At 41.7% G+C, this 70,940-nt stretch overlaps 5 protein-coding genes across 9 annotated transcripts in view; 2 read left to right on the plus strand and 3 right to left on the minus strand.

Moving 5' to 3' along the window:
- Positions 1-1,280, minus strand: part of tanc1b (tetratricopeptide repeat, ankyrin repeat and coiled-coil containing 1b) — a 110,609-nt gene extending 109,329 nt beyond the window's left edge. For both annotated transcript variants that reach the window (XM_035536469.1, XM_035536467.1), the window contains exon 1: positions 1,197-1,280. The gene's annotated coding sequence lies outside the window, so the exon portion shown is untranslated. The remainder of the gene's footprint in view (positions 1-1,196) is intronic.
- Positions 1,281-10,608: 9,328 nt separating this feature from the next.
- Positions 10,609-13,329, plus strand: spc25 (SPC25 component of NDC80 kinetochore complex). Of its 2 annotated transcripts, none has more exons than XM_027010208.2 (7): positions 10,609-10,698; positions 10,922-11,084; positions 11,166-11,231; positions 11,347-11,493; positions 11,612-11,716; positions 11,839-11,937; positions 12,312-13,329. In XM_027010208.2, exons 2-7 carry the CDS (start codon positions 10,928-10,930, stop codon positions 12,446-12,448), a joined length of 711 nt encoding a protein of 236 aa, XP_026866009.2. In that variant the 5' UTR covers positions 10,609-10,698; positions 10,922-10,927; the 3' UTR covers positions 12,449-13,329. The 2 variants fall into 2 exon arrangements, with proteins under 2 accessions (XP_026866009.2, XP_035390953.1); XM_035535060.1 differs by having other exon boundaries at positions 10,612-10,698; positions 10,892-11,084.
- Positions 13,330-13,427: 98 nt separating this feature from the next.
- On the minus strand, positions 13,428-20,232 carry nostrin (nitric oxide synthase trafficking). The gene is made up of 16 exons (XM_027010207.2): positions 20,045-20,232; positions 19,808-19,893; positions 19,120-19,203; positions 18,912-18,974; positions 18,739-18,820; positions 18,515-18,577; positions 16,963-17,061; positions 16,731-16,856; positions 16,481-16,579; positions 15,910-16,035; positions 15,529-15,637; positions 15,218-15,306; positions 14,915-15,040; positions 14,500-14,749; positions 14,218-14,301; positions 13,428-14,130 (listed from the first exon to the last, which is right to left on the minus strand). Exons 1-16 carry the CDS (start codon positions 20,069-20,071, stop codon positions 13,994-13,996), a joined length of 1,650 nt encoding a protein of 549 aa, XP_026866008.1. The 5' UTR covers positions 20,072-20,232; the 3' UTR covers positions 13,428-13,993.
- A 149-nt stretch (positions 20,233-20,381) lies between these two features.
- cers6 (ceramide synthase 6) lies at positions 20,382-46,099 on the minus strand. Of its 2 annotated transcripts, XM_027010203.2 has the most exons (11): positions 45,726-46,099; positions 42,724-42,829; positions 41,249-41,379; positions 37,150-37,207; positions 30,863-30,913; positions 30,449-30,541; positions 26,630-26,758; positions 25,634-25,740; positions 23,147-23,303; positions 22,812-22,835; positions 20,382-22,073 (listed from the first exon to the last, which is right to left on the minus strand). In XM_027010203.2, exons 1-11 carry the CDS (start codon positions 45,893-45,895, stop codon positions 21,924-21,926), a joined length of 1,176 nt encoding a protein of 391 aa, XP_026866004.2. In that variant the 5' UTR covers positions 45,896-46,099; the 3' UTR covers positions 20,382-21,923. The 2 variants fall into 2 exon arrangements, with proteins under 2 accessions (XP_026866004.2, XP_026866005.2); XM_027010204.2 differs by lacking the exon at positions 22,812-22,835.
- A 2,093-nt stretch (positions 46,100-48,192) lies between these two features.
- The window catches only part of stk39 (serine threonine kinase 39), a 29,042-nt gene continuing 6,294 nt past the window's right edge, over positions 48,193-70,940 (plus strand). Inside the window, exons 1-14 of one of the 2 annotated variants that reach the window (XM_027010205.2) lie at positions 48,193-48,416; positions 49,892-50,004; positions 51,266-51,374; positions 51,813-51,954; positions 52,599-52,654; positions 53,780-53,889; positions 54,110-54,211; positions 54,467-54,600; positions 55,114-55,162; positions 55,266-55,331; positions 59,889-60,011; positions 60,571-60,600; positions 61,689-61,745; positions 64,002-64,063. In XM_027010205.2, coding sequence (XP_026866006.2) covers positions 48,311-48,416; positions 49,892-50,004; positions 51,266-51,374; positions 51,813-51,954; positions 52,599-52,654; positions 53,780-53,889; positions 54,110-54,211; positions 54,467-54,600; positions 55,114-55,162; positions 55,266-55,331; positions 59,889-60,011; positions 60,571-60,600; positions 61,689-61,745; positions 64,002-64,063 — 1,259 coding nt within the window. In that variant the 5' untranslated portion in view covers positions 48,193-48,310. Of the gene's footprint in view, positions 48,417-48,592; positions 48,724-49,891; positions 50,005-51,265; positions 51,375-51,812; positions 51,955-52,598; positions 52,655-53,779; positions 53,890-54,109; positions 54,212-54,466; positions 54,601-55,113; positions 55,163-55,265; positions 55,332-59,888; positions 60,012-60,570; positions 60,601-61,688; positions 61,746-64,001; positions 64,064-70,940 lie in introns of those variants that run through there. The other variant, XM_027010206.2, reaches the window with a different exon arrangement.

The raw sequence follows: 70,940 nt of genomic DNA on the forward strand, positions 1-70,940 counted from the left end.
GTGGCCATGGGAATTAGTTCTTCAGTGTTATGACTACAGATTTTGTTGCACACGTGGAGATATTCCACTCTGAACTCTTTTGGGAAAAGAATTACTTTTTCAGTACAGCCAACAACAACAACAAAAAGAGAATCATTGTGTACTATCTTCCTAGTATATAAATTCATAAAATAGTCTGTCCTTTAACAAAGGGGTTTGATTTTCCAAAAAATAATATAAACAGAACTAACAATACTACTAAAATATCCTCCACCACATGCTTATATAATTTCCACAGATGAAGCATTTTTCTCCGTTAAGAGGAGTACCTTGTGTCAACACACCACACACGGAGCACAACCAGCCCTAATGACTCAGCTCCATATGGGAAGGATTCACTTGGCTGGGTCGGACTTCCAAATCTCAGCTACTGTAAAATTCACGGGACAAACTCTCCAACCTTATAGAGACCTAGTCGACGCTCCGCAAAAATCACCCACACCGTTTGGCTAAAACGCACTTTCGCAAAACGAATTTCGGAATCATTTTAAAACTTGAAGATCTGAGGAAAGTAAAACGCCACTGAAATTAAGAGGAAACATGTTTGAATAACATAAACTTAATAGCTAGCCAACTAAAAACGTCCACCAAGTTCACGTCAAATCCCGTAAACAAACACATTTAAGATCGACAATAAAGCTAACCTCACTGAAGATGTAACTCAAGGGTCAGAAGTCGCACTGGTGACTCGTGTGCCAATGTATGAAGGCAGTGACACTAGTGCAGCTACCTCAGCTAACCTAACACTGCTCAGGATGTCAGGTGTTTCCATGAGGAGACGGGCAAGCCTGAGAAACTCCTGTCAAGAGACTTGCTGTCGCGAATTAGTGAGTCACCCACAGAGTTCAACATTCCCAAACTTAGGACATATTCCAATCGTTTGTAAATGACACTTAACCAATAACATAAATACCTTTGTTACTATACAAAACACTTGTTAAGAACATGCCCCAACACATTCCCGTGGTCCTAACTATTGCTAGCTAACTAGCTAGCTATCCTACTTATCGTTCGCATCATAAAAAACGACATAAATTATATTGACACATTTAACCAATGCCACCTTATTTATAAACGGAGACCTATATCGCTTACTAACTCATTGTGAAGCACGTCTTGGACAAGCTTAACCACCTCCGAAACGCTTTTTTAAATACCTGTTTTATGTCATGAAATATCCGACAGAGAAAGTTTTCGAGGCGCGTATCCGTCCACAGGAATCCTCCGAAGGAGCGCTCGTGGCTCCTCCCTCTCCACAGGAGCCCCCGCGAGGTCATGTGCGCGCACAGCCCCGCGAGGTCATGTGCGCGCACAGCCCCGCGAGGTGAGCGACCGGCACAGCAACCACATCGCAGCACTGCTCAGTGGAGTGTGGTAAAGTTTTTATGCTGTGAATGTATAGTGCACTTTTTAAAAAAGAGAATACCCTCTGCATTTCATGTGGTATTAATAAGACAATGAATCAAAAAAAAAACAACCCACTGATTTATGTGTACAATGAGTTTTACACAATGCAATGACACAAAATAAAACTGTAATTCTGAATGTATATAACAACAATGTAATCAAGCTTAATTAATTTTCCCATTTTTGACAAGAATGTCCTTAGTCTTGCCCAAACCTAATCGTTGTTCTGTAGGGATAAGTCATAATATTCAGCATTATGTCCATTAAAATGTGTTCACTACAGTGAAATTGTAGAGAAGACCCAACATGCACACACACATTTCATGCAGTACCAAGATGCCATAGAAATCAAGGGGCCATCTCTCAACTCAGACTTTAACACACAAACACTTGTATTTTAAAGTTATGTAAACATTCGCTCTATCAAGGAAGAGCAATAGATACTTCTATAGCATGCATCCCTCATGTTAATGAGGTTATGATTGTAGGTATTCATTGCATGATGCCCTTAATGTTGTTTGACCTTTGCAGTTATGGAGTCAGCTCAGTGTACTGTGCTAGACTCCTGTGGGAAGTGTCTCATGTGGTGACTTTAATGACAGACTTTAATATAGAAGCAGATCTTAACAGCAGATGCTCTGCATCTGCCTGCAATGAGCAGATGTAATAATTACAAATCAAAGTGAACTGAATACAATTTAATGGTATGTGTATGTGTGAATGAGAGAGAGAGAGAGAGAGAGAGAGAGAGAGAGAGAGAGAAAGAGGGGTGAGGAGGATTCTTTAATAGAGTAATGTCAATAGTGACACCATAAGGATGAATATGCTCATTACATGTATACAAAAAAGCACCTTCAATAACATAGAACACACTATGTGACCTGTGATATTCAAATGTAATTGTCTATTAGAATATATAAATAATCATTACATATAGAATATATAAATAATCAATGTGCCCTATAAACAGAGCCACCACTGCCCCTTTATACTGTGAACCATCAATTAAACAGAATAAAATAGACAAACCTACAGAGAACAATACAGAGACACACACACACACACACACACACACACTCACACACACACACACACACACACACACACACAGAATACCTTGACAGCCTTAAGCACTATTACATAGGTTTGTCTGCCATCCTTATTGTTCATCATAATATGTTTATTATATCTGTCCAGTTGTGTAATATGCTGTGCTGTTCTGCTACTGGTGTGTAAGAATGATTATTGCTAAGTTACATTTTATTTGAAGGCTTCCACATCATTTGTTCAATGAATGCTAAAGCACATGTATGCATCTACACAACATGCACTGATCTAAAAAATTAAGCAGGTCTGTGTAACAGTGAGTTATTACCATTTGAATGTGCTTTGACATTTATGACATTGATGTGTTGTGACATTGATGGTTTACATGTGCAATTGACTCTATATTCTCTATTAAAGTCAATAACAAAAACAGCTATTTTCAAGTAGAAAGGAGTTACCGGCATGTCAAATGCGGTGCCCATCAGCAAGAGCTGTGAATATGGCTTATGGAACTTCCTGGCCCAATACTTAATGTGAGCATGCTTTCTTTACACTGGCTTTCCTCACACTGGCTCCCAATATGTTACAGAATTGACTCATTTATAAATCAATCAATTGTTCAGGACCAGTGTAGCTATCTGACATATTCAAACAATACAATCCCAGCAGGAATCTTAGACCAGTAGGATCGTATTAGTTAATCATGTCTCATGGCAACACGAAGACGTGGGTGCATGCTATTTCAAGTACAGGTCTCTTGCAGACCGGAGGTGTGGGCTTGACAACAGATGGTGTGTGTGTGTGTGTGTGTGTGTCTGTGTGTGTGCCAAAAGCTTAAACCTATTGGCCGATTAAGTGCCAAAATGTTACACTTATAGGGAGAAAAATGTCCATTTAACAATGACACAAAAAAGGGTTGCTGCTGACTTCTCGGCAGAATCTTACATTCACTTATTTATAGTATGAAAAAGGACGAAAGCTCCCAAGGACACGCATTCATTGCCTTTGATTAACGTGGGGAATGTCACACATAACTTCATAAGGTATTTCAGTGCAATTGGCATTTTTAGTTGTACTGGTGTAGGTTTTGATTAGGTCAAAGATGCAAATATGCACAGATTGGGAAAATGAATAGCAACGTGCTAGCTAATGCACTTTGGGGGAAGTCAAGGGGGATCAGCTCAGCTGGCTAACTAGTAACATGCTATATACAGTTGAGGGGGATCAGCCTGACTTGATAACTAGTGGTATGTTATCTTATATAGAGTTGTAGCAAAAAGTCGAGACCTACGCAAATTTTGGTTTTCACAAAGTTTACTGCCTTCGTTTTTTTTAGATCCTTTAGTCAGATGTTTATATGGTATAGTGAAGTACAATTCTAAGCATTTCATAAGGTTTTTTGTTTTTTTTTACTTTTTGTTGACAAATGCATCCAGTTTAAACAAAGACTTAATATTTACAGTGTTGACCCTGTTTTAAGACTTCTGCAATTCGCCTTGGTGTGCTGGATATCAGCTTCTGGGCAAAATCATGACTGATGGAAACCCATTCTTGCCTAATCAGTGCTTGGACTTGATCACAGTGTTTTTGTTTGTCCACCTTCTTTTTGAGGATTGGCCACAGGTTCTCAGTGGGATTGAGATCTGAGGAGTTTCCTGACCATGGACCCAAAGTTTCAATATTTTGTTCAGCAAGCCACTTGCTTATCACTTTGGCCTTGAGACATGGTGCTCCATCATGTTGGAAAAAACATTGTTCATCACCAAACTGCTCCTGGATCGTTAGGATAAGATGCTCTTGGAGGATGTCTTGATACCATTCCTTATTCATGGCAGTGTTCTTAGGCAAACTTTTGAGCAACCCCACACATGAATGGTCTCAGACTGCCTCACTGTTGGCATGTCACAAGACTCAAGGTAGCATTTACATTTTCTTTTCTGAACAATCATTTGTCCAGATGTCCCAAATAGTCTGAATGCGGCTTCATCAGAGAAAATAATTTTACCCATGTTCTCTGCAGTCCAATCTCTATACTTACTGTGGAATGTCAGTCTGTCCTTGATGTTTTTCTTAGAGAGAAGTGGATTTTTTGCTGCCATTGACACCAATCCATCCTCCAAAAGCCTTCACCTCACGGTGCGTGCAGATGCACTCACACCTGCCTTCTCTCATTCCTGAGCAAGCTCTGCACTGGTGCTGAGCCGATCCCATAGCTACACCCTCTTTAGGAGACGGTCCTGGCGCTTGCTTGACTTTCTTGGGCACCTTGAAGCCTTCTTCACTGCAATTGAACCTCTCTCCTTGAAGTTCTTGATGTTTCAATAAATGGTTGATTTAGGTGCTATCTTACAAGCAACAATGTCCTTGCCTCTGAAGCCCTTTTGATGCAATGCAATGATAACTGCTTGTGTTTCCTTGGAGGTATCATGGTTAACAGAGGAAAACATCAAGCACCACCACCCTTTTAAAGCAACCAGTCTGTTCATCTAATCTGCATGACAGTGACATTTTACGTCAATACTATAGGGTTATTTTCCTGCCAGTAGCCGAGAGCACATTTTAAAAAACTCTGTCTAGCTAACCGTTCCAAAAAAAAAGAAAAAAGAAAAAAAAACATTTGGTGACATCTCTTATAACAATGCAGCATTTACGAGTCTCTGAAAATTTGTTATTCAAATGTAATGCACTTTTGACTAATGTGAGCTTAGCTGCAACCCTAATCAGATGTAAGGACGTGATTAAAGTGAGCTTCCATATGTTGTACAGGTTTGGTTAAAATATACTTTATACTTTAACAGACTAGCCCAGGGGACAAAGCAACACGTCATCTGATTAGTTTAATAAGTAGTCACACACAAACAAAAAACACAGCAGAAAGAAATGGCCAGGTTATTTATATTTAGGGAAAAATTACTGTAGTAACATTTTCCTTGTTGGTGTCGTATTTGGTAATGTTGGTCTGTTCAATATTCAGTTAACGGTAAAGTTAGAAAGCTTTGATAGTTGGTTGGGAGATTGGGTTTATAGTACATAAGCCTGAGTTGCCTCTCACAAGCATCAGCTTGTATAGAAATAAAAGTGAAATAAACCTTGTTTTAATTGTTTAATACATGATTGTGTGATTTTCACTGTGTGAATTCACTGATCATTTCCAGGCTATTTCAGAAAAAGGGGTAAATGACATAGAGATATTCAAGGTCAAAACCAGATGCAGAATTGCTGACAAAATATTTCAGTTTATTCAACAATCCGTCCAAAACCTGCTGTCTAAGCAGGCCCTGTAGGATTAAAAGAGTATAATTATTAACTGTACAGGTTACAAAGACTGTCACGATTAGTCCCTCCCAGCTTCCGGGTTCCGTGTTTTCCCTGTCTTGTGAGTTTTAGCTCCATGCCATATCTTTGTTTTCTCTGCCCCTCATGCTTACACCTTTCCCTCATTATTATTTACTCTGATTCTGGATTTGCCCCTAATAAATCTCGCTCTTCTCCGCACATGTGTCTGCCTCCTCACCGCTCACCATTACAAAGACAAAACATATTACATTGCTAACTACATTTATCAGATTATTTATATTGGATATCAAGCAGCAATTCATGTACTTTCTATGCTTTTTATACTTTGTTACATATAGGTAATGTGACTGTAAATAAATGTATCCCATATGTCACATCCCAATCACCCACAGGAAGTAGCATAAATTAAATGCATTATGTAATTAATCACAGCACTTGGGGCTATTGACTCTGTCGGTCCATGGTAAAGCAAGATACAGATTATGGATGTGCCTTTCCCAACCAATGAGAGGAGCAGCAGGAACAATTACATTGATCAAAATCCACTACTTCTTTCTGGTTGGCTGATGAATTTGGCAGGGTTGTAGCAGTGATTTGCGAGTGAGCCAGATGGGTTTGAATGTGCAGAAGAGCAAGTTCATATGAGAGCAGGAGATATCTAAGCATGCACAAGGCATTTTGTAGCAGAGCAAAGTGAATCTGAGCAAGAGCAGAGTAAATATGAGTGAGCACGTTTTGCATTTGAGCAAAGGAAATCCATGAGTGCTGCATGAATCATGCTGTCACATTTAAAACATGTGCTCTCAACTATTGGCAAGAAAATAACTCCATACTCTGCTACTTGGACAGGAGCTGGGAACTGAGAAGAGACTACTGCAGGAGGGGGCGCTCCAAGCAGTCTTCTCAGAGAGATCTGGGATGGCTTTGTACTGACAGTGATTATCTTTCTCCAGCTTTTCAAAATCAGATAAAGTTGTGAACCTGCTGTCACAGCAAAGAGAAATACAAAAGCGCAAGTTAGGTGATGTTATATTTAGACTTCAAAATGTTATACTTAATGCAATTAAAACAACGTATGCCCTTTTATCGATACATAACAAATAAGCTGAAGTTCTGTATGTGACACAAAATACAAGAAACAAACCATGAATACTAATCATTCATATACATTCATATTTATCATATTATAAATTAAGGTATTATGGGGACATTTAGGTATAATATACTGGAATCATGCTTAATACTAGGCCTATATTGAAGAGGGACAGTCGTTAAGAGTACATCTGCTGAAAGGGATTGAAAGGTACAGTATATTGCATTCATGCATCTTATGGCAATCTATATATTAGACCAAACATGTAAACAAAGGGTTTTTGTGAGATCGCCCAGCAGCTGGACTGCCCTAATTTGAAAAATATTTTAAAACCTCTCCACTTTACTCTCTGCTGTTAGTGCAGCCCAGGCATTAACACATTATTAGCTACCTATGCTATATTTATTGTGTAGATTCAGTCGCAAACTCCACGTTTCTGATGAGTTGCTTTCCTGCTGTGTTTAACTTAATCATTGATGCTGTTGACATTTTTCAGCATATAAGATCTATCACTTGACCCACATCTATCTTCCCAGCTTCATAACTTTTCTAGTTTAATTTTTGTTAATATTTATTTTGTACAATATGGAAGTCGATTTCTGCCACGTAAAATAAATATTTTTCCCCATTATTAAGGCAATGGATAATACAGAGGCAATGGATATATTCATTGACAACTACTTCAGACGTGGATTCACAAATTGTGAAATGTTATTGCTTTTAGAGGAATCACACAGTATCAGAATAAGCATCTGGACCCTAGACCCTAATAGGAAACTGAAAAACAATTAACTTTGGTGGAGACAAAATACAGATATAGCTGAAGTGCTTTCCTTCATGGACCAACAGCTACAAATGTCTACAAATAATAAGATAGTATTTTAAAATAAGGACTTAATATCACAACATATTGACTTGCTATCTCAAAAAAAAAGAGTTTCTCAAAATTATGCCTTAGTGTCTCAAATTAATTAAATATCTTAAAATAATGACTTAGTACCTCAGAATAATGACTTGCGATCCCAAAATGAGATACGCTTCCCTGGTATCACCATTTGAAGTTGCTTGTAGCATGGGCATAAATTTAGACAACCAGTTGTCCTCCTCAATTCATGTTTCAAATCTGACCTGGTCTTGCAGATTTCTCCTTTGTAAAATACAAAGGATTTGACCCTTTCTCTGACAGGAAGATACGCAGGTGCTTCTGCAGTCTCTTGTCATCTCATAGCTAGACTACTGCAACTCGCTACTTGCTGGTCTTCCTCTAAAGGACATCAGACCTCTATTACTTATCCAGAATGCAGCAGTACGACTAATCTTCAATCTTTTTTAGTTCACACGTTACTCCACTGCTGCGTTCTCTTCATTGGCTTTCAGCAGCTGCTCGCATTTAAAAACTTGATGATCAGCTACAAAGCCAAAGATGGACCAGATCCACACATTAAGACAATGGTCAAAGCCTGATTCATACCTCAAGTACTTCGGGCCTCAAGTATGTCTCAGCTTGAAACAAGATACTTCAAGTCTCATGGAAAACAAGCATCAAGACTGTTCTCTGTCCTGGCTCCCAGATGGTGGAATGAACTCTCATTGGCTGTCTGGACAGTAGAGTCCCTTGCAGTCTTCACACTTAGATTAAAGACTTATCTATTTGTAGAATATTTAGAATGATCACTATATTGTTTGTTACTGGACTTTTATATCATTGTCTGATATAGAGCTTACACTTGTTTCGCACTTCTAGGTATCAGCATTGATCATCAGCATTCTAGTTCAATAGAATCTTGAACGCTAACTTACTGTACTGACTAGAATACATTCTGTGAGTAAATGACAAAGCACTTCTGTAAATCATTCTGGATAAGAACGCCAGCTAAATGCCGTATATATAAATGTTAAAATGATTAAATGGTGTGGGAGTAACTTTATTAGAATGTGTATAATGCATGTAATTGAAATACGTTTGATTACCTTGTTATTTTTGGATTACCCAGAGCAATACATAGTGTTCTGTTAATCCAGATCATATATGTAGAACTAGTGACCACAATTAAATTCTGTAAATCCAACAGATTTATTTTGTGAAGGTGTGGGTAGAGATGGAGGGTGTGGGATAATGGGGCCTGCACCTGATGTAGGAAGGGGAGCAAAATTGGAATGGCTCATTGAATCCCATGTTTTCTGACCTAGGCAGACTATAAAAAACTGCATGGGCACTCCAGATTCCAAATGTATGTGCAAAAGAACTAAAAAGTCTTTTTTTTTTTTCATAATATGTCTGCTTTAATTATAATTTGCATGCCTAACAGGAGTTCACATATATTTTATTATTTTCTGCATTGACAAGTTTTGCATGCCTGCATTTGTCCAATGTAGCTACAAAACCGTGTTAAAAGGGTAACAGTGCAAGATCTGATTTACCATCCTTTGTGTGCTATTCTTCATCATAATGAATTATGCTGCGATTCAAAACAAGTGATTAAGACTTTCTGTATTTTCCCCATCATAACAGGGTTGACAAAAAAAATAGGACAAATTTATAATGATACCTTATGGCAAAATAAACAGTGACTTGTGAAACAAAGCTCTTGGGATTTTTAGTGTAGGCTAATACAGAAAGGTATTTAACCCAATTCGTGCTGAATTTATTCAGTACTTCTTTGAAATACAGTAGTAATAGTAATACTTTTGCAAAGGAACGCAAAAACAAACAATAATACAATATACAGTATGAGGTCAAAGGCTGGAAAAGAAATAGTGATTTACCTTGTATTCACATGAATAAAAATGTACATGTACAAAATATACATAATATGTGCACATTTACACTGAGACACAAATTTTATTTATTTTTTTTATTAATGACAGAATTCACAACAGTATGTATGGAAATATGTTAAAATATAGCAATAAGTGGCTATCATTTCACTGCGAGTTATACTGTGTATGACTATGTATGTGACAAATAAACCAAACTTGAAACTCATCTGGGTCTAATGAGCCCATAAAGGTAAATACAAAACACTGATTCCAATAGCAGCACTGTATTTCATAAGTTTAACGTGGTTATTAAATCATACCAATATGCAAAATAAATATAGATACAAATAAACATAAATCTAATGTTTATACTTTCCCACAAACGATAATCATAAATTTATTATATATAATAATCCTATTTCTAACCACTGGATGGCGGTAGCGTCTAGAAGCTGGGGTATAGGATTTGGTCAGAGTCGGGGAGAATGCTCAAGCATATGTATGTGTGACGTGTAAAATATAATGGTGTGATTATTTTAGACTGGCAGTAAATCAAAGAATAAATCAATGTTCAGAGTAATATATCTTAACAGTTTAGTACAAGCAATAAAAGGGGTAAAAAAAAAATGTCAAAATTCTAGATATTTCTAAAGTATTTTTCTTGGTTATGGGACATTGCTGGTGTTTTCTACTTTATTACTTTGCTAAACCCACGATTTACAAGTACTGTGTTAAAAAGATCGAAGTTGCTTATACCGGAAAGACTATCACAGGAAAGATACGTTTTGAATGAAATATGGGACGTCGGATGATACAATTTCGTACAATTGTACGGACAAAATAACTTTAATATATATTGACAGCAAACATCTATGTCTTGCTCACATTACTGATGTGCAATATTATTTATTTTATTTTGGTTAAATGTTTTGTGACGTATTTTAAACGCAATTTCCGGAATCGCCGTCATTTTGAGCGCCCCTTTTGAATTTGACAACAACACAGCTGGCGAGGCGGCTAATATCGATTTATTCGTGTTGACCGAATTTGAACAGGTAGTTACGATACTTTTCGTGTTGGTTCTGTACACGGTGTGTATTTCTTGTCGGACATCGTTAACTATAGTCTGTACCAGGAGCCAGCTGTACAGTCTTTGTACAGTCTAGCCTAGTTAGCCTGCTAGCTAGTCCGAGTAAAGAGTAGCTACCTGGCTAATGCTAATGTGACGTTTACCTTTCTCTTCTTTAGTCTTTAGTATTTACTTTTTATTCTGATAAGGTCGGTATGGCGACCATCAGGGATCCTGACGTCGGGGAGACGTTCAACAGCAAACTGGAGGAAATAAGGAGCAAACTGCTAACGCAGGCAATGGGAGAAGTGATGAACGATGCGACAGCAGAGTTCTCCCAGGCCCACAGGCACTACATGACATCCATTCTTGGTGAGAGAAAGATTAAAAGAACATAGAAACAGCCATTTTATTTTGAAGAGCCGCGACAATTCAACTTGTTTTGTTCTGTAGATACATGTTCGAAAAAGTGTAGAGAAGATGAAACTATGTTTCAAACTATACAGACATATATGGAAGGTAAGTGCTCCGTTTTTCATGGGATTTTTAACATTTGGAAACCATTAGCTAGCTAAATATCTAAGTAAGATGCACTGTAATAAATGTTTGAAGATCTTGTATAATTTTTTAAAAGATATAAAACACAAGAGGGCTGCCATTAAGGAAAAGCTTGCAGAAGTCCCTGAAATTGTGGAAGACATTGGGGACAAGGAAAACAGTAAAGAAAACCTAATTAAGAAGATTGAGAAACTTAAGATGGAACAAGTTAAGGAAAGAGAACGTACGTCAACTACTGCTTTTACAGAACAAATGCCCATAACGTCATTAGACATAATTTGCCTAATATTTTAGTTTACATCATTTTTTAATTTCGCTGTTTCTTACTTTTTCAACAAAAGTTATTGATTCGCAGAACAAAGCGAACAAGGCCAGGTTAAAGAACTTGAACAAAATTAAAGAGATCTTTCAAGAACGGTTAAGTCTTGAGATCAGAAAAATACAGGGTACGTGTTCAAATTTCTTTATTCTTATAGTGTAGATTACATTTTGTTTGCTTGTTTAGCATTTTTCTTAAATATTAATGTTAACTTTCAAAACAATTGTGTTCATGTATGTTTGTGCAAAGGTGAGAAACTGCAGTTCATCTTCAGAAACATCAACCACAAAAATCCAGAAAGTGCATACACCTTCCTTTTAAGGATAAGCGAGGATGGGGTGTACCAAAGTAAGTCAGTACAACTCCTGTAATAAAACCCTTAGTGCACAAAACGGGGACTTTATTCGCATTTGATGAAAATTGATCCTACTGTTATGCCCTCTGAGGATTTTATAGCTGAGAGCATTTCTACATAACCGGTTATGTGATTAGTAAAGCCATTTGCAATAAAACTAGTTAATTTTTTACAGAAAAATCATAAAACTGGAATTGTAATAAAATGTTAACTATAAAAATTCATTCTTGTAATATGTAGTCATTCTAACAAAATGGTGTATTTTCTTTATGGTCTTAAATGGTCAGAAAGCGTTTCTGCCCAGCCTCCACTATTATAAAGATCACTGTCAGTAAAACATGTTTAATCATGTAATTTGCCCTTCCAGTGATCTCCTGTGATCCTCCACTGGAACAAGCGGTTCACCTGGAGCGGAAACTGCAGGAGACCAACAACTTCTCTGCCTTTCTTGCTAATGTCAGGAAAGAGTTTGTGGCACTACATAATGCAACAAAGACTGCCTGACTTCACATTTATCTAGATATTGATGGTGAACAGAATCCATCAGTACAGTTATGGTCACAATTTTAAATTTAATTGTATCCAGTCATCAGTAACCAGTACCTATTGTGATTAACAGTGTGGTATTTCAAATTGTTTGTTTTATACTGTCATTTCTGTGTGGACTCTTGTACATAATAAAATGCAAGTAATTGTTAGTTCATGTTTTGTTATATTCAGTCTATATTTGTAAAGTAGATCTGAATAGCAGAAAAAAGGAGGCATTGTATTGCTATCTGTTCATTTCTTGAAAGCAATTTCCCCATGACTTTATTCTATTTTATTCAGCATAAACATTGTAAATACATTTTAAACAAATATTAACACTTATTTCATTTAACAGTGCATTTCTGAAATTCATTTCAAATTGTTTTTGTTCTTTTTTTAAAGGCCCTGCATAGTATTTTTCCTGATTACTCAAAATGTTACATTAACAAGAAGTACATGATTATCTTCGTATTTCTGCTTCAGTTCAACATTTTATTGGACACTGGAGAGTGCATAAAAATAACCTCAAATTATTATTTTTTTGTATACTGCCCCTAACGTCTATCTAGGAGTAACACCTTATTTTGCGTTATCTTTAACGTCATAGTCATGATTAACTATAGCGAATCATAAGTTACCTTATATTGCATATTTATGAACTGTGAAACGAACTGATCCTCCCACATTAACTCCGCATAGGTCTACCCGAGTAACAGATGGCAGGTGCGTACAAATGCTGTTTTTCAATTCGTTTGAAATTTGGGCTCAGTACAGCTCCTGATTTGGCGGCCGATTAAAGTTTAAAGCACCGGCTTCCCGACACTTACTGGAGACAATGTGGATGAGAATTAAAAATAGACTTACCAATTTAACATTCATTGTTATGGTTTTCATTTGACACTTCAATAATGTAGTTAGCAAGCAAAGAGAATATAAGCGTCACTGCAGGATAATGTTTGCTAGTTTTATGTATTATAGCTCGACTACAAAGTTATTTTTATAACATTGTGTTATACGACTCCCTGGCATTTTTCTTTTTTTTTACATCGACGCCGTGTATAGTTAAAACCTGTTAGCTAGACCTGGTTAACCAGCCGAATATAAGATAGCTCGTTAGCTAACATTAGCGAATAGCTTTGATGTAAACATGATCAATGTGTGATTTTTTATTATTTTTTTAATATGCACAGATGAAATGGAACCGGAATATATAACATTCTTTGCAGAAATATTTATTTTTACAGATTAGAAAAAAAGCCAACTGTGCAGGGGCTTTAAAAGAGTTCTAGTCCTAATATCAACTTCTTTTATGTTAGTAATTCATTTTCCTAATAATGCCCAGTCATGCCATATTATTTTGTTATTATTTTGTTATGGACGCCTTTAAAAAATACATAAATGAAGCCAAAATAACGTTTTTACAGTACCTTTATGGTCTTACCTGTGATTCATTAGAATATCTTACACCAAAAAGCAAAATGATCTCTTCTAAAGCGAGTCAATAAACATCCTTTACATGATTTAAGCATCAGAAGACTTTGCTGCATTTAGGACTGGCAGCTCTTCAACATATGTAGAAGGAAAGTGGCCTCTCCTTCCCTTCAGTTCTCCATACCACCATCCATTGTTATCCTTTTGCAGTATGTTGAGTAGATCTCCTTTCAAAAAAAAGATGCTAATTCAATTTGGTGGTGTAAATGTCATCTGCTGAATATGGCTAGGTTGTGTAGGACATGAAAACGTACCTTCTTTAATGTGTAACTCATCAGCTCTCTCTGATGAAAAGTCATACAACGCCTTGCATTTGCCTACACTGCAATACTTGACATCTGATTGAGGCAGATTAACATGGTAGTATTTTAATTACATACTGTATTAAAATTGCAGTCATAGCAAATTGCCAGTCATTACTTACAGTTACAATTACAGTTTAACTTCATTAGGTTAAACACTTATCAGTTACTGAATAATATTTGCAATGGTAGTTCAAATAATTGTCAATTAACCAATAGAAACAGGCCCTTCACCTTCACTGGGATCCTCGTCAGCAGAATGAAAAGCTCCGTTTAGCTCAGATTTATGCTGCTGTTCTGGGTGGTGGCTCACTTCTGCTGGTCCACTGCTGAAGTGTGCAGAAGGACCAGGGTCCGCATGGGGGGCCTCGTTTTTACCGGGACCCTTATAAATGATAGATGTTCTCAAAGATTGCCGTGATACAAGTGGTGTTTTTTTCAACTTAATGGGCCGTGACAGTCTGACTATACTGTGCTCACAATCCTGAAATGACCAAAAAAGGAAAGATCAAAAAGCAGCCTTAAATTAATAAAGCATATATAATAGTACCTATAACAGTATATGTAAGAGAGAACTGGAGAATGCTGTGGATAACCAATATCTGCAGCATTATCCAGTTTTCTCTTTCATCTTTGTAATGGAGCATACCTTATCTTTGACTTTTGTGATGCTGTCACAGAATCGATGTGAAGGTTTTGGTTTTCCCTCTAAATCCATCAAGATTCGGTTCAGTTTGTAGTGCGTGGCCTCCAGAAGGTCTAGTTTTAAAGTGGACTAAAGACAGCCACAAACCCAGTGATGATTGACATGTGAGATTCAAAAATAGGTTTTTACACACACACACACACACACACACACACACACACACTCACACACACACACACACACACACACACACACACACACACACACACACACACACACACACACACTCACACACACACACAGTACCTCGTCAAGCAGCTGCTCAGTTTCCTCCAGGTTTTTTTTACTTGGGTATGACGTACTTTTAGAGTATATCATCGCCATTTTCTCTAGCCCTAAGATATAATGGTGAAACACAGTCTTATTCAAGATTAAACAAATTTTCAATTTGCAAAGTGCTTACAGCGCCTTAAAGGAATACCTAAATGTAGTTAGGAAATGAGACGAAATGTAATGAGAAACAGTGTGATGTCAAGATTCTTATTTGAAGTTAGGTTTACATCTTTAATTTATAAGTAAGACTCCAAATAAAGAGACTTATTAATATGGAATAAGACCTTCTTTGTCTTTTTTTGTTTTAGTGATGCATTCCTGCAGGCGCTCCAGTTTAACCTTTAACGCCTCGCTCCTTCTTTCTCTTCCCATTACTGTCTTCCCATCCTCCTCCTGTAACGCACACACACAAGCCTCATCAATGATCAAACTGACATTTCATCATTATTGCAAATACATATGGATGACATTCAGTTCAGAAGTATCTTTCTCTGCAATTTCATTTGTATGAGGAAAATCAATGATCAATTTGATCTATTTGAATATTCAAATGACATGCTGCACATTAATTGAATGTTGAATGTTGCTATTTCAACACACAATTACTCATTATTTCATTTGTAAGTAGAATAACAGTAGACCATATGTGAAGCACAGATTCTCACAAAATAATCAGCCATGAGGAATTCAGCCTTGTTATTATCTGCCGTAACACAGGTGTCTTGCACCAAAGTCTGGATGTCCTTCTCCACATCCACTCTCCTGATGGCCTGCTCAATCTGTTTCTGACTCTGGGGGAATATTGACACTGTTCAGCTAAATAATATATATAAAAAAAACAGGAAAACAGCCACCAGCCATTAACTTTGGTGTCTGGCTATTAAATGAGGACTGCTGCAATATACATATTGCTTTTCCCACACACATATCTACATTTACACACAGTTATGTTTTACTAATAGAGTCACTTGTAAAAATAAACTGGGCTTGTGTATCACCCAGCCTGTCAAAAGTCTGGTCACACCTACATTTTAGAGAAGACTCAAAAACAATGAAATGACATGAATATGCTGTGTCTTAGAGTTTAGATTTGTATCTTTGCATGCTCTTGGTGCTCTCTTAACCAGCTTCACGAGCAGCCAGCTGTGATGCTTTTCTATCAAATATAATAATTAACAACACTTCCACAGTTATAATGTGAAATGGGGTTTGTCTTGTGCATCTACATTGACTCACATGTGCAAGGGTTTGGTTGTAGCTGGACATGTAGAGACTGTACTTGTTCAGAGTGTTGCACAGAACCTCTATCCTTTGTTTCTCAAGCTCCTGAACAATCTGAAATTAAGTAGTTGGTCAGTCAATTACACTGCAGTAGCCATTAAAAATCTCCTGACCTTAGATACCATTCCTCATGCCATAGTTTCCTTATGATGATGTAAACCAGCGATACGAGAAGATTAATTCTTGGGCCACAGTAAATGAGAACCTGATAGCAGCTTTTGAGTGTGTTCTCCCACTTCAGTCTACTCCGATGGCCCTCCATGTTCATATTGAAATAGTCCTCATCCACTCTGGCTTGAAGCTCTGCTGATTTTGTCAATCTGTTAAGCATCTGAACAAAGGAAGGAATGCAGATACTGTAATTTTGCAAGCTTCCAACAAGAATAAGAACACACGCGTAGTAAAGATTCAGGTGACCCTGGCATGGCTCTGATCACCTTCTGCTTCTCTTTCTCTGTGCAAATGTGCTTGTTCTTTTCCACAAAGTTGAAAAGGGCCTCGTGCTCTCTGGTCAAGCCGGCCAGCTTTTTCTTCATCTGTGGAAAGGGCAGGAGTACGTTTAAGGTATCTACTGCTCAAAGCTAACTATTATTCAGGTTGAATGTCAGGTTAAATAAATAAATAAGCTGATTTAAAGCTTTTCTCCAAGATTATTTTATACTCAGTGGTCCCGTCTCGTCCCAAATGCAGTTAGTACACTGAGTATATACACTGAGTTGACAGTTTATTAGACACACAGGCTCTATAGCTGTATCTATAGGCTATCATTCCTTTTTCAGTCAGTTCTGTGTACTGGAATTTTAACTGATGTGTTAATTTGTCTTATTCTCTGAACAATTGTTCCATGTTTAAAGTGGCCTCTGTTAAGGATGGAAAAACAAGGAGTGCACACATCCACCGGAGTAGTTTCTCATCTGAGAGACAAAGGCACAAATAAACTAACAAGACCACAGGTCGTATTAATTAATTTATTGATCAGGTCTAATATATTCTGAGTAAATCTGTTACCGAGCCTTAACAAATGATTTCAAATAGAGATTTGAAACATCAACAACACTCCAACATTTAATCATGCCAACATATAAATTTGCATCACTGGATACCATTGTGCTCCCCATGGCTGTGCTCTTTATTTGAATGAATAGGTCATCCCGAAACAAAGAAATGCAACCAAATCTCTAATGCATTTAGCAGTTGGAACAAAATCAGGAGCACATTAACCAAGAAACCAAGAAAGAGTCACCATCATGAGGTTTAACTGTATATAGGCTCTCAACAGTCAAACTTATATATCATTCCATAATGAATTAGTAAATTTTAGTATGCTAAATATATTCCCAGAATCTTGCATATGTGCTCGCAGAGCAGATGCAATTGGTTTAGGAATAACATCATCATAAATATTTTCCCATTTAATGAGCCCATAGATCCTATAGGTCCCGTGGCGAAGACCTGACAAAGATCCCATCTAGAATTGAAATGTCATTTTTATATCTTAATAAAGCACAGTGTGTGAGCATAATATAGTGTACAAAGTGTTAGTAATTTATTTTTGCTCTTTCATGAATGGCCTGTTTAGAAAAGAGTAGGCAAAGTCTGTATGTCTTTGTTTCTAAAAACTAAAATCAATTTATGCTGTATTCAACTGTGCTTGTGCAATCAATATGTTTAAATGCATTTGCAGTATAAATGTATATTGAACACCTGCCCTTTGGTTAAAACCAGGTCACTCATGAAAGAGACCAATAAAGTTTGACACAGGACTACAGTCAGTCAAATGACTTCAGAGTTCAGTAGTGCCTTACGTTACATATCAATTTAATGTCTGGAGTCAAATCTGTTAATCCTGAAGCAAAGTGTGTATTATCTGCATCAAATAAAAACAACTTGCCCTGTTTGAGGTCTCGAAGGACCTGGTCTCGGATAAAAGGACAGAAAGATTAGCTTTTTTTAAAAAGGTTAAATTGTACAATGATACTACTCTCTTACCTTCAGCTGATCACTCCAATTTGTTATAAAGAGCTTCCCTGATTTTTCAATGGCATTATCCATCTGGGCTCAAAAAAGGGTTCATTCACACGGTTACTGATATCACTTGATCCAGACAGCAATATTAGTAAAACCTTAAATGCAATTTTGTTGGCATTCAATAGCCAGTATGATTTTACTATGCAACAAGAAAAAGAAAAGTAGAATAACAGGAGGCCACATACTGGTTTTTTTCTCCTGGTGTGTTCATCCAGAATTTGACGAACTTCCAGAGTGGAGTCTTGCTGAAGAGCTTGCCCCAGTATTCTGAAAATCAATGTAAATGCCTCATGCAAGCAAAACACGCTGAGCCAAGTCTTCAACAACTGGTAACTGTTTAAGCCTTTTATGGTTTTACCTGTGTGCATCCGCTGCCGAGAACATCTCATTAGAGACGAGGGACCATGCGCTGTAGGTTGAGCTTTGGAGATGGGAACACTGGCTTTTAGGAAATTGCATTACCACTGGAATCAACATAACATACTCAAACTTCCAAGCAGAGGGGGCACAATAATCTGCTGTTCTTGAAAGCCATAAGGTAAGCTGGTTGGAAAGAGAACACTCACTTGCTACCCATTGCTTTGGACATGTTGATGAGTTTTCCTGCCAGTTTCTGCAGCCCTTTGGCATAGTTGGTTTCCAGCTCGGATCTGTATTCACAGGAACAAGCTTATCGGCCTTTGCCTACCTTTCATTGCAAAACAAATAATTATAATGACTACGCAGTACAGTTTATAACCCCTGAAAGAGTGCAGGGGCAAAGTAAAGGATTGATATAGTAACTTATTCCAAGGAATTTCAGTTACAATTTTCTTCCAAGTTAAGGAAATGAAACATTATACTGACAAAGCACCGACTCACTGACATCCCCCTCAACCCCCAACCCCCCTCCCCCCCCCCAAGGCCCCCCTGAGTCACATGACCTTCAGCCATGCACTCTCACCACTTACAGCTGAAGACTAAAAGGTTTGGGGATATAAAACGCACAGCTGCTTCCAAGGACATTCCCTCGGTCAGACGATAGGTAAAAGAGTAACTGCAGCCATAATTAAAATTCCACCCAGACACCCTGACTTCAAAGTGTAGGACTGAGTCTTTAGGGAGAGACAATTTTCAACTGTTTTCCCACTTTCTCACCAAATGCATCAAAAGTCCTTATGTCTTATGGTTAATAACCTCAAATATCACCCTCGGGAATATTTGAAAGTAAAAGCACTTAAATAATATATCAGCAAGGCTGAAAGTGACTATTACCTTTGTTGAAATAACGTTAAAAGCTCTTTGCAGAAAAAGTCTCCATTTTTTGAGAATCTCTTCAGATCCTGGTACAGCAGGTTGTACTGCAACATTAGTGGTTAGTAACAGAGGAGACCACAATGCATTTCATATACAGAAATTGTACAAAAGCGTAATATGAAACATCGGTGAGTTAAACTGTTCTGTCTTTCACTTCAAGTGATTAGTGTGTTAAGGAAAAAGGCTGAGACTCACGGTGCAGGTGCTGAGCTGGTCCTTCATCTTCACCCTGACTGTATGTTGACTTTTCAGGCTAAACTTTGACCGTTCTCCTCCCTTAAGACATGCATGCGGAAGTGACCTGTGCAGCCTTAATACATTCAAATGACTATGACAGAAACCAATGTTTCATTTAATCATTTTCTTTCTCTTTCTTTTTCTCTCTCTCTCTCTCACACACACACACACACACACACGCTTACTTTAACAACACTATTAGAAACAGAAGAAAAAGTTCATTAAGTCCTCGACACAGTTTGGTGACATGATCTAAAAAAGGAAAAGGTGTAAAGAAAAGAACAAATTTCAAAAATTCATTTGTCTGTTCTGTTTATTCAAAATACATGGCAACAATATTTGTTGGACCTGTTTATAATTTAATGTTCCAACAAAGGCAGAGAACCAAAGCCTTTGAAAATACTTTAAAGTTGTTTTTTTTTCTGACATCAAGTGTAAATCACACAACTCGGCCTCAGCGCACTGTCTGCCGTGCAGATAGACGGCTTCTTCCTCTCCACAGCGTACCAACAGACTGCAGTGGTGGTCTTCATAACACAGAAATAATAGCCTTAAAAATACTCGAAAAACAAAAGCTTCACCCCAACTTGACATTCAGCATTTTGGTAAGTCATCTGTTTAGGTAGGTAAGGAAAAGATGTCAAACCCTAACAAAACCAAAGAGGAAACTGGAAAGTTTTAGCATTGAAAACAAGTGGAGCAAAACACATGCTACTACATCATACCCTTGAGAATATCCACAAGGTCTTTGCTGACACCTGTCTGATACACTGCACAATCTAAACCTTTTTTAGTTAGGACTACAAGGTGCATAGCAGACTAAAGATGAATACATTCTCATTCATAGTACTCATTTGATATTAACACTGTGCAAACATCTGCCAGAATTAGAATGTGGAAGCCACCCTCTGACAAAGACTATTACGTACATTTTATGTGGTTGGGAAATGAAGTTCATAAAACCTGAAGTAAAGTAACTGTAATCAAAGACCAGGTAATACCATTCTCTAAAAGTCAATTTTATGAAATTCGGTGATGTTTTTAGGACAACAGCTTGCCTTGTACGAAGTGCAGATGTGCAGTTCTCTGACATAATGGAAACACCAGATAAATGAAAGTTATCTGAAGTACAGGCCAATAGTTGATTTGAGGTGGAGGACAATATATCAGCATTTCTAACAAAACTCATGAGCCCATAATACTGTTGTAGATTTTCCATTTACAGATTCTAGTGCAAATATAGTGTGTGTGGGTCGTATGTGTAATGCAGGTCATACATTTTAATTGGTGACCATACCAGACAGCAGTTACTTAATCTGAGATTAAGGTAAATGATTTAAAGAAAAACATTGGTGAATTCAGAAACAATGAGTGAATGTTAAATAGTCATGCCATTTCAAAACACAGACAATAAATTGCTTTAAGATATAGAAAAAACTCATCCACAACCTAGATATAGATATAAAAAAATTAATAAATACAAAGACGTTATCTCAAGAAAATTGCCGCTCCCATAATACCAAACTATTTGACCACACCAGCATGCTAGCTTGATAAGAGAGATGCTCTCATTCATTCGCCAAGAAACAAACAAAAAACAAAAAAGAATTCAAGGCCAGGTTGCAACTAGAGGGAAAAGTGCTTGGATATTCAACTGAATGCCTAGAAACGCTGCAAGGGAAAACAGGAAAAACTAAACGGATGGAAAAGAATTGTACTAAAACTCAGCTGCATTCACATTATTCTATTTAAGAACTTCCAGTACCAGACAGGCAACGTTGTTCATGTTTTGACACACGAGTACTATACGAACTAGACTGCAGCAGGTTGGGGGCGCCTAGTGGTCATCATGGCACGAGGGCACGGACAGGTAGCCGTTGGTACCAGGTGCCCCATTGGTGCCATTAGTGTGGTGTTTCTGAGCAGGGGGCGGGACGTCCTCCTCGTCAGAACTGGATTCGATGTCACTACGGTCGTCCTTTGACACCTGGTAAAAAAAGGAGCAGCGTCGGGATATCAGGCGCACTGCCTTCAGCAGGGATCTAATTCTAATTCTGTGACCACTGCAAGATAAAGACAATGTTGTTAGCAGAATAAGATTCTACGAAAGCGTGTGTTATTAATCTAAAAGGTCTAGCGCTTTGTGTGACCAGACCTGCATACAGACAGGCTGGATTTCTATAAACCACTATAAATAAATGGAAAATGTAAAGTAAACAAATGGTTTAATAAACAGGTAAATAACTCAGGAAAGGTAAGGGCCCTGTCGTAAGCGCGCTGGCATGCAGCATTGGTCAGCCACCGGACACCTTATTCACCACTGGCCACAGGACTTCTGAGAATTGCGCATTATTTGGGCCGTGGGTGACTCCTAATGTAACATTAGCACTGACATGATGGTCAGGAATATCATTAGATACAGGCAGAAAGGCTAAAAACACAAGGTAAATTTAAATTTGAGTGGGTAACGTTTCTCAAGAGTGTTTTGCCTGGGTTTTTAAGTCAGAGTCACTGCTGGGTGGACAGTAGTCCACCACCCAAACATTTCCAGTCATGTGGTCAGAAACTGGTCAGACAAGCTTTAATGTACACCTAAAACCTTTTTAAAAAAGGATGGGGTTTCCAATAAAGAGCCTAATGAGTGTACACCATAACTGATGTAAAATGTTTCAGGAGTACAACCATTTCATTATTTACATTATAAACCCTTTCGTTACCTACTTACATGTAAAGGATTCCATTTTCCCACCTGAGGCAGTGGAGGATTAGCAGAGAGAACAGAAACACAACACTTAGAAGAAGAGCTTCAGCTCATGCACTTAGATAAGGAAAAGCATGTCAAAAAGTTTAGATTTTTAAATTCACTACTGGAAGATTTTAAACGACGAATTTTAACTGATTTTGGATTAGAGTGTTCACTAGAAATGAATGAATCAAAGACCCGAGTGTGTGACAAACCAGTATGAGTTTAAATATCAGTGAGGTGTTGGGCGGGCCCTGCTGGAGCACGCTAAGGGTGCTGGTGTGAGACGACCGCGTGGGGTGGTTGGTCCTTCTCACCTTGCCTCTGGAGATGGCTCTGCAGGCGATCTTCACGATAAGATACGACCAGAAGGTGTGTAGTGCCTGCAGCAGCCCCAGCAGTGCGTTGAACACCCACCAAGACGGGTACGGCCCCACAATCTCCCAGCTCTCGAACAGAGTACTGTTCAGGACCCTGGGACCGGGTCACACACACGCACACACACACACACACACACAGGTGCAAAAGTGATGTGCTTTAACGTTAAGGTGATCTCTTGGCTCTCAGAGCGGGGCTAGGCTTTCAAATGCGTCGAGGCACAGAGCACAACCCTGAGATGGTCAACAGTGTATCGCTTTAAACCGTCTCCGATGCTAATGCGATCTCTGTGCAGCCATGCCTTTGGGATGCTGCGCTCAGACTGGTGTCCTACATAATGCAGTCCACACCCACAGCAAAACAACAAAGGCAACCGACTCGATTATACTGTATATCTGAATTAAACAGCATGTCTGAAATTAGCAAAACCATTACAGTTTAACAATAAATGAAATGTTAAAACATATTTTATTAATATTATTAATGTATTTAATAATGAATTACTATGCAGGTTTCTCATGTCCAGGTAAGTTTAATATAGTAACAAGACTTGTTTAGCATACTGATATAACTTTGACCATGATAACAGCAGTTAGACATGCTGGTTTACTGATTTCAGACGCTCAACCGTATTTCATCCATTATCAATTCATTTCATTAGAGTAACACTTTATATGACCTACCATATATGTTGCTTAGCATACTAACAACATTTCAAGGCTCACCTAACAGATGCTTTGGGAGTAGTGCGACAGAGGTACTTGCAGGCTTGAATAACTAATGAAATAAAGTAATTTAAAAGCACAGGCCTGAGCAGCAGTGACTAAAGTAACACGGATAATGGATCTGGAGGAGCTACAGTAGTGAGCGTCCACCACTCATCTGCCACGGCGCCCTCTGGAGGGAGAGGGGGTACTGGGATGAGGACGCGGCTCTCCGGTAAGGCCCCGACCTGCCCCCGCCCTTCTCGAGCGGAGACATAAATGGGGAGTGCAATAAAGCTAACGTCTGTGCCTGCGTTGAGCAGAAAACAAGGACTGCCATTCCTTCACTGTAAGCGAAATGATTGTGTTTCATGTGGGAATGAGTCAGCGCTGTGAGAAATGAAGGGGATATCAGAGCCTGTGACACATCAGCACTGTAAAACAGCTCTGGTGTACAGAGACAGAAACCATGGCAACAGAGCATAGCTACGGAACGTTAGGGAACATTTTCTGATTCAACTTGAGGCCAACCTGAAGTTCACCTTAGTCCAAACAAAAATGCTTAATCTCAAAATACCATGAGGTTTCATTGCCTTATTTTACTTTAAACTTAAAAGTTGCGATGCCAACTTTATTGTGCCGATATTGTCAGGTGAAAAAGTGGATCAAAGCAGACCCACCAAATGCTTGTCATCCATCACTGAAACAAAATGTTGAAGATGAACCAACATACCAGATGAATTTACCTAATTAGTAAATATGAAGTCCCCATACCCTGACTTTTTCAGTTTTTCCATGGACACTTTATATTTGCCAGCATTTTATCAATGGTTTCTGAATTGCATTTGTGCATGAAGATGTGATATATGCTGCACATAAATTGGACTGTTCAGTATGACAAACTGTTCATCACACTCATGCTTCACTAACGAAGCCCAGGGTCTTTAACGTGTCATTTGCTATGTGTAATGCAAGAGCCATAGTAACATACAACCTACCTATTGCTTCGATCACATTAAAATAATATGAAAGATAACAAGAGCCATTTTCCCAATCACATCTCTCCTACCCTTTCTCAATTGATTAGAATCTTTATGCTGTAGCCATAGTAACTATTACTTGGCAACAACTGGAGATGTGTCAAAATCACTGAAATGAAAAAAAGTAATGCATCATTCAGTCTTATGTGGTAGAACTCCAATAGATGGCGCTCACGAACCCCAAAACATTTCTTTCCAAAGACAACTAAGAGTGGCACATTTCTAAATATAAACAAACAACAACAACAAAACAACCAACTGCTTTAACTGGTCAACAGCAGCAGGTGCTGAGAAATGTAATCACTAGCCTAGGGACAGTGAGGCACCAGAACATGCTCAAGACCAGTATCAAACCAATCTGTGGTCAATTTGTAACCAGGAAGTCAAGCCAGGTTACAAGCTAACTCCCTCATGCTCAAAACAAGAGTCACATCAGGAACAGGTATGGAAGAGCTGAAAACCCTTAGAGCTCTGATATGAAAGAGTTGATTCCTTTGTGGTTTATGACTAAATGTATTCAACCTGCACAAATTTTTATATTTAAGAGGAACAAACTGTAGTGTCTCAGTGATCAACACTTCTTATGTCATAAAACATCATCTGGTACTGACAGACTTTTATTCAGTACTTCAGTACTCCTCTCATATAGACACAGAGTGAGTGAGAGAGACACACTTCTTACCAGACAGGATATAAGCCCAGCCTGGAGCTGATGAACACCAGAGCGAACATCACAAACAGAACATTGCAAAGCCTCTGGCACTTGGCATAGTTGGCCATTTTAGCAGCCTGAAAAAAAAGAAACATTACGGAGTCGTGCCAAAAGAACTGTCAGTATAAATATGCTCATCTTACACTTCACAAGAGTGTAAGATTATAGATAATAGAACACAAATACTGAGCGCTACAAGGTATCAATGCATCCACTAATAACTAATGGTAAATCTTGCTAGCACACAGTATACACATATTGCATTAAATGATCAGGTATTATTTCGATCAGCATTAGATATCATTAGGAGCAGCATTGGACATCACTAAGATCCACATTACGTACCACTGAGATTAATAAAATGAGGTGCCACTGAGATGAGTACTAGGTACCATTTAGATCAGCAGCAGGTGTTAACATTAGGTGTCATTAAGGTGAGTATTTAGATCAGCATTAGGTATCACTCAGGTGAGTATTTAGATCAGCATTAGGTATCACTCAGGTGAGTATTTAGATCAGCATTAGATATCACTCAGGTGAGTATTTAGATCAGCATAAGATATCACTCAGGTGAGTATTTAGATCAGCATAAGATATCACTCAGGTGAGTATTTAGATCAGCATAAGATATCACTCAGGTGAGTATTTAGATCAGCATTAGGTATCACTCAGGTGAGTATTTAGATCAGCATAAGATATCACTCAGGTGAGTATTTAGATCAGCATTAGGTATCACTCAGGTGAGTATTTAGATCAGCATTAGGTATCACTCAGGTGAGTATTTAGATCAGCATTAGGTATCACTCAGGTGAGTATTTAGATCAGCATAAGATATCACTCAGGTGAGTATTTAGATCAGCATTAGGTATCACTCAGGTGAGTATTTAGATCAGCATTAGTTATCACTCAGGTGAGTATTTAGATCAGCATTAGGTAGTGCACATTGTGGACATGCCAAGCGTTTACCTCCAGCAGCACGTCTGCGGCATCGTGGAGACACATGGTGAGCGTGCCCACCCGGGCCATGTTGTTCACATAGGAGAAGCTGATCAGAGAGATGGTGGCAACATGGTGCATGAACATGAGCAGGAAGTCCTGCAGAAAAACACACTCCGTCAGCACGGCGATACATGCTGACACTCATAACTTCTCAACAGATGCCTAGTGACACAACAAAACCTTTTCAGACCCAGATCTAGAGCAACTTATACTAAATCTGAAAAGCAGACTAAAAGCACACTAAGTCCTAATGTGGTAGGAAATCGAGCCCAAGCCCCATATATCTGCTTAATACATCCACAGGGGACTGCTAATAACACCATTGGCTGTTATTTATAACTAACCACACTGTGAATCTTTAATGCTGAGAGTAATTGAATTTAAAACACATTTCTTACATTTAGACAATGCTTCTCCTATCTGTATAACTAACTGCCTTCGTTCCCACCCCCATCAACAACTAATACCAGTACAAAATCGCTCCAGGCAAATGCTCTGCCTAAATACAGCATGGGACCCTGGCTTTCAATGGCGTTCCGTGATAGCCTGCTGCATGCTCTCCTGATGAATCACCGGACTGCAGTGGCTCAACGGAGCGATCGCCAGCCAAACAGACCGTGGTGGCGGGGTAGAGCGGTGCTACGAGACAGAATGGAAGCATGGCATACGAGACAGGAAGGAACATACTGGAGCAGGCAGGGGGCGCGGGACCTCCTCGGAGCGCGCTGGTGATTTTTGTGCAAGGGAAAAAACTGAAAGGAGAAAGAAAAAACAAAAATAGAGACAACATGCCAACAGACAAATGGAGAGATGTGAGAGGCTGTGCAATGGCGTGGCGCTAGGGCCCAGAAAGAGGAGGAGAGAGACAGAGAAGATGCTAAATATGACTGAAGATGCTAAATACATTACAATCTATAAGTAACTGGACAGAAAGAGTTTTTGTTGTTTTGGCTCTGCTCTCCAGAACATTCAATTTGAAATAAAACAATAAATGAGATAAAAGTATTTATATCTGTATCAGTAGGAATCCCAGTGCTTTTTACACATGCCCTCAGGTCCAGGGGACCAAAAGTAATCACACCAATGACCATTTCGTTCTGTAGCATTGTTAGGTTCAGTATTTGGTGGTTAGTCCTTGTCAAACAGTGGCCAATGCACAATTCCTTATTTCATCACTCTAGAACAGGGTCAACATTCTCTGCTCTGTTTGATTATCCCGGAACAATGCAGAGTGCATTCTGCACGTTTCAGCAAGCTTTAAGCTTGCTTTTCCAAATCTTGAGGCTTACCATTGGTTGCATGTGTTTAATAAACGCCCTGCGGTCATACTGGTGTATTCTCTTTATGGAAACCTTTGACACATCTGGCTGTAGGTTCTCTAAAATGTTCAACACTGCTTCATTCTTCTGAAAGTAATCTCTACCACTGCTGTGTACTAGCTTGTATGGTATTGCCAAGCTTGTTAGTGCATTCTTGCTTCCTAATTTTTTTATTTTGTCTCAGCATTGTGTGAGAGGGGTTCAGTATATGGTGGTTGGGTCACTCTTGACAGAAGCAGAAAGCATCACGGAAAAGGATAAACGTCCAGCTGAACTTTTTATTTTGCCCAGACATTCAATAGCCTTTCTGTGTCCCCAACACTTCCTTTTTTACTTCATCATGTCATGTGACCAAAACAAAAAGAAAAGAAAATCCAATCCTAATGCCGAAAGGCAAAACTGAGATATGAAACTGATTTCTACTCAAACTTCGTACTGGAATTAGGTATTCTAAGACAGTCCCGTTATAATTAAATAAAGGAGTGCATAACTCGTCAACACTGAAACTTAAAGCTTAACCTTGTATTTAGTGCATCGTTTAGTTGTCTCACAGTGTCTTGCTTTTCAGACACTGACACCTGTTTGGCGTTTATGTTGCGAGGCAACTGCGACTCGCTCCACAGCCACATCTAGACAGCCAGCGGCGATGCAAATCTCACCGCCACAGTTGACTCCACTCCTTCTGCTCGTTCTCCGATTGCTGGAGTTAATCGTTCGATGACACACGGCTGGCCATGAAACAAACGTGCTTCCAAACATGCAATTACTTTTGGTCCTGTACAATGGGGGTATGTATGAGAAAAAAAAAACTAAAGATGTAGTTCCCACATGGTTCCTGCGATAAGGATATGCAGGGGCTTGATTTAAAGCTGACATACGGCGCTTTAGCAACACGGTCACTAATTTAATGTTCGGCATCCTCTCCAAGCCAACCGTGCCACTGTCCAAATACTTATGGATTGCGTGCTCAAGGGCGAACGTGCAGACTATGCGTCACCACAGTCCTTGTTATTCAAAAACAGGCTGAGTGAAACCTATTATAAGTGCACTTCCCCTACTGGGTTGTTGCTATACTAGCTAGTCATCTAGTAAAGAAAGCGTGATGTACTAAGCCTAATTAAAGCAGCATATAACCTAGGAAAGTTTCTATAACCTAGCAGTCATTTAGAAAACACAAAAACATCTTAATTCTCAGGAAGCTGGAACCACTTAAGATTTACATCTTACTGAGATACTTGCTCAGAATGACAATTAGGTAGAGTGAAATTGTCACTGGGAGTTTGTATTCCATATTTTTCTTTCGGAAATTAGGCATTTAGTATCAGCATAGGGTTTAAAATGATCACGTAACAGAATTACTGTTTGCTCAAAAGCAAGTGCACTTAAGATGTGTGAAAACCTCAACACACAAGACTTGGTACTTCAGGATTGAAAAGCAACTTCAACATGGGCTTACGTCAGATGTTGCAGAACTAAAGCCTGCATTTCAGATGTAGTTTTAGTCATTCGGTGACATGGTTAATTCAGCAGCATTACAGATGCAGTGGCAGCAATTACTATGATCAGTGCACTAAAATGTGTAACTAAAATGTCTGTATTGTGCCTGTCATGGAGTACCTGGTAGTTGTCGAGTTGTTGTTTTTTTTCCTGGCAGGGCATGTGTAAATTGTGTGGATTAGGTGGGTAATAATCTGACAGTATTCTGTTGTCTTAGTCTCTCTGTGTAAAACCATCTGCAGGTCTGTTTCTCATCTTATAAAACCAACAAGCACATATGTGAGGAAACAAGCGCACTGGGGGTAGACTGTGTTGTATCAAGGCCATAACCTGATCTAGGATGTTTCTATCGGTTTCTGTCACACATCCATCTTTCTGTCAACCTCTCCCTCTCTCGGTCCTATTCTCTGTTTATCTGTCTTCCTCTCTAACCTTTTGTGCACTTGTGATGAAACATGGCTGTGTTTACATATACATTTAAAAATGTATGGCAAAACAAACACACAGACATAAATGTTTCAAATGAATAATTTAAAAAAACCAACAAAAAAAACGGCACCAGTGATTTCTGTTCTATTGTACAAGTTGTAAAATGAGAGCAGAGCTGAGTTCATTAATCCAGCTTTTGTTCTGGGGCCCTTAACATGACAGCACGGGTCAGCAGAACTGAACCAAACAGCCAACCAAAGCCGTTCAACACAAGCAGAGTGGAGGAAGTGAAAGGCCGACTCGTCATTTCAGACAGCCCAAAGGAGGCTTTAAAGGAGGTTTATAAGTAGGTCAACCACAGAAGCCCAGTGCGGCTAGCCCAAGCCATACAGCTGCTCACGTACACGCTCATGCTGTTGTTTATTTAAGTGGAGTCTCACCGAACACTGGAACATGAAAATGTAACCTGCTGTACCTGCTGACCATGCAGTTCATGAAATGGCTTTTAATGCACTGAAGGGGAGAGTTCCTGGTGTTGTACCTTCCTTTTGATGTCCGTGAACTGGGTGAAGAACAGGGAGAGGTAGAAGGAGAGCTCCAGGATGTAGTAGTAATGCAGGTCTACCGTCAGCACCTGTGGCAGACCGGCAGAATCGTGTCAGTTACGGAATTACACTGATGCGGGGACCACAGAGGCCAAAGGTCCAAAGCTGAGGGGGCTATATGAATGAGACTGGTGGTGTGCTGTGTTTGTGGAGCAACAGAACACAAAACAAAAGAGCGTAATCGATGCTGCGGAATGGCAGCTAGTGTTAGCAAGAGCTACTGAAAAAAGAACCGACAGGTTGTGCTGTCTGACATTATCGCAGAGCTACCATACTGCAGTGGTACAGCATAAAGTGTAAATATGCAAGTAAACACACAGTACAAGAACCCTGTGGAGAATGAAACATACCTGATAGGGGTAGTTGTACCAGCATTCTCTAGTGTTCCATAACCAGGGGGTCTAGAAGCAAAGTAATTGTGATAAATATATACATTTGAATAGTGGAACAGGTATTTTGCACTCGTATCCAAGAGAAAACATTTTAAATTTGTTTTAAAATACTGTGGCAAATCCTGTACTGAAACTTGTAAACTGTATCTCAAAAGAATGTGAATTATCATTTAAATATCTAAACAAGTATTATGCAATTAGTGTTAGGCATTTAAATTTGTGATATATCAAAGTACAAGTTATGTACACGTTTAACACATTATAAAAATATGTTATGTATACATTCAACACATTTTTACTGAAAGAAAACTCATTAAATTACATAAATCCCTTTGTTGTGTGTGTGTGTGTATGTGTGTGTGTGTTTTGCAGGCATGACCTGCAACTTCCCCTTTCAGTCTAACAATACTGCACACACAGTCATAACAGACTAGCTCATTACTCTTATAGAGTCTTTGTGGTGATGTTGGTTTTTGAAGCTTACATTGTGGTGGAATTTTAGTATCCCTAGTTAAACCAATGAAATTTTAGTACCTTTTAGTAGTTAAAGCAAGATGTCCTTGTAAACGTAAAAAACAAAACAAAACAGCAACAACAGTAAGAAGCAGAAAGGCCATGAGCAGTGCTGTAGTAATTACTTCTCTTTCGCACTTTCCAGGACACTAGACTGGCCCAAATGTGACTGAACTTGCCTCCTGAGGGCTGGCAGCTGGCTCTGGTTGGGGCGGAGCTACACTGTCTCCGTGGAGAACTCTGCTCGGTTACATCTGTCCACTCTCACTCCTGCTACTATTAATAACACCAGTGGAGCAGCGCAGGGGCCAGTCGCAGTGGATGAGCTCATTCTGCAAAGAGCTTCATCACATTCTCCCTCGGCTCGTCCACAGAGATCACTGCCGCCGATCAGTCAGCGAGACCGCCAGAGCCGCACGGCATGTGGTGAACGTCCGGCTATTCCTTTGTGCAAAACAAGCTGCTCACGTGTTGTTCTCGATATTCAATATATCCATGACCTAATTAACGGGCATGGTCCTAGCAGTGCAAATTTTTCTTCAAGTTATTATATGTAAATGGAACTTTTATTATCATAGCTTAACTATGACAACGAAGGTCTGTGAGGATTCTGTGCTTACAGGGAATATTCCCTGCATTATGGATACAGTTATGAATAATAAATAGCATTTTTCATAGAGTGAGCCTGTTGGAGAGATTTTATAGCAGCTGTTTCTGCCTTTATAGCATGATCGAAATTCTAATGAAATCCCTTTCATCATACACATAAGCACTTTAAGTTGAAAGCTGGGGGCTCCAGGGATCAGACTTTATTTTCCATCACACTCTTCACATGCTTGACTGAGATCTGGGGAATCTGGAGGACACGTCGACACCTCGAACTCTCGTCTTCCTCAAACCTTTCATGACCAGTTTTTGCAGTATGGCAGGGGTCCATGATCCTGCTGAAAGTGATCACTGCCATCATGAAATCCTGTTGCTATTGCAGGGGTGTACTTGGTCTGCAACAATGTTTAGGTAGGTAGTACGAGACAAAGTAACATCCACATGAATGCTAGGACCCAATGTTTCCTGGAAGAATTTTGCCGGTGCATCACACTGCCTCCATCGGCAAACCTACTTCCCATATTACATCTTTGGGATCTCTCCCCAGGTAAGGGATGCCACCCATCCATCCACAAGAGGTAAAAGAAAACCTGATTCATCAGATCAGGCCACGTTCTTCCACTGCTACACTGTCCAATTCTGATGCTCACTGTAGGCACTTTTGGGGATGGACTACGGTCGGCCTGCACACACCAATCTGCAGCCAGCATAGACTGTGATAACCTTGCAGCAATTTGTGTGACAGTAGCTCTTCAGTGTGACCAAAACCAGGCTAGCCCATCACACCAGGCATCAATGAGCAATGGGTGCCCATGATTCCTTAGATCACTTTTGATAGGTACTAACCACTACATATCAGGAACACCCCATAAGATTTGCTGTTTTGGAGATGTTCTCACCCAGCAGTCTAGCCACCATAATTTGGCCCTTGTCAAAGTCACTCAGATCCTTACGCTTACCCACTTTTCACCTTTCCAACATATTGACTTTAGGATCTGGCTGTTCACTTGCTGCCTAATGTAGTACTTGACAGGAGTAACAATAAAATCAATTTCTGGCTGATTGGAGTATGTATATATATACAGTTGTGCTCATAAGTTTACATACCATGGCAGAATTTATGATATTTTGATATTTTTTCAGAGAATAATAAGGATAATACAACAACTTTTCTTTTATTCATGTTTAGTGTTGAATCAAGCCATTTATAATCAAACTGTTGTTTTTGCCCTTTTTAAAATAATAACAACAGAATCATGACAACAGAAACTACCCAAATGACCAAATGTTTACATACCCTAGTCCTTAATATTGTATATTGCCTCCTTTAACGTCAATGACAGCTTGAAGTCTTTTGTGGTAGTTGTGGATGAGTCACTTTATTTTCCCAGATGGAAAATTGCTGCCCATTCTTCTTGGCAAAATACCTCCAGTACATGTAAATTCTTGGGCTGTCTTGCATGAACTACATGTTTGAGATCTCCCCAAAGTGGCTCAATGATATTGAGGTCAGGAGACTGAGATGGCCACTCCAGAACCTTCACTTTTTTTTTTGCTGTAGCCAATGACAGGTCGACTTGGCCTTGTGTTTTGGATCATTGCCATGTTGGAACATGCGTCCCATGCGTAGCTTCCGGGCTGAGTGCAAATTTTCCTCCAGTATTTTCTGATAAAATGCTGCATTCATCCTGCCATCAATTTTTTATTAAGTTCCCTGTACCTGTGTAGCTCACACATCCCCAAAACATCAGCGATCCACCTGCATGTTTTACAGTAGGGATGGTGTACTTTTCATCATAGGCCTTGTTGACTCCTCTCCAAACGTAGCGTTTTTGGTTTTGGCCAAAAAGTTCAGTTTTGGTCTCATCACTCCAAATAACTTTGTTCCAGAAATGTTGAGGCTTGTCTCTGTGCTGTTTGGCATGTTGTGAGCGGGCTGCTTTGTGGCATTGGCGTAGTGAGGGCTTTCTTCTGGCGACCCGACCATGCAGCCCTTTTTTCTTCAAGTGCCTCCTTATTGTGCATCTTCAAACAGCCACACCACTTTTTTCCAGAGTCCCGTATGTCAGCTGTGGGTTTTTCTTTGCATCCTGAACAATGTTCCTGCCAGTTGTAGCTGAAATTTTTGTTGGTCCACCTAACCTTAGCTTGGTTTCAACAGAATCCCTCATTTTCCACTTCTTAATTAGAGTTTGAACACTGCTGCATTTTTTTAATATCCTTTTCCTGTTTTGTAAAGTTCAACTATCTTTTCCTGCAGATCCTTTGATAATTCTTTTGCTTTCCCCATGTCTCATGCAGGAGTCTGTCAGGAGCCCAGTAACTTACTAACTCTTTATACACACACTCTGATTGACAAGCAAACAGATCACAGGTGAGGATGGCTACCTTTAGTAGCCATTTAAGCCTGTGTGTGTCAACTTGTGTGTATGTTATCGTGCCAAAACATCCAGGGTATGTAAACTTCTGAGCACAACTGTATACATACTGTGTTAGACAGAGCGTGACAGCGAGTGCATGTGAGCATGGGTTGTGGGGGATATAATCATCCCCACACCCAGAAATTGAGAACCAAGACCCAATGAACCTGTGCACCATGTTCAACAACCGAGCTGCTGCCCTAAGCATAAAGATCATGGCCAAGTTGAGTACAGTCGCAGCGTGCTACCAAGACCAAGATGAAGATGTGCTGGAAGATGTGATTGCAGCACTATGAACGATCACCACTGTGACCATCACTGAGACCAACCAGCTGATCTATGCTACAGCAAATCTGATATTTGAGATGCCTGGCTACAAGATGAGCTGCATTAAGCATCGAGCAGTATCCTCTGTGGAGGAGGCTGGAGGGCAAGTAAAGGGCAACACGGAGTGAAGTCAGTCAACTATCAGAGCTACAGAAAGTCATGATGAAGGTGATGAAGGTACCTGAGAAGTACAGCAAGCTGTCCATACAGAGGCCTTGGAGACTGCCAAGCAAAGTTTAACAGCTCTGGCTGCCAACCTACAGAGATACACAAGTGATGTAGAAGCCAGCAGAATAAACAGGACGTTCTCCCATGAGCCATCCAAAGTGTACTTTTGGTGGCAGTGTAAGAGCATGAGAACAGACCCACCAGACCCAGAGAGTGAACAATACTGGAAAAGCATATGGGAGAACTAGGCATCATGCAACAACAATACCCAGTGGTTATTGAACCTGAGAACAGACCACAGCAACCTCCTTAAACAGGATCCAGTATCCGTTCATGCTAGCAGATGTCCAAGAAAGGGTCTAAAGGCCCTGACATGGTCCATGCCTACTGGATAAAGAAGCTAACTGCATGAACATGAGCACCTGCAGCACAAATGAATCAGTTGCTAATGGATGGAAGCCAACCTGAATGGTTAACTGAAGGTCGGACAGGACCCAGAAAGGGGCAGTTCCATCCAAGTACTGCCACCCGATAACCTGCACAACATGGTAGCTTGTGTCAGGCATCACTGTGGCTAAAATGAGTAGGCACACGGATCAATACAAGAGCAGGGCTCTGAAAGACAATGGCAAGAACACCAGAGGAGCCAAGCACCACGTACTGGTGGATAAAACACTCACTCGAGACTGTAAGACCAGACAGACCAAGGGACGTCCTGAGGAGTCAGCTGAATGGGAACAACAAGGTCTGGGTTATCAACACCTACGCTCTAGCAGTCATCAGACATCCTACTGGCATAATCAGCTGCCCAAAGGAGGAGACAGAAGCCACTGACATCAAGACAAGGAAACTCCTCACAACGCATGGAGGGATTCATCCCAAATCCTGCACTCTGAGACTATACACTAAGTGGAAGCAGGGGGCTCAAGTGGAAGGAGGGGGAGGACCCGAGCCTGAAATAAAAGAGAGCATCCCAAGCAGGGCAAAAGGGGATATTTTCATTAACGACTTCTTACATTTACAGCAATTAGCTGTTGGGGCCCAACAGTGGCAACCTGGTAGTGGTGGGGCTTGAACTGGCAAGCTTCTGATTACTAGGCAAGTGTCTTAACCATGGCGCTACTACTACCCATGTCTCTATAGATAGTTATATGATGTATATCATCAGTTTCTCTGATCAGTTTTTGCCAGCACTAACAGTGGGCTCTGAGCTGGTATGTATGTGTGAGGAACATCTGCGCTGCTGGAGATACATGCATCAGTGTCACTGCTGGCCTCTGCCACCTACAACCATTCAGTGAGGCCTGATGCTGTGGCCAGACACCGACCACTGATGAGGAGGTACCCTGCCGTCATAGCAGGTCCAATGGTGGGGCTCAAGCGTATATATATCCTCCAGGTACCCATGCCATCTTCTTCAATCTTAAAAGAAACTGCAGTGCGTCATACTGCTGGCCTCCTCACATGAACACCGCTGCCTGACTTCATGAGTTCAGCTGTGTTTTTGCACAATAAAAGGCTTTGGATCAGGAATGCCCAGGCTTTGTTCTGGTGGGCTAGGATCCAACAGAGGTGGGAGTTTCCCCTGCTCTTACACACCTGCTCTTAAACTTGCAGTGAACAGGCACATAAAAGCTATAACAAATGTAGTGATTGCTGTAGGACATTTCCCATGCCTGCTTTTCATTAATTTTACTATTGCGTTCGTTTTACTACTATAAATAGCCTAAGAGGTTGTCCACAAAATATATTGCCTTATGTCCACTTGTGTAACCGTGTCACTTCAGTTTTTATCATATTTTAGTAAGCTGTATATAAATTATTCACCATGTTTTCAACATTAGTTTTGTCAATGAAATTAAAACCATTCAACAAACCAACAATCACACTGCATGCTGAGAGGAAACGCAAAGGGACGTCAGACCGTGTTTTAACCAGTGTTAGAGAAAATGTCAGGGAAGCAGACATCATGTTCCAGTGGTTCATCTGCCTGACTCCAGCCTGTCAGGAACTCACCAATTGTAACATGTGCACTGACTTCTATTTGACAGGCCATTCGTGATTTTTGACTGTGACCTTTATCTTCAATGCTAAGTGGACAATTGATTGTAAAAGCCGATTTCTGTGTGTAAAGCATCCTTGGGTTGGAGAAAGCGCTATCTAAATGTAACCAATAATAATAATGAAGGAGGAAGCTTTCGGCATGCTTACCTTTTTAAGGTACCGCACCCCGTAGGTAAATATGTACAGGTAGAAGGTAAATCTCCACCTGTTCAAAGAAAAAGGACACAAAACAAGCATTGTGAGTAAATTGTGGCTAGACTGTTTGATTCCATATGATCTGCAGGAAAACTGAATTTCCTGAAGTTAAAAGGCATATAATACTGGATTAGACATTCAATTTAAAGCAAGAACAGGGGCATGATGCACAAAGCTCTTCAGCACAGAAGTCCCTCAATGACTCTAATGTCTAACCGTGACAACATCTTGAAACACATCTTTCTGACTAACGCAATGCTCATGATCCTAGCCTACAGCATTTAAAAATATTGATGTCAAGTGCCAAATGCTGAATGAAGGATTAAATGGACAGAAGGCTATTGCAAAATTGAGAAAAATAACAAAACCTAATGCCACTGATACGCCATTAACCTTGTTATTTACACACACTGGGTGGGGTCTGTGCAGGGCGGCAGAGGCTGGGGGGGCTTGGGGGCGCAGACAGAGGGGTAGAGGGTGGTAGGACAAAGTCACCTCGCTTTCACACTGCGGCCATGGCTTTGCAGACATCACACAGCTCCTGCATTCCTTCTCACCTCGCTTTCACACTGCGGCCATGGCTTTGCAGACATCACACAGCTCCTGCATTCCTTCTCACCTCGCTTTCACACTGCGGCCATGGCTTTGCAGACATCACACAGCTCCTGCATTCCTTCTCACCTCGCTTTCACACTGCGGCCATGGCTTTGCAGACATCACACAGCTCCTGCATTCCTTCTCACCTCGCTTTCACACTGCGGCCATGGTTTTGCAGACATCACACAGCTCCTGCATTCCTTCTCACCGAGTTTAACACTAGTGTATTACCAAGCGATTGGTATTGCTGCATGAGCCACCTTCATCCTGGTATCTCTCACCCTTCTCAAAAAGCAACCCCTGAAATAAATGCATGCCCTGTGAGTCCGCGCCGTGTCCCAGTCCACATATAGCTCAGGCAGGAGTCCCCTTTTCCCTGTGATCCCAAATCTCTTTCCAGCAAACATGAGCCGATGCCTCCGAGATCAAAGCCGACCAGCCAATCAGACAGTGTGGGCTGGAGTGCTCTCTGATGCTAAATTACTCGGCTTAATCATCCGCTGGGGGGTTTTAAACATGACGTACAGCATTCATTAGGCCTGTGAGGTCTATGGGGAATGCACTCCCCTTTTTCTGAATGCACAAGCAACACCACCGAATACTGCTCCTGGCCTCGTGGCAGAGCAGGGCCGTCGAAGCAAAGCAGACCCATCAAATCAAAGCAGGGGCCATCAAATCAAAGCCACACTGAGTAGTTAAAATTCATCATGCATAACGACAAAAAGTGTTTTCCCTTTCTTTTGTCAAAATGAGATTAAAAAAACACTGTGACTACTCTCTTGGCTGCCTTGAATTTCACAAAATTATGAATTTCAAGCACTGTTTCCCATATAGTGTTATTGCAGGAGGAAAAAATGAATAGAAATAAGATGTCAGAAAGTAGCAAGGTAGGAAAACAAAAACTTTAGGGACTTATAAGATTTGACCTTCTAGGATCTGACACTGGTAGACAAGAATAGGATGCAGCCATGAATGTAATTCGTGACTCAGGACAAAGGAGGAGGCTGCCCTGTCCTGGTGTGAAGGCAGCAGCGGCTAGCGGGTGATTCCGTGCGCTTTATCCGCCGGGTGAACCTCAGAAAACTCTGGCTCTAACTGAAGATGCTGTCTGTAGTGGATGGCCTTGGATGGCCTGCCAATAGACAGCAAGCTGAGTCTTTTCACTAAAAACCCAGGGCTCTGGAGGTGGGAGTGTTGAGAAAAGTTCCATCAGACTTTGTCAAATGAAAGTGACGGTGTGTATGGAGAGGGGTTTGAATCAATTCTGGGATTTCAAAACTAAAAGGACACTCCCCCCCCCCCCGATTAAAAGGTTTCCATTCTGAAGCTCAATCTTGATTAATTGTTAAAACAAATGAGCACGGCTTATTTACCTAATGATAGGTCAAAGCAGTTGCTTGGCAACAGGTTAGTCAAAAAGTAAGAGAGAACAAGAGAGAGGAGAAGAAAAGTGTTTGGAGTGCCGTCCAATCAGAGCTATTAATATATGATTGCTGGGCTATGACTCACAACGCACTGTCTTTAGTCTGGTCATGCTAAGAGCCGAAACGCTCCACGCATAAAAGCAGCTCAGTGCTTACAACACTGGTCATTACCAAAACAGAACTAAGGAATGGAGGCAAAACAAACACACATGTAAAACAGCTCAAAGAAATCTGATGGTCTAACAATCTGCCACTGGAACACTTCTGAAAGTGAAAGAGGAACCAGAATATGAATGTGAATTCTGCCTGTTCTCCCCACTACTCAACAGCTCTCTATATAAAAAAAAAAAGATGAAGAAAACTGACATAAAAAGGAGACTAACGACACATTCTGTGGAACGTTACAAGTCATTGGGTGTTTCTATGACGACTTAAAATGTCCGTTTTCTGTGGGCGATGAAAAATCCAGTCTCTCTTCTTTAGGTTCTTTCAGCTGCATAAGCCTCCCCTTACAAAGATCCAGGCAGTAAGAAATATTGGGGGCAGGACTAGGACACTCTAATAAGGAATATCTATCTACATATATTAATGCAGTAACACTTGCTGGCCTTGCGCAATGTTTATTTGACCCCCAAAGAGCCCCTTATACTCATATTTGATAAAAAGATTTTTTTGCAACTTGAATGACTTTCCCTTGACTACCACAGTATCTGCTGCTACAGCAGAGCAGATTGGGTCTCTTTGTCTGTCTCTCTCTCTCTCTGTGTATATGTGTGTGTGTGTGTGTGTGTGTGTGTGTGTGTGTGTGTGTGTGTGTGTGTGTGTGTGTGTGTGTGTGTGTGTGTGTGTGTGTTTGTGTTGTGGGTGGCTTAAAAGTAACTGCAGCGCAGAGACAGAATGTCCATGCAGGCCCTTGGCAGCATATTTGAGAGAACCTTTCAAAAATATCCAAGGTCACAGCACATAAAGTAAAAGAGTAAAAATGACAATGTAGTAATAATAACAACAACAATACAACATTTGTTCAGTCTCCATCATTAACCTTGGTAGCTCCAATGCCTCCACCATTTTGGTTCTCATTATAAAAAGAGGAAGTGCAATGTGGCCACAGAGCGAAGTCATCGGCAGCCTTCAGAGAAATAATCCCGTAGAGGTAATGTGTGGATCAGGAATGCAGAGTTCTTCCTGCGCCCTGCACATAAGGTTCTGCGGTTTCCACGGTTCGGCTGTTTAGCGGTAAAGGCTTAAGCAAGCCTCACTTTGAGCACTGCTTCCTGAAGCGTCACGTCAGACCTCGGAGTCGCTGTAACCAGTCTGATCTGAAAGTTCAGTCAGAGCACCCGGGGTGCGGCGGAGACGCTGACATTTGGCAGCAGCTGTCTGGGATGGGAAAGGCGCTACATTTCAGGCAGTTTCGCTGGGTGTGACGCGAAGGTGGCAAAGAAGAGCACAGGACAGCTGAGGGGGAGAACTCAGGGTTCATGAGATGCGAGAGCCGGGAGGAGCGAAGAGAGCGGTAGAGAGTGAGCAAGAGAGGGGGAAGTGAGAAAAAAAGGTGGTGGGACAGCGTGAGGTGTAAGACCGTAGTGCAACCATGGCTTTGCAGGCATCAGTCATGGACCCTGGACATGTCTGTTTGTGCACAGATACACAGACACATACACATGCATTCAGACACACACACACACACACACAGCAATGCACAAAACAGAAATAACCAGCACCAGTGAATGCCCACAACAAAAATAAATGCACTTGCTTCTCTGCAGTCTCACTGTTTTAAGATTGTAAAGGCTTATTCTGTGCCAATACTCCTTGTCAAGCAACCATGGGTCTGAATCAACTCCTCCCCCTCCCCAGTGAGCACTAGGACGGCGAGCATACTACATCACTTTCCCTCCACCAAAACATTTAGCATCCAACAGCATTTCCCAATGTATCAGGTCGCCGCCCACTGCGACGGCGTCGCAGTCGGCCGCGTTACTGTTTCCGCGAGTTCGGGGTGAGGGTGAAGCCGAGAAGTGTCTCACATGCTCTCACAGAAGCGGGTCAACGTGCTTGGCTTCTCCTGGTTGCGTCTCTGCCGGAACCAGCGCTGGATGGTCCTCACGTCCCAGTCCAGCTGTTTAGACAGGCCCTCCAGCCTCAGTTCGTCTGGATGCTGAGGAGCACAGCACAACGTATGAGACAGCCATAACACCACCAGGACAGGTGCAGCAGGTAGCCAACGGTCAGGTAGCCAAGACCTGGTTTAGATAACCCAACGTAAACAAAACACCATTAACATTATGATGTGACTTCACCAGCATTTAAGTTCATTTAGAACTTGTAGTCCTACGGTTATGCACTGACTTACAGTCTTACAGTTTTTTTCTATTGATCTCACAACAAACCTTTTGTGATGGCTCATTGATGTAAAACGCAACAAAATAAAAATAATACAAAATGACCTAAGTCAGAAATCTAGGCCATAGCTACTGCTGTTTAAATGGTATACGCTCATTTCTGGATACAAAACATATGGGATAATATACAGGTCCAACATCACAATGTCAGCACGCTAAAGTATTTGTTATAGCCATTTCATTTTGTCCCACTGCAGCATCCAAAGTACGGCACCTGACCAGAAACAGGAAGCCAATATGGGCAATTATCTCCGCCCTGTTATGAATGTATTACTTTCACATATTCATCTAACAGCCCCGTTTCCTGTCAGTGCAGAGAACCTTCCAGAACAACCGTGAGCCGCTGTAGGTGGTGCCGTGTTTGTTCAGACGAGTAGCCCGAGGCCACTGTTCGCCGTAGTCTGCGCTCCTCTCTCAGTGAGGAGGCGTCTTCTCACCAGCCGAGCCAGTGCGTTCATGAGTTTCAACATTTGTCAAGGCAAACTTCATTCCTCTGTCAGGCTAAAAATAGTGTCGCTGTGCTGGCTACTCCAAGCTTGCTGGTTACCATTCTACCTTCACCATTACCTGGATGAATGGCTGGAATGTTTAGGTCACTCTACGTGATAACCAAGTGCTACCATCAGGTGCTGGGTGTTTAAAGGGCATTCAGTGAGGACATTCAAAGCAATGGCGTAAATTCTTTTAAAGTGATTTTTCAATGATAACATATGCTTAAACCTCCATCAGGCCTCTGAGTGAGTATTATCAAAAATGGTGCATAATGACACAAAACACCATCCTTGACTCACTTTCAAGGCAATAGTGTCAATTTATGAGACCTGGCTGACACTGAAATTGAGCCCTAACTGACATAGTTGAATACCTACATTGAAATTCGCACGCAGCTGTGGAGAACGTGTGAAAATGTTTCAAATGTCAATCGGTCCTTTGATACTGACTGCATGAATCTGGCCCAAGACCTATTACAACAATTTTGTCACAAAAACATTCCCCTGTTGATATTTCCATACAACCAATCAAGTCTCCGCCCAACTGAATATTAGAAGTCTTAAGATCATTCTTAAATGTGAGTTATGTGTTGGAGGTAGGCTTCCTACTTTAGTAATCGCAGTGAAGACTTTCTCCAAGATGGCATTGGCTTGAGCCTTCTGGGGTCCATTTGCTTGTATTTTTAGGGCCAAAGCACACGGTCTCGCAATGAACCTGCAAATATAATACAAACACCACTTTTACCACACTGACCTGATATACATCTGTCACACACATGACTCAGCGTGTGACCTAACATTGGCAGGAACTCAGCAGCTCCAAAATGCATCATCTATTACTAAAAACTTAAGGACGCTGATAACATCAGAAAAAAATTATTGCACAAATCACACTGACTTCCTTCATTTTTTTGAAACACTTAATTAGGATCATATTTTTCTGTTCACTGACGGACTGTAGGGTCCCACTTATTTCTTACAAATTCAATTTATTTTTCTCCTAGCAATGAAAAGATATAAACTATCAGCTATGGTATCAAGAGCCAAAGAAAGAAAGACAAAGCAGTAGCAGACAAACTCAGGACAACATATTCACTTCAGAAACATTTTGCTGTAAACTTTACTTGATTCTGTTTGGGATGTTACCAAATTGTCTAAAGTCTTACCTAGCCTAAATGTTGGTTTATTTAGTTGCAGTAAACTGATCCCATATAACACCCAATGCAGAAAACAAATACAGTAAATGGATGTGTTTTGGACTGAGAGGAAGTTGTCTCTGGAACACTTGCAGAAGCTGGCATTCACAGTACCACACTGGGTTGTGTGAAAGCCTCTGCTAGTACAGGCGGGATGATTCCATACCAACACTAACTATCTGCGCAGGGAAAAAAGAACACCTAGATCAGAGTGCAGGCCACATGAGAGGCAGCCCAGACTCTGAAAGAGAGGGTAGTGGGAGGAAGGGATTGAGCACACAGCCGCCTCGCGTGGTGCAACATTATTCTAATGCATAACAAATGCATTTCGAAATAAAAACAGCTGAATCACTTTCCTTAACAAGGATTTACCTGAAGTAAACCTTGAGAAATAAGGATAGAAAAAAAAAATCACACCAGCTGCAGTTCCCGGATCACCTGCTCCTGTGTGGCTCAGGATTCAGAGAAAGAGGATTGTCTGGAGACTAAAAAAAAACTAAAGACATGATTTTGCAAACACAAAACCTGACAAGAAATGACAAGGGACTTTGAGTTACTGATGTCATCTCTAATTTGTTCCCCAAACACCTGCAGTCATTATCTGACACCTGTTATTAAAAATATGTCCATTAATAAATTTGGTGACAACGGAAATTTTTGATGTGCTCTCATCAGCCTGGTGGAAGAGGAGATATGACTACATGGTGGAAAATATCAGAACTGTATTTTGAAGGGCGCTTAACATGGCTCCTCCGCAAATATTTACTTTTTAATACCAGATGTCAGCGAACACTTTCACTTTTTTTTTGACTGTGCTATAAATAAAACACTGCAGAAGAACATCAGTCCAGAGCCGAGTGGCTTTACAGCAGATAGCTACAAGTTATGATATAGTTCTCTTCATTTAAAAAAAAAATCCCCTCCTCCGGGCGCTCTTTTTCCTTCAAGCTCGGGTCCTCTACCAGAGGCCTGGGAGCTTGAGGGCCCTGCCTAATAGCTTTTCCCAGGACTGCACTCTTCTGTTCAGAGATCTCAGATGTTGTTCCTGGGATCTGCTGGAGCCATTCTCTCATTTTGGGGTCACAGCCCGTAGTGCTCCGATCACTACTGGAACCACAGTTGCCTTCGCCCTCCACATCTTCTCCAGATCTTCTCTCAACCCTTGGTATTTCTCAAGCTTTTTGTGTTCCTTGTTCCTGATGAAGCTATCGCTTGGATTCTATCACTACAGCTGTTTATCCTTTACTACTATGTCTGGTTGCTTTTGCTGAAAAACAAAAGAGCTCACTGCAAAATGATCATGCCTATGGGTAACATTAACATTTTTATTTTGTTCTATAAACTAATGATGACATTTCTCCCAAATTTCTCCCTCACCAAAAACATGGTTGGGAAGAGCATTTATTTGCAGAAAAAGACAACTGGTCAAAATAATTTAAAAAAAGTGCTTTCAGACCTCGAATAATGCAAAAACGTTCATATTTTTCACACTTTTAAACAACACAATATTAATCTTTTAACTCCAGAAGAGTTCAGAAATCAGTATTTGGTGTAATAAAGGCAGGCTGCTTGTGTCTTTCCCATTGCTCATTAAATAAGATCTGGTTCAGGTGATCACCTAATCAGTACCTCATTAAGTAGAATAAGATGTGCCCGAGAGACAGTGGATGGTGGCCGCACATGGCAGATCCTGAATTTGAAAAAAAGGCTCCGCGTCGTCTCTTAATTTTCTCTAGAGCTGTATGAATCATACAGTTCCTGGTCTGTTACTCGACTCGTGTATGAGCCAACAAAGTGGTAAAAGTGCCAGACCCCGGACAAGCAGGCAGAAGATAGAAGCAAACGGACAAAGGGTGATATAATTAGAGCTGGAGAACACATCCCATCAGGGAATAATGGGCACTGAGCAGACGCTATAGTGATGTGAAGGATGCTGACAGGAGGTATCCCTCGTCCGTCCATCGACCAGCAGCTCTGAGCACTTGCCGTATTGATGTCGAAAAGGTTGAATCACCACGTAGATCTGGATCTCGGTAACGATGCAGGCGCAAGTTGGCGGAGAGGAAACAGTGCGCTGGCTGCTCGGTAGTAACCCCTCACCGGGTTGCAATGCCAGCTGGCTACGGGATCTGATGCTTCTCGTATGCGCAAAGTTCACCACGTTACGCGCAACACGCTTTTGGGCTTTACGCTCCTCATACGCAGGAATCTAAAACCCACCCATTATTTCTTGGAGTTAAAACAAGGGAAATGGGCCACAGCGCATTGCTGTCATTACCTGTGTGTGTGTGTGTGTGTTCCCAAAATCTACCGGTCCCGCTGCTTTTACGGGACAAATTCCCTTTGAATGGAGCCCTGACCAGGGATCTCCAGCGTAACATTTGTCAGTCTGACAAGTGCATCGCACGGACGTACCTCTCGAACACGAGTCGGACCATGAAGACGCAGAAGGCTAGAGGACATGCCAGATAGAGGTCCTCCGCTTGCGGGAACGTTGACTCATCCGTATTTTTTAAGTCAGCCCAGGTCACGTTATGGGGCAGCCAGAACCTCTCGTTCCAAAACCACGCCAAAATCCCAGCCATTGCCCTGAAGCCCTGTATCTTGGACACTTCTGCTGCAGCTTCCGATGGAGGTGAAACCGAGCGCCGATGCTCAGTTGCGATGGTTTTTCCACGATGGAGCTTCTGGATGATGGAATCAGCGTTTGCACCGCCCGTTTCTTTTCCATCGTATAGTGAAAGTGCTTGAGGTCGACGGTATCCGCTTCACTGCCACTGATTGGTGTGTTCTCCTGTCACTCAAACGCACAAGCGCTGCTTAAAGGTATACATACCAGTGATGGGATGGCAGCGCCACTGCTTTTTTTTGCCATTCATTTGGCCAAATCTTATTGATGCGCTTTATAATATACGTGTTATGCTAACCCACTTCATCCCTGTGCATGGGTCATTATCCTTTTGATGGTCATGTTTTAAGCGTGATACTGCCATGGTGACCATCACAGTATCGTAGTTAAGGAAGAGTTTTTACATGTTTTGAACTAAAATGAATAAACGCCACAGTTAGTAACCCTGTTTATGCAGTTTTTGAACAAGGTGTGCTTCTGCCATCAACTAGTAAAAAGGACAGCCTACAACAGTACACCGAAAATATATATTGATGTGTATGTCAAGTGAGTGTGTATATGATTCCGATGTAAATTTAGTAAGCTCTGACAATATATGAAGCCGTCAAGACTATGATGCGAACCTATGTTATTCAATCGATAACAATAATAAGCTATTTATCGCCCTCTGCTGGAGAAATTGGAAGATTTTCGGATGCGGGTTAGGGAACATAAATCTGTCTGTTTTCTTTCTAATAGGGCTAATCTTGCTCTTATGGGCACACAATGTACAAATATATTCTACGACTACTGTCCCATTTCAGTAAATGACCAATTTACTTTGCCATACGTTCACTCCTTTCAATGTAAAATAGGTGATCCTAATTTTGGGGCAAAGCTAAATAAGGTTTATGCTGCACTTACATTAACTGAGAGGGTGTCGATGCTGGAAAAATGTATTCTGTAACTCTGTGGTACTATTCGTTTGAGTATAAGATTATAAGATTGTTTTATTTTTTCCTCTTATTGCATAATATTAAAAAAGCTACATTCCAAAAGCATCATGAATGAGACATATCTGGTGCCAGAAAGTTAAAATTATTTGCAAAATGTTCATCGGTTGGTTCATGCATGCATGGTTGGTTGTATTATACCAAATCCCACTATAGCCATACCACTCCTGGTATTGTTATATGAAGTTCTGCTTGAGTAGCACAGCAGGCTGTCTATCAAGTTTGCTCCCTGGCCTTGTAGACCCATGCCCAGGCTGTTGTCAACTAGCACCTATGAACCAATGAGCAGTTTATTATAAAGTTTCTGTTCTTTTTTTTAAATTGAATTATTTGCTAAATGTTTAACATTCTATTTAACTATTTAGAAAATGTATGGTCCCCGGGTCCATTTAAGATCTCTCAGCATTAATGGAATTAAATGAATCCTAATTAAAGCTGTAAAGATGTTCCTCTGAGGTAGTTTACAATCACAGTACTGGGGAATCCATACTTTCCAAATGTTTGCATTTACCTGAAGGTATCTTGTGAAAACTAAGCCCTTGATGCGCTAAGACATCTGAGAATCTTCTAAGTAATGCAAACTAAATAAGTAATTTCTTTCATAATAACAAGGCATTACAGTTAGAGCCTGAATAGAATCTTGAACTTCAGACCTCACCTAAATTTACACACACATCACAATAATAGTTTACAAATCACTTTTATTAATTGGTAATTAATTAGTCTTGAATAGCTTGCCCTCTGTCAACAATACTGTGCAATCTTATTATATTACTTAAACTCACATGAATCACTGGATGTACATAGGACTGACAAAACACATTGGACAGATCCTACAGTTGGGATAAAGACTAATTTAACTATAAAATATGTTTGAATAAAATTTTGAGAATTTAAATTAAAAAAAAAAAAATATTTTAAAGAATTCACATATACAAGACACATCATTTGGGTCTTCAGATTCCAGTTTAAGAAATACTTATTTATAACCAGGATATATAGGTTTTTAAATATCGTGTCAAGGTGTCAAATTAGGTTGTTATAATATTCACTTTTTGGTTCTTATAATATTCACCTTTTTCATCTGTAGTCAAGTGTAAGGTAGAAAGGACGTCCTCCCCAGTATTTTGGCCATCCGTCACATTACCAAATTGCCTGGCATTGGACAACTTTTCTAAAAGGAGCAGCTATAAAGGAAATCCCACAAACATATTTCTATCATTTATATTTTGAACCGTCTCCTCCCGCTGCACATGCCGTGTAGCTCGGGCAGTGGTCTTCCGTATGTGCTGTATGTCAGTAATCTCAACCGCAGAGGCTCCTCTCTGGTCGGAGGGAGAAGTCAGCTCCCCAGCGGAGCTCCGAGCTACAGCAGCGTCATGGCGGAGCAGGTCGAGTCTCCGGCTCCCGGTCCAAACCCGCCGCCGGTGCCCACAACGAGCTGGCCGATTGTCAAGGACGCGTACGAGCTGCAGGAGGTTATAGGTCGGTAGGACATTCATTTCGTTACACTGACGGTAACCGTACTTGTGGCGCTTGTGTCGCGAATGGCGAAGAGGGCCTACCGGCGTTTTCATGCGCAGCAGCGCGCTGTCGCCTGCGTTAGTAGCGCGCCGCCGATGTGTCAAACGCCGGAGTCCGCTCACATACACCGTGCGAAAATCCTGTCCACCAGCTGTCTCGCCGTTTTCAAACAGTAAGGCTATCCGTTCTGCTTTCTAACGACACGTGTCCGTTAACGTGGACATGTGTAATGTATGGATCCATGGACGCACATCGACGTGAAGCCAGGGTAATAGCCTTTGACGGCATGTCTTACTCTTCTGTTTATGCTTGTAGCTAGCTAAGTCGCTAAGTATCCAAGCAGCACTATGATTATTGTTATTATAGTATTATTACTATCAGCGATATTATTAAGACCACTGCACTCTTAGAAACCATCTGCCCAAACTATCAATAGGCAGTTAGCTATTGACAGGCTTAGCAGTTTGTTTTGGCTTCTTATTCTGTTCTTATTCTATTCTGAAAGCTCGTTTTAAAGCAACTTATGATTTGCACCCGTCATGCCAGTGTCTATTCATTATGCGATGAATACTGTGTTAAACATTGTTTTGTGAGCTGGAATGGTCTTCGCATCGTCTGTCAAATTCTTAAGTGTCATTTGATTCACCTTTCTCGCTACTTCATCTTGGGACATACGCCCTCTGTTGGTTGACACTTTCATAATTCTCCCTGTTCATCAATGAAATTACTGATATTGTGGTTTATTACAACACCGTTTGTAACTCTTTTAAACACCGCAATAACTGCGTAGTTATAGTATATCTTGGCTCAATCCAGCAACAAACAAACAATCTTCTCAGAAAAACCCTTTCTGTGACTCAGAGCCATAAATAAGACCATATCATATCAGTCGATATGAGGGACCGAAGTGGTTCTTTCCTTTCCTCTGAGCTGCGTTCCTAAATCAGCTCCACTGGACATTCGGGGCTGTCTCCTCCTTGTCGGTCAGCAGCAGCTGACGTGATGTGTAGTGGATCGGGCGAGCAGCTGCCCTGCTTCTGTGCCTGGTGTTCGTGAGCTGCCACTGTGTGTCGATATCGATCAGCTAACGAATTTATTTTTACTATTAGGCTACTCCTGTGGTGCTCTCTGATATAACTTTCCAGATGCTGTATGTCTATAATGTTTTAAACCAAACACTAATTACTAAGAGATACCAGTGCTACATCAATAATCAAACTTTGTCAGAAAAATATATTAACAACCTGGTCTTGGGTGCTGTTTAAGTATTGACTAATATCCAACCCTGGACTTGCCATCATTGTCTATCACCAGTTTGGTCAATGGCACTGTGACAGTTTCCCCTGAATTATGGCTTGTCCTTCTGCTTTATTTAAATATTTTTGAAAGTGAAGTATATCTTGTGTAACATGCCTCTTTTTCCCTGTATTTTATAGGCAGTGGAGCCACAGCCGTAGTTCAGGCTGCTCTCTGCACTCCTCGGCAAGAGCGTGTAGCCATCAAGCGAATCAACCTGGAGAAATGCCAGACTAGCATGGACGAGCTTCTGGTAACACTGAATTAATTCCTGAACAGCAGTCATTTAATCCCTGCCACTTAAAAAAATATCAGGTTTCTCTGGTTTTCCCCTCATACAGTACTCCCTGTTTCACAGAACCGTAGATTAGATTGCGTAGCAGAGTTGATGTCAGTCACATATTAAAGTGTAGTCATAGCCTGGAATCCATGTGCTAACTGATGAACTTAACAGTTCTGGGTGAGATGCGAGTGATAAATATGTGACTAATCATTTTAAATTCCTTTTTCTCTCATCTTCTTGCCTCTTAGGGGTTTGGCTGCTAAATCTAATTTGCACCTTACATTAACATGTAGTGTGTGTATCTGTATATGAGTGATGATCTGATTTTGCCCTTGCACGTACGCCTCATACACACATTCTTGTGCTACTTTATGTGCAATATTGAAATATGTGGTGGAGCAAGAAGTCGGCCACCCGTCAGTCACTGAACTAAAGTAAACTAAAATGACTATATGGCAGGTGTAGGGAGTCCCCACATATTATTTTACTCTGCAGACTCTTCTCCTCTGCTGAGGAAAGAGTGTTCTTTGATACCCCCAGCTGTAACTCTCAGGAAACAACAGGCATGTCCAGCAGTGGTGAGGGGCTGCTGTATTTGTCTCTGCAGTGGAATAAATGAACTGTGCATGAATTCTGGAATAATCTGACGTCACCACGGTCGTGTGGGTGGGCACTTTTTGATGTCATTGGGGACAATGATTTTCTTCTTAATGCGATTATCCGCATAAGAAAGCATACTGTATTACAAAATCTTAATGTCTTGATCCAATGAGGTATGCATATGCTAACAGGCACACACACACACACACACACACACACACACACACACACAAAAACCCTCCAGGCCATTGAGACAGCTGAGGCTGACACTCTCATGATTCAGTTGTTTCCAGTTTGCTCTTTTTGTTGTGAAGCTGTGAGCCTGGAGAGATGTTTGCAATTAATGAGTCTTCTAATGTGAATCTTGTGAAGAGAACATACATCTGCACAACAGCAAAGTAGCAGAAATATGGATTTGTGGTCATTTACGCTCAGCCATTGTAAACAGACTGCATGTTACTAACTGTTGGCTTAAAGTCCTAAAAGAGGTTTCAGTGCAAATTTTCAAGTTTAATGGAGAGAGAGTACTGCCGTCCGTGAAGCCGTGCCTGTGAATTGGATTTAGAGCTCTGGTGTCCTAATCTGTGGTACATCTCTAGCTTCCCGCATCTCGTCTCCTATCTCAATTCAGAAAGAGATTCAAGCCATGAGCCAGTGCAACCATCCGAACGTCGTGACGTACTACACCTCGTTTGTGGTGAAGGACGAGCTCTGGCTGGTCATGAAACTGCTCAGTGGAGGTAAGGGCATGTCCACGCGCTCTGCTTCGTAACAGCGCGTCCTTTAGCCCCTTTGTCCTGAACGTGCCACTAGCCTCAGACGCAAACACCGGGCCAAGTGCTCAGTTCGGTCTGTCCTTGCAAACACCCCGCATGGCTTTATCCAGGAGCCATTCTCTTTCACTGTCCCAGTTGCCAGTTCACTTATGTTCTAATGGCCGCGACAGAAACCGATTGTGCACTAAGTGCTCTGCTCAGGGGAAACCTTGGGTACGCTCCTGGTATGCTTCACACGTATCAGTATCGTAGTCACTGGAACATTTTTTAATTTAGAGGACTGTTGTGAGGTCATATCGTATGACCTAAACAAAGATTAGCCAAGCGTCCTTCTGTGTCTTTGACCTTGAAGAATTTTTGGATGCATTCCAGCAGTGGTCTCCTATTTCCTTTTGTGTTTAGGGTCAGTGTTGGACATTATAAAGCACACATGTAGCAAAGGGGAGCACAAATGTGGTGTTTTGGATGAAGCCATAATAGCCACCATTTTAAAAGAAGTATTAGAGGGTCTTGATTACCTGCATAGAAATGGACAAATCCACAGGTAAGATTTTACAGACACACACACACACACACACACTCTCTCTCTCTCTCTCTCTCTCTCTCTCTCTCTCTCTCTCTCTCTCTCTCTCTCTCTCTCCCTCTCCACTGAGTGATTATTTTATTAGGTAATTAGATACACCTGCTGTATCTTACCTTCTGCCATACCTCCATTCACAATAAATTGCAAGTTGTATTCATGCAGTCATCCAGACTGCAGGCGCCACTGTTGCACACAGAGGACAGATCACTGACTGTGCCGGAATCCTGTGCCCTGTGTCAACCTTTATTGGCTTCATTAGTGTCCTGGAGTGACCTGATTTTGTCCAGAGGACAAAAGGTGCCTTTGATACACATTTATACTGTAAAGGCACTTGTAAATGTACAGCCTTAAGCGATCTATATTCATTTATATGCTCATGCACAAAATATCACCTGTTCTGTTTTCAAAACAGACCATTCATGAAAGGTAGAACCGAAAAACATGACACAATTATGCCGAGAACATTTGTAACTTTTCTGTTTGTGTGTGTGTGTGTGTGTATGTGTGTGTGTGTGTTTGGGTGTGTGTGTGTGTGATAATATGATGACTGTTGTTGAAGTCACGGAGTTATGACCCAGATATGTCTTCTCAATATTTGACCTCAGAGATGTGAAAGCAGGAAACATTCTCCTGGGAGAGGATGGCTCAGTGCAGATCGCAGGTGAGCGAGCAGAGAGTGAAATACAAGTTTACATAGAATGCAAATCAGCTTCTGCCTTTTCCCCTTCAGGTAAAATTTGAAATTCTTCTGTGTCTTATCACAACAACCCTCATGTCAGAAGCTCAGTTCGATCACAACAAAATAATTGTATTTGCTGAACAGTCAAACAGCAGGCCTAATCCAGCATAAAGTGGTTTATTGTGTACTGCACAGTTAAAATGGGATTAAAGAATTCCAAGAACTATAAAGGTTATTTATATCTCAACTTTAATTAAGCCTCTTTTGCTGTGAAAATATTTCATTCATTAGTTCATGGAGTTGTTTTGTGTATACCCAGTATGTTATTAATGAGTCTTAGGAATGAGATTTCTGTTGCATTCCCTTGGCACCACAAATATCATTGTAATTAACCTTAATGAAACATTAAAGCTTTGTTCTAGTGCGCCTTTTGGTTACATTAATCAACATTTTTGGGCACATCATCCTGTGCTGCAGTTTTAATAATTAACATTTTTCAGCATGATCCTGTGCAGGAAGACGGATCATTTTTGTGCTTTTTTACTGTCTCATCTGTTGCTGCTATTCATAAATGCTTTATGTTAAAAATCGTTGTCTGTCTGGTCGTGTTGCATTCCTGAATATTTGAAGGGTGTTGCTTCCAGAGGGGAAGGCAATAGACCAAGTGCCGGTGTATTGATTTGATTTTCTGTAACAAACTACCACTGCTGACCTTGTCTCACTGATTCATGCTTTTGAAATGGACTGTAAAAGTTTAACATTTGAAAGAAAAATTTCGCTAAATATTCCACTGAAATCCTCTGCTGAAAAACTATTTAAAATGTTTAGTGCAGCAGTTAATAAATGTTATTATGCATATAAGGCATTTAAATGTCATTTCATGATTATTAGGGAATTTTTTGAAGTAGCTGGAATTGATGAATGAGGATCCGTAATTAACATATAACATTTCAGTTAATCTATTTTAAGTCATGCTACCAAGATGAATTAAACCACTTTGTTTGCTAGTACAGTTCAGCCATTTTTGGGAAAATCTTTGAAACATTACTAACATGTACACAGAATTCAGGTTCTTCCCCTTTTGATTCTCTGAACAATTTTTTGCAGACTTTGGCGTAAGTGCTTTTCTAGCAACTGGAGGAGATGTGACCAGACATAAAGTTAGGAAGACATTTGTGGGTACCCCGTGTTGGATGGCTCCAGAGGTGATGGAACAGGTGAGACCGTTCAAGAAACTAGCACGACTGTCTCTCAGTGACAGACAAATTCACAATGACTGCATTTTCTGGGCGAGGCGCAGTACTGCCATCGGTACTGGTACAATGTTGCCGTCTTCAGCCTTTTTTTCATAATGTGCAGGAAAGTTGAACCTCACTGAGCAGGTATATCTTGTCTGACTGTGTATCTGTTATCTGTATGGGTCTTGTGTGGGTCCAGGTACGAGGATATGACTTCAAAGCTGATATTTGGAGTTTTGGAATCACTGCCATAGAATTGGCCACTGGATCTGCGCCCTACCACCGGTATCCACCAATGAAGGCTAGTGTCAGAACTTGTTTTCCTTACTGATTCAGGAAAAGGCATCTAAATGGAAAATAGATATCTGACTCCTAAGTGCTTTCCTATTTCTCATGTCAACTTGATTTGACCGGTGCAAGCTATAACAGCTTGAATTATCCGAGTAATTCTGATACAGGCCTTCAAATCTGGCTTGCTGACACATTTTTAAATTGAATGGTGGTTAACTTTAGCCATGATTAACTATATCCATGACCTTCCCAACCTCTTGTGTAGGTCCTAATGCTAACACTACAAAATGACCCCCCAACTCTAGAGACAGGCGTGGAAGACAAAGAGATGCTAAAGAAATATGGAAAATCTTTTAGGAAACTAATAACCCTGTGCCTTCAGAAGGACCCCGCTAAGAGGTATTCATCTTTTTGTCTCTTCCTCTGAAGAAAAATAGGTCGGATCCCTTCTTAGTAATGTGGTCTGCATTGGTGACATGTTGATTGGATTAATAATCTTCAGTAGCCAAATGCAATAGTGAGTTATCATTTTAGGATCTCGCTATCTTATCTTTGCGATATGCTGCTATGACGACCAGTGAATATTTCTCTTTGTGTTTCCATTTTATTACATTCAGACATAATCACCAGAGAGATCCAGTGTTGAAGAGCTCAGTGCAGAAACCTGATTAAGCTCAAATTGATACTGATAAGCCCATGACAGGAATAAGGCTCTCTAAGAATAATTAATGGCCCAGTCCAAAAAAACCCTGCCAGTGCAGTCCATTTACTCTTAGCTGTTCCATACAGTGGACCGTACTTTGATTCAGTGTTGTGCTTATATCATAATGCATAAATCCTATTTAAAAAAATATATATGATGTCTATATTATGTCCTTACTTACTCATGCACTTTTAATTGTCTCTTCACAGGCCTACTGCGTCAGAACTTTTGAAATGTAAATTTTTCCAGAAGGCCAAGGTACAGCTTCTGTTATTTATTACCCACTCCCACCCTGTTTTTCTGCTCTAAAATCACCCCCCAGCCGTTCGTCCTGATCTCCTTCTCTGCTTGCCTGTTCCAGAATCGAGAATACCTGATTGAGAAGCTGCTTTGTAAAGGACCCAACATAAGCCAAAGAGCCAGGAAGGTATGCAGTTCTTATGAATCATTCCCCTAAATCATTACAGTCATGCCAAATGACCAGGTATCGACTGACAAGCGCCCTGGAGCCAGCAGACTGCGGCGGCCTGACCTGCGCCCCTTCCACCAGGCTAGCGTCTACAGTGGTACGGACAGTGACAGATCCTCTTGGCTCAAAGCATGCCGCTCTCTCTCTGGCTTTCATGTTCATGAGCGCCATGTGATGGCAGACATTTAACGAAAATATAGATGAAACACGGTGTTGCTTCCTCGAGCTGAAATGAGAGAATATTGATGTGGTCAGTTTGGTCTTCCATCACGTTCCTCAAAGTGAATCACCTGATGTTTGATTAGACAAAAAAGTGCCTATTTACATATGCGGCCTTTTGTTAGTGCAGTGATGAGTCATGCGCACTGCACCTCAGATCACCGATCTGCGGAATATTGTGGCGATGGCGTACCTCGACCAACCACCCACTCATCCCTTCCACCATGTAGTCGGACTGTAATACACGACACGAACAACCTTTCTCTCCATAAAGGAAGTGACAAGCTTATATCGATCAACATGATTATATTACCATATATGTTATAATTTCAGTATAAACCAGGGATGCTAGTTTTATCTCATATTTTAATGCTTTATTTATATGACATATATTTTATTTATTTATTTATATGACATATATAGTTCTCACAGACCTTCTGTGTCTGGGCCAGGGGTCTACTGAAAGACCTTTTTTTTTTGCTTTCTCCCTTGTCTTTGACATTCGACTTTTTGCTTATTTTAAGTGACGACAGTCCCGGACCACTGAGCTCCTGCCCTGCCTTGCGCTGTGTGTTTCTGTAGCCTGTGTTTGCATATGCAGGCCGTCAACAAACGCAGTCAGGTAGCTGGAAATCACGTCACTCATGCCGAGAGAACGCCCTATCAGCTCGTGCATGCAGGAGAGTCTAATGTCTCCGGGTCCTGACAGGAAACAAAGACAAACGAGGCTTAATGCAGGTGCTTAGCGCCCTGCTGCGCTTAAGCGCTGCCGTTTGCATGTCAGGCTAGTTCTTGTCCAACTGCGAGATGTGCTGTGCTGGGTGGGGAGCCAATTAGCCCCGCCCGCCGCCAGCCCCCATGTGTCTAGCGTCCCCTAAGAGATGGTGATGTCACAGGAAATAAGTGAAGAGGAAGAAAACGTAGAGAAGGCATGTGGCTAAAATATTTCAATAGAAACTGCAACAAGCGCACACACGCACACACAGTTTCTGCTGTTTAGTAAAAATATATATTTTTAGATATTTTAGATATTTTGAATAAAGTACACTTTTTAATGTAAGTAGATTTATTTTAACTCATACAGGATTGACTACAGTAGAGTGCACATAAAATCTTAGTACAATACAAGTGCATTACTGTATGCCCCACAGTGTGTCATAAAGCTAAAAGCTTTGTAATCATGACACCATTGTAATAGTGTGCTATAATTGACACGGATGATGTGTGATGGCTTTCCTCTTGCCTCTGGTGGGCTTTGTGGGAACCGTTCCGGCATTCAGCGATCGACTCCTTTCAGTCAATTAGCATTAGCGTAGGGACAGAGGAAGTGGAGCTTCACGCAATCATGACTGATAGTTTTCCTGTGACGGAGCCTGTGGAAGCTTGTTAGATCTGACAGTAGTGACACTCGTCAAGGCCTTGGTATGCATTGCCAGGAACCTTTTGGGAAATGCACTTTTAATTGTAACACTGACAAGTTGGTTGGGGCACCTCAACTGAATAGTTTGAATTGTAGGCATATGAGACGGCCGTTTGGCAGTCATGGCTGGCTGGTGTCACCGGCAGATGCTGCCATCTGGGATCTTTTATTTCGTGTGTTTCTGTTGTTGTTTTACGGTGTTAACGAAACCGAATCACCGTAATCGGCTCCTCAACTGTTTTGTTTGCTCGTATGCTCATCCACTGTACGTCAGGAGTGGTGTTGTTTGGGGTGCTTTGTCATGTTGAGGACCATGTGTCACTATCACCTGGACAAGCGAAGATATGGATGGGCCAGCTCTTCCACAGGGCAAGGGGAGTGAACTTCACATCCAGGCAATCTTTTGTTTTCAATCCCCAGCGTGTAATGACGAGGCCGGCTTCCTTCATGCTTTGTGGGACGTAATAAGTCTCTACGTAGTTCTAGCTTTTTTCACAGTGAAAATGCCAAACGGTCCTGTGGAACAAGTCCTATGTTTCGGTCGCTGTAGCTTCCTGAAGCTTCTGAGTGGTTTACGTTCTGAGCTGCCTCTCATCTGCCTGGTGGATGAGGCTGGATTAGCTGCAGTGGGTAGCACAGGGGACTGGCAATGTCACCTGAGGACTCTGCAGAGCCAGAATATCATTTCCTCTCTATATTCTTCTCGCTTTTATTCAATCTCTCTTATCTTTCTCTCGCACTGTCTCATTCTCATGTACTCTCATTCTCCCCCTTTCTGACTCTTCTTTCTTTCTCTCCCTCTCTCTCTTTCTCTCTCTCTCTCTCTCTCTTTCTTATTGCTTTTCTTTGGTACAGCTCAAGTGACTTCACCAAAGCCCCTGTACTGCAGTGTTGGATGTGGGAGGTGTGCGAGCATACTGAGCAACTTATTTCCTCCCAATTGCCATCTTCTACTCCAGAGCCTTTTCTAAGCCTTAATAAAGCCTGATGTTATCGGCACATATGTTGTGAGCCGGTGACCTTGGAAAAGCAGAGTATGGACATAATACCACAAAATCAGTGCTTGACCTCGCAGTCGTAACCTTTTCACTCCTACAGACTTCGGCTTCGAAGGCCGCTTTATAGTTGAGCACAAATCTTTATGAAAACTGAGCTGTTGATATTTGAATGAGTGAAATCATCATCAGAGGTGTCGTTTCTCTGAAGCAGTATGCGTAGATGTCATACGTAGAGGTCACACGTAGAGGTCCTGACCACGCTGTAGGTGGCTCTCGGCGTAGTGCCGGTACTTGGCCAGCAGGGGGCAGGTGAGCTCTTTGGTTTGTGTTGGCGCTTGAACTCTAGTCAGTCAGTCTTTATGTTTGTCGATATAGCACAAGTTTGACATGGCGGAACGGGCATCACTAGTGCCTCATTACTTTTCACTGATAATGTTTTATAGTGGGAATTCCCAAGTAATTTGACTGTTTTGTCTGAAGTTGAGGGACTGTGTTGGAATATGATTGTCATGTCTATCCCTTGCTTTCTCTTTCACTTGTCCCTCACTTCTTTTATTGTTTACAAATTTGATTTATTAAGCATAGTTATTCTGTTTGACTTTGCTATACTAGAGACACAATAAATAAGCAAGTGTGAATAATTCTCAGTGCTGATAGCAATTATCCAGTGGGCATTTTTTGCACATGATGCACTCCTAAATCAGCGTATATGTTTCTGTGTATTTGTGTGTGGTGTGTGTGTGTGTGTGTGTGTGTGTGTGTGTGTGTATGAGAAGGCCCAGGGCAAATGGCAGTCCCATCTTACTCATATGTTTATAGCCCCCACATGTTGTTTGTGAGAATGCAGGACTCATGACTTGTTTATTTGCGTATTCTTCTCCTGAAGGAGCACAGGGAGAGGCAGGGGGCTGCCAGCCTGCTGGTGGGCTCTGGGAGACCCCCATACTGAGAGGAGGCTACGGGCGCCCTTGGTCACAGCTGACCAGCACTCTCCACTGTTCCTTAGCTTTGAGAAGTCGTCTGACTGGCTGGTGTGCGTGCACACGGGTGTGCCAGCGATGTCTTTTCGATGTCCATTCATGGGAACTGGCGCAACTTAAATGCAGCAGTGTCTTTGGAGTAGGTCTGCCACCAAAGATGAATTTCAATTGGATTCATGTTAAGGTTAACTGGATAAAGGAATAGTTTTCATTGGATTTTATTCAGCCTCATGCACACAGCAGCCGTGGGCGAATGGGAGGCACTGTCCAAGCAAACCTGGCCTGGCCTGGTACAGCAAAGTTAGAAGGCTGTGCGGTTTCAGTAATCTGGGGAGCTGTTGTGGTAGTGGTAAACATGTTACCACTACCTAACATGACGTCTTAATTGCTCAACTAGGGAGCGGACTGACGTAATGTACGCCTGACTCAAGATTTAATACACTTTTGTATTCATTTGGGAAAATGGCGAGTTGAAAAGACGGAAAACTCTCAGCTTGTGGTCTTGACTATACACCTATAAATTGGTGTTATGCCATTAATTCAGACTCTGACTATATAGATTTTTCTGACAAAGGGCCATGAGTTATGTTTTAGCATATGCTAAAAAAATATAGCATGTTGAAAGTTACCAGAAATGTAATCACCCTGGCTGAGTAATTAATTTAGCAAATGCAGCTGCTATAATCATACTCCATTTGTATAACGTAATACATACGTTTTGAAATGGAAGAAGACAGATTGAGATCTTGTTTATTAATGAACAGGTATACAATATTGGTGCTGATTCTGGATGTAACTGTAAATAATGTCAAAAACTGAATGAATTTCTCAGTGACTGCATTGAATGACGGGGTCGTGCGAGTTCACGTTAAGGTGAGAACGTGTGTGTCATGCTCAGGTGAGGCGTGTGCCGGGATCCAGCGGTCACCTACACAAGACGGAGGACGGGGACTGGGAATGGAGTGACGACGAGATGGACGAGAGGAACGAAGAAGGCGGGGCGTCTGTCAATCAAGGAAGGGTGGGTGTGGTATCTTTTGTTGTGCGTTGCCTTCATTATACATATAACATGAAAAGGTTTGAATGAATCAAATGCATCCATTGCATTACTTTTGCTTCACTACATGGACACTGTGAAGTAAACCTGCGTGTGAAATCGCAGCATATTTAGCTCTGAACTAGCGTGCATTCACTGACAGCAATGCATGTTCCATATTGTCTCTTGACACTTTACTGTGTGTTCATTGGTTTGTCCACTTGCACGAGCCTGCTGGCCAGGGCACACGGCACCGTCAAAGCTGAGATCACTCTTTGATTGGTAGACATGCGACGTATTACTCGCTCATTTCAAGTCAGAAATAAAACTCAAACACCCTCCCCCTCCCCAATCACATCAGAGCGGTTGCACAATCACCGTGCGTTAATGAGCCTGGAGACACATTGCGTCTGTGTATTGTTTATTACAATATTCAAATGAGCCAGGCACTGATTGCACTCCTACCCAAATAGCTACATCTGTCTGTCATACTTTGTGGGAGAAAGAGAACATAATACAATCCTGTTTGCTAATTGTGTTTCAGTCACGGAGGGTCAAAGACGAAATCCAGCATGTAAGTAGGAGTTCCTTCTCCCAGTTTATTACCTCCTTTTAGGTTAATGTATGTCAGCATCAGTGCATAAAGAGGTATAAGATGAATTTCGGTGATTATGATTATGCAAACATAAACAGAAAGCGGATCAACACACTAATGGTCTTTATAATGGTCTTTATAATGGTCTCTCTAACGGTCTGTCTAACGGACCATGTGTGGTCCTGACCCTTTTTAATTAATCACCAAAGCATTGTTTTATAATGTAGTTACGAGTGTCAGGGGACTGCATCGTTTGTCTGATGCCGCATTAAATGATGTAGCAATATAGCATACTAGAACACAGTGGACAAACTGATTATTAAAGATGGTATAGAACTCTCAGAGCTTCTTCTCCTGTGACTGTGTGAGTTTGTGTATGTGAGTGAGTGTGTGTGTGTGTGTGTGTGTGCGTGTGTGTGTGTGAGTGTGTGTGTGCGTGTGTGAGTGTGTGTGTGTGTGCGCGTGTGTGAGTGAGTGCATGTGTGAGTGTGTGTGCGTGTGTGTGTGTGAGTGAGTGCATGTGTGAGTGTGTGTGTGCGTGTGAGTGTGTGTGTGCGTGTGTGTGTGTGTGTGCGTGTGTGTGTGTGTGTATGTGAGCGTGTGTGAGTGTGTGTGTATGTGAGTGTGTGAGTGTGTGTGTATGTGAGTGTGTGAGTGTATGTGAGTGTGTGTGTGTGTATGTGAGTGTGTGAGTGTATGTGAGTGTGTGTGAGAGTGTGTGTGTGTGTGTATGTGAGTGTGTGTGAGTGTGTGTGTGCGTGTGTGTGTGTGTGTGTGTGTGTGTGTGTGTGTGTGTGGCTGCTCCCCTCCCATCTTACCCAATAGATTAGAAATCTTTGGGCTTTGAATTACCTGGGGGGGAAGAGAGGAAGATAAAAAGACAGAGAGAGGGAAGGAAGAGAAATAATGAAAGAAAGGGCAGGAGAGAAAAGAAGAGGGCAAAAAGAGAGGGAGAGACAGAAGAGAATGAGAGAGGGTAGCGAGGGGAGGAGAGAGGGCAAACGAAGAGAGAGAAATGTTTCACCGTACCTCCTTTTTACTCACTGCTGTTCGTTCTGCCTGTGCAGGGGGAGGTGAACGCCAACAGCGTCCCCACAGAAGGCCTGTCTTCCCAGCATCCCCAGGTGAGCGCGGCGTGGCTGAAGTGGATGTGATTTGTCTTGATTCAGTAACCCCTGTGCCCTGTAATGAGCGCCTGTGCCGGCTGTACAGGCCTAGAGGGAGTCTTTTAGCCTCAATAACTCAGGGAAGCACACTGACCCGTTGCCATCTCACCATAGCTAGGCTGTCTGTTACATATAGAACAGCCACGGAGGCTTTTCTCCACTCAGGTTCTCATCTCCATTCCTCTCATTCTCATTTCTCATCTCTTTCTCTCTCTTGCTCTCCTTCTGGCTCCCTCTATCTCTCTTCTCCCTCAAGATCTGGCTTTACTGCGTGAGGTGGCTATATGGCTAGAAATGTTTAAAACCCAACCAGAAAAAAAAACAAGCAACACATTGTAAACTGAATGTGGTTTGCTGATTAACTAGTTATTATTGTCTGAAATGTAAATTCGAGGGGTTAACACATCGTTGCCTCACTGCTGATATTTCTGTGTATGATGGTATAATCAGGTAAAATAAGTTAAAGTGGCCTGCAATCAACTTCAAAAAGCCTCTTGGTTTTGCTGCTAAGCAACGGGTGTGTGTGTGTGTGTGTGTGTGTGTGTGTGTGTGTGTGTGTGTGTTCAGGGTAAGCTTTCAAATCTGGTTTGCTGCAAGCTTTAGGGTTTCTGGTTGAAAACACACAGGAAGACATGATTAGGATGGTATTTGAGATTGAGGATAATGATAATGATAATAAGTCCAGATTCCTATGTGCAAGATAAAGAGCAAAACAAAAAACAAATAACAAAATATTAGAAGCAAATAATAAGATATTATTATATAAAAGACTTTGAATGTTATAATACCAAAACAACAACAACAACAAAAAACGTTTTTACACTGTGAAAAGTTTTGGACAAAAACTAATTTGCAGTGAACTCATTTATTAGTGCAGTGAAACAATTAAGTTAGATCATTCATCAGAATTTATAAAACAGATCTTTTTTTTAGCCTGACTGAATGTCCAGTGGGATTGGCACAGGTGCCTGGGCTTTGTTTGGCTTCTCACATTTACCAGTCTTCATTTGTCTATTGTCTGAGCGAAGAGACATTTGCCTGTTTGCACTGTTTGAGTAAATGTCAGTGTCGGCATCCCAGATTCACCATACCAAAGCAAGAGAAATGGTTTGACACACAGACCTTTCATCTATGTTAATCCAGCTACGTTAGTCTTGTATAACGCGCTGTAGTGCTAAGCCTGCTAAAGGTGAGATTAAAAATAACACCACAAACTCTCTCTGGCCTATATGAGAACTGTTTGTTATCTGTTTGTTTGTTATGGCTAAAAACACAGGTCTTTTTCTAGATGCTTGTTCGTACCTTTGATGTTACTACATTTGTACCGGACAGTTAGAAATGTTCTTACGTGAACTAAAAACAGCTTTATGTGTATCAAAAAGGCTTTTACCAAAGTGTGCAACCCTCCTTTACAGGCAAATTTTAATCATTTTAATTAGCTAGACTTGCCAAAAATCGAACTCAATCTAAATTAGTGCTACTGATGTGTTCAGACACATCCATAAAGTATGTAGAAGCCAAAGAGACGATGAAGGGGATGTCTTCTCTAAAAAGCCATTTTAATAGCAGCCAAGGATATTTCTTTTCGAGGGAAGTGATTTGAGATACTGCGAGTTAAAGCCACACCCTGTAGGAACTGCTACAACATAGCAAGGGCATTTTTTTTTCTTTTGGTTCTGCTTTAATAGCAGGTTAGTGACAGGTTCTGTATTTAGTTATTTATTTACTTCTCCTTTTGTTTCTTTCTCACCCCACATTTCTTTCATCCCTAAGATGCTCTCTCTTTTTCTCCGTGATACATTTCCATTATATGAAACTGATCTGGAATGAACTCCCGGAGGCATACAGTTCCCACCGAGTAGAGGAGTCGAGATGTTTCACAGACCCGGGGGGGGGGGTTGGTGGGGTTTTTTTTGCCTTCAGAATAATTTGTTCCAAAACAATCCTGACTTTACCTTCTGCATTTGGCAGAATGCTTGTTACATTTAGATGTTTTTGTGTCAATACACAGCAAAATCAGCTTTGTTAAGTTAACACCTGCAGTATTGACACCCGTGTGTTCGGCTGGACAGGAAGAAACATCCGAAGTGTTTAGCGGTTATGGATTCTGCTGTGCAGACCCCACTTCACCTGGTGGTCCAGTAATGGGTGGAAGGTGAATAAATTGGATGTTTTGCTGTTACGATGTAACTGATGTTTATATTTTTTGTCGAGGTTGAACCACTGGAAAAGAGCCCAAGCTTTCAGGGTGCAGTAAACATGGTCCTGAGGCTGAGGTGAGCAAAGCACTTGTTTTTCCATTTTCTTTTCCATCAGTTCTTAAAAGATGAGAAAAAAAAAGTACTCAGGCATTTTGGCTGTCTGAAGTGTCCTAATAACTGTCTGTACCTTGTGCGCTAAAGAGAGAGAGAGTGTGTGTGTGTGTGTGTGTGTGTGTGTATGCATACTGTACGTGCCTTTTCAAACGACGCCTCTTAGTTTAGTTCAGACTCAGAACCACCAAAAAATGCCAGCGATGTCTGTGCCTGGATAAGATGGATGTCTTCCTGTGGGCAGAGAATGCCCTGTAGCTCTGCTCCGATACCATCTGTCCCTCAGACTTCAGTTACAAAAGTAAAGACCAAAAACTGCTTTCAGATCAGCAGAGGCGAAGTGCTGTCGAACAGCCTGCCCTGCACCACGGGTCGCAGGAGAGTGCGCCGAGTGTCGAGCCCTTATCACTAACTAATATGCGACCTGTCACGCATGTCTCCATGTCTCAGATATAAGGTAGTGAGCTCAAAGCAGAACATTTGATATGCACATTTCTTGTTAGTATGCAGCTGGAATTCTTTCTTTTTTTGTCTATTATTTAATTCAGCTCGTTTTTCCAAGTGATTAGCCTCTGTCTTCACATCAAAATGAACAGCACTTTGAAATCTCTGACTCATATCATGAACCACACCGTGCTGTATAAATCTGGAATTTATTAGCATTCAGTTGGCACACAGAGAGATAGCAGTTTTTCTATATTTGATAAGATAATACGTGATATAAGGGAGCAGGGCTGAGGCTTAGGACAGGAAGGCAGTGAGAAAAGAGAGGTGGGGGGGGGGGGTCGTCTCTGGAGAGGCCAAATTTATAGTTATTGCACTGAATTTAGATCCTCTTCATTTCTGTTCAGCTCACTGCGAGTGTAATTTAAAGGCCTGAGTGTGAAAGCCAAAATCTACACCATCAAATTCTCATTACAGCCCCAAATGTACCCAGTGTGGAATCTGTTAAAGGAAAATCTCTCCTGCACACACACACCTTAACACACAAAAGAATACAAACGAGCAGGCAAAGGAGTACATGCATATCACACCACATATTCACACACAAACACCTTTTCAGAAATAATAGCCAATTAAAAAAGACAATATATTATTGGGTAGCTTGTTCCCAGCAAATCTGGATACATATACTGAAACACACACACGCACACCCATACAAAGAAAAAGACACAAAAGAATGTTTTGGAGTGGTCTGTTTGCAATGAAGCCAGATTCGTGGTTGTAGTATGCTCTGGCCTTCTGTGATAACAACATTCACTGGCTCCTCCCAAAGCTACACACACAAACAAATGCACATAAGCAAACACTGCTCCTAGACTTTCCTCCAGTATACAAATAATGCCTCCAAAGACATGCAGACCCTTCACTGCACAGAGCCCCTACACTATAAAAGAAAGCCAACTGTAAGTGCTCAGGGGAAGTGTGATTATTCCAACCTCTACATGTAAATGAATGGACTTGGCATGCTGTTGTTCCCCTGGTTACTGCTTCTGCTCCTGCCAGACTCATGTGCAGACCTATGGTTCTGCCTCACTCCACATAAAGCCAGTACGAGACAGGGATGGCCCAAGATCAAGGACCTCTTTAAGGTCTGCGTGTTGGTACAGGGATATGCTTGAGTTGGAGTTAAGGTACTCTGTGATGGTGGTGTAACGACACACATTTTTTAAGTTTTTATTTATTTATTGTATTAAACATTCTACAGGGCGTCAGTCGTATACTTCACCGATCAGTTTAGGTCCTCTTCATTTTCTTTCACCTCACTGTCCTTATGCAGCAAAAGAACTGGCCTGAAATAGCGCAGCTGAGCAATGAACAATACAGAAGTCTTAACAGCCGTATTCAAACCTGTTATAGCACATAAGAGACACTCAGAGGAGCCCGAGGGGAGTGTTAGTAAGAGGTGGGGTTTTGATTAGAGACGGTGATCAGAGATGCTCTGAAGGTCAGTTTTCGAGCGGGAATGGAGTGTCTAGGGAGCGTGTTTGAAGCGTGTTCGGCGTGCGGTGAGCTGCACGGCTGCACCTGGCGCCGGCTCTGTTCTGGCTCGTCGCCTTCCGCTCATCAGGGCCCTCGACGACGAGTCCAATAACTCAGGTGTGGCGGAGCAGAGACGGCGGAAGCACGTGCCCCGCCTTAGACGTCCGCCAGCCGCGGACTTCTAACGCACGAGTCCCCGCGTGGGCGGTAATACACGAACGCCACCGTAAGCGCGTACGGGGGGAGCAAGCTAAGCGGGTCTAATTCTGCGGTTTGTCTCCCGCTTTGCGCCGTTCGGCTTCACTGGGATCCAGTAACGGCAGGCTCGGGCGCCGATTCCCCTCACGTGCGCGCTCGCGCTGCTGTCGTCGGCCCCGTTTGCGCTTCCGCTGACGCAGCCGCACGAATCGCGCTCAATGGGTCTCGCCGAGCTCTGTCACCTCCCATTAGCCGTCGAGCCGGCGTCTCGGCCAATCGCTTTTGACGGCTTTTGTGCAAAAATATGATGTGGACGGTTCCGTGGCGGCGTGGGGATGATGTGCAGAGCTGTTTATTTGCTCCTGGTGTACAAGCAGCTTTTTTATGTGGCAGACGGCTGGCTAAGCATCACATTACATTTGATGCGCTCCGGTGATACCTTTTCTGCACAGGGCGAATTACATTAGTCGTATTTCACAGATCAGGGATCAGCTGGAAGTGTTTTTCTTTCTTCCCCCCCCCCCCCCCCTCCCCTTTTGACTGGTGTTTCTCCAGCACAGATCCAGCATATTGCAAGTCAAGTGAGTCAGCGTGCGCTTACAGGGATGTGTTTGTTTAGCGATGTTTAGTAAACAGTTTTAATGACAGTAGGCCTCCAGCACTGTGACCTCTCAAAATTAAACATGCTGGGACCTTTTTAATCTTTTAATTTCCTCCTTTCTCTGGATTGTCATCATTAAAATGGCCTGGAAAACTTTTATGCTTGATTTTAAATGACCATTCCAGTAGAATGTGAGTAAGAGCTTTGCAGCAGGCTGTTTGGAAGTTGTCCTTAGATGTCAGCTTGGAGTTGAATTCTAGAGTAAACGCTTTTCAAACTGATTTCCAACACGGGGTTATCTTTTGTGCACACGCGCACTCCTCTTTCTCTGTCCCCTGGCTCCCCTTCCATCAGCCATCTCTCTTCACTGCGCGACCCGGAGTCCACCCTGCGCTGACAGAGGTGTCGCGGTGTCGAGACAGCCACACCTGCGTGTCAGACATGGGTATTTTAGATGCCATGGGCGAGGGAGATAATGGGAGAGAGGAGGCGAGAGGCTAACGGAGAGAAGATAAGGGAGGGAGGGAGGGAGGGAGGGCACAAGGAGGAAGAGAGATTAAAGAAGACGAGAAGATTCCACGAGGACACGTCATGAACTGAATTGCGGGTTCTTGTGATCAAGGCACAGGCACGGGTGACTACTGCTCTGCGGGATTAAGGTCAGGCCAAGAGTGTGTGTGTCAAGCAGGCAGTCAGAGTCCCAGGGGGATACAGCTAATAAGAGCTATGGCACTTTGGCAGGAAGTTAGAATTCCGAATCTTGGCAAATTGTGTTGTTTTTCTGTTTATTTCTATTTATTTGTTTATCTGTTTGTTTAGTTTTGAGCTCCGGATATTTCAGTACAAAACCGTTCTCTGTGTTGTAGACAAGTATGTAGGTATATTATTATGAATAATTTTTATAATAACGCCAAAGTCTGAGGGAACTCGTAGAGTGTGAAAAGAGTTGCAGCCACGTACACATACATACCGCATCCACGTCCCACCTCAGACGGCCCAGTCTCCATCACCCTGAATATATGGGGTTGAGGAACGGCCACAGGGCTTAGACGTTGACTTAAATGACATTCTTCGCTGAAAGTTGAAATAAAAAAAAACAAAAAAAAAACACCTCTTTGAGGTTGGACTCTAAGGTTGTAAGGCTGCTACATTACCAAATAGATGGCTGCTCTGCTGGGAAAAACAGCACACACTGATGGAAGAGAAACAATTAATTGTGCTGGAATGATCAATTGAAGTTTTTTCTCTCTAACCCTTTGCAAATAAAGTGGGTAGTGGATGGCGGGCGGGAGGTTTTCTCCTGATGTGCTCTTGCTGCTGCCAGGCTCATAGTAAAGCCCTGTTTGGCACAGTAGATAAGAAACAGAGGCGTGGAGGTTTGGGGCAGAGGCACGCGGGCACAGGCAAGCCCAGAGAGGGGAGAACGGCGAGCAGAGATCCAATTTCTCGTGGAGCAGATTTAGAAATCTCCCCACCTGGGCTGTCCCAGGGGCACCCGGCTCATCCTCCTGTCTCCATCTGGATTGATTGGATGGCGAACGGCAGCAGGACATTCGTCCTTTCTCCTGCCTTGGCACTGGGAAGGCTAGCGCAGATATCAAGAGGTCCAGGTTGTTCTCTCTGTTTCTCTCTCACTCCCTCCGTCGCTCTCACACCTGTCTGTCTGTCTGTCTGTCTGTCTGTCTGTCTGTCTGTCTGTCTGTCTCTCTCTCTCTCTCTCTCTCTCTGTGCGTGAGTATGTGATCGAATACAGACAGAAACTTGACCTCTTGGCGAAGAGGAAATCGGTCTGCACAGGAAATGCGGTGTGCGGCTTCTTCCTACACCTTCACACCTTCCACTAACAGCAGCTGCACAAGCGCAGCAACAGAGCGGCTCACTCCCTGCTCCGATGTTAAATATATCTCACCCATTTAAATGCCGCAGCAGTTCACACCGCACACCTGAGTGTGTGTGAACACGGCTGCTGTGATGCCGTTGATTCCACACTACTGAGAAAAAGTTCCCACAGTTTTTCAATGTATATAAACGCCTTTAACAAAAGCAGAAAAGGGCTGAATTGTCAGACTGCCCTCTGGGTATGCCAGTCAGCGCTGTCAGTGCAGACAGCTCCATCCGGCCTCCTTCCGAAGTCGGAACATAACAAAAAAGTAGGTGGAGATTTTACCCACCAGTTCTGCTGCACTGCTGATCCTCACAGCCTGGCCCTGTTTATCCCCATTACAGTGTAACCCACTTCTCGCTCTCTCTTTCTCTCTCTCACACTATCTGCCTCTCACTCTCCCTTTTCCCTTAAATAGATAGATTGAGATGGAAGCGTCAAGGTTCGTAAGTTAGTCGTGCCTGTGACGGACGTTCAGGCGCCTCCTCCTCCTCCTGCCTAATAACAAAGTGCTTTTCTCACCGTATCCCTCCTCTGCCCGCTGACGTCGCCCGCACGCCCCTCCAGACAGCTGCATACCCAGTCCTCTAACTGAGCGACGTGCTGCAGGAGTGTGCTGGTGAATAAAGACGGGGGTTAAATCTCCCGCGTGCACCTTTGGAAAGCGGCTTAAGTTGCAGCCCACACCGCGGTCCGTACTCGGACGTGCATCGTCGACTTGGAGCCACGACGGGGATTCATGCCGGCTCTGAGCTTCACGACTGTCCGTCTTAACGTCGTCCTCATTAAACTGTCACTACAAGCGTTGGACTTACGTGGGCAGTGTCAGGGGATATTTTTCAAACTCACATGAGATCAGTAATAAGTGCTGTCAGCCTAATCTGGGATTGGAGGAAATTAAGCTAATGCAACTGTCAGTCTTCCGAATCAGACCAGTTGGCTGTGCAGCACAGCTGGAGGGAATGTTTTTTAATAGTGATCAGTGAAGTAGAACACACACACACACACACACACATTTGTAAGACTAAACATAGGACAATTAACTGCGTATATGTCTCTGTGTGTGAATACAAGTATCTCACTTACCCGTTCTTCATATCAATGCATTAATATACACTTAGCAAGTGTTTTGATGTACTTGCAGAGGTCTGTCTGCTCCTCTATTTGGGACATGGGCTAAAAGTAGTTTGGTTGCCAGGGACTTGGTATGGATTACGTTCGAGCAGTGTGTACCGTGCTCAATAGCCAGACGTCCAGTTTCCTCTCTCTCCCCATTTTTAGCCCAGTCGAGCTAATGGACACGTGATAAAAACCGTCATCTATTTGAAGACGGAGGATTGATTAAACAAGTGGAATAAGGTGTGCTCCTGCTTGATTGGAACGACGATCTTCAGCCACCCCCGTTCTTTGATTAGACAGCCCTGACTCGGTCGCTGTCGTCGCCGTGACTCTGGGCATGCTCAGTAAGTGCACAGCTTCTCAGCGTAAAGTTCTAAAAGTGCTGAGGAGATCCCACATGGTAATTAGGTGCTGCGCAGTGGTAGTGGGTGAAATCTGATGCCAATTCCACTGGGGTGGCATAGCAGAAGAAACCAACAAAAAATTAGCTTCACATGCCGAACAGAGCATAGAGGAAGTGTAAAAACAGTGTCTCTGTTAGCAGAGAAAGAAATTTAGCAAATAGAAATGGCTGTTGCAATGAGAGGAGAGCGATCAAGGGAGATCAACAGTGTAGGATGCACGTGACCTGGTTGCTTTTGATCATCAGCCATCATCAAGGCGAGGTAGGGACATGCAAAATACCGATTAACACGCTTAGTTGTCTGTTCCAAGCAGTCTGTTTCCTGTGTTACACTGCAATTATTCAGTGTGTGCCATGATCGATTAATACAGGAAGAAACATTTGAGCAATTCTTTCTGACTGCCAGTGTAATTGTTTTCTGAAGTAAATATTATTTCTTGTCATTTTAGGGCCATAACAAGTCCAGACACAGTCCTTTGCAGAACAGTGAGTTATGAGATCTCCTTCCAGTATTTAGCGAAAAGTAGAATATTTCGTCATCCGCGTCTTCCGGAAGAACAGGGGCTTCAGTCATGACCGCGAGGAAAGAAATCAGAATGTAATTTACATCAGAATGCAAATCAGACAAATTATTGATGCTTGTCTTTGCAGTGTA

The sequence above is a fragment of the Electrophorus electricus genome, chromosome 2 (genome assembly GCF_013358815.1).
Source record: "Electrophorus electricus isolate fEleEle1 chromosome 2, fEleEle1.pri, whole genome shotgun sequence".
Lineage (NCBI taxonomy): Eukaryota > Metazoa > Chordata > Actinopteri > Gymnotiformes > Gymnotidae > Electrophorus > Electrophorus electricus.

Coding starts and splice junctions, on each gene's coding strand:
- spc25 (XM_027010208.2), top strand. CDS start 10,928: ATGGCGACCATCAGGGATCCTGACGTCGGGGAGACGTTCAACAGCAAA. Junction 11,717..11,838: donor TGAGATCAGAAAAATACAGG/GTACGTGTTCAA, acceptor GTTTGTGCAAAG/GTGAGAAACTGCAGTTCATC. Junction 11,938..12,311: donor CGAGGATGGGGTGTACCAAA/GTAAGTCAGTAC, acceptor TTGCCCTTCCAG/TGATCTCCTGTGATCCTCCA.
- nostrin (XM_027010207.2), bottom strand. CDS start 20,071: ATGAAGGACCAGCTCAGCACCTGCACC. Junction 18,975..19,119: donor TCCAAAGCAATGGGTAGCAA/GTGAGTGTTCTC, acceptor CCATCTCCAAAG/CTCAACCTACAGCGCATGGT. Junction 16,857..16,962: donor CAGAGAAAGAGAAGCAGAAG/GTGATCAGAGCC, acceptor TCCTTTGTTCAG/ATGCTTAACAGATTGACAAA.
- cers6 (XM_027010203.2), bottom strand. CDS start 45,895: ATGGCTGGGATTTTGGCGTGGTTTTGGAACGAGAGGTTCTGGCTGCCC. Junction 30,914..37,149: donor GGGTGCGGTACCTTAAAAAG/GTAAGCATGCCG, acceptor CTTTGCTTCTAG/ACCCCCTGGTTATGGAACAC. Junction 22,836..23,146: donor GAGCCATCTCCAGAGGCAAG/GTGAGAAGGACC, acceptor CCACTGCCTCAG/GTGGGAAAATGGAATCCTTT.